General features: G+C 41.0%; 1 protein-coding gene and 1 non-coding gene across 2 annotated transcripts; one reads left to right on the top strand and one right to left on the bottom strand.

The window, feature by feature from the left end:
* Nucleotides 1-28,861: 28,861 nt before the first annotated feature.
* On the bottom strand, nt 28,862-68,811 carry LOC126234404 (uncharacterized). Its single transcript, XM_049943092.1, has 8 exons — nt 68,708-68,811; nt 50,095-50,235; nt 44,899-45,222; nt 34,331-34,567; nt 30,966-31,061; nt 30,750-30,869; nt 30,500-30,583; nt 28,862-29,347 (listed from the first exon to the last, which is right to left on the bottom strand). The coding sequence occupies exons 2-8, from the start codon at nt 50,200-50,202 to the stop codon at nt 29,135-29,137; spliced, it is 1,182 nt and encodes a 393-aa protein (XP_049799049.1). The 5' UTR covers nt 50,203-50,235; nt 68,708-68,811; the 3' UTR covers nt 28,862-29,134.
* Nucleotides 36,418-36,489, top strand: Trnae-uuc (transfer RNA glutamic acid (anticodon UUC)). Its single transcript has one exon. It is a non-coding gene; the product is annotated as a tRNA-Glu (tRNA).
* Nucleotides 68,812-72,089: the final 3,278 nt, after the last annotated feature.

Raw genomic sequence — 72,089 nt, 5'->3', positions numbered from 1 at the left:
TTCTGACATACTGAACATTTCATTGGGTAGCCACACGGTGGCGACAGAAAAATTACACATGACACATGTTTGTGCGTGATGGGTTCCAAGACTGTTGATTCCCGAACAAAAGGACATTCGCGTGCAGGTCTGCATGCAGTTAAAGTTGATGTTAGAGGAAGCTTTGGAGTTTCTTTCAAATGTAATCAATGCTGATGAAACTTGGCTTCCATTGATTGACGGATGAATCTCTATGGTCCCATGCCCACTGAAATCATAACTGATGGTGTCGTTGGGTCGACATGTGAACACGTATGGGTGGTTTCCTGCAGCGCTTTATATTCAACAATGTACTATGAACAATGTGCTCCAAGACATTTGTGCATGCACTAGCATTGTGCTCCATCAGCAGGGATGACACAGATCACCATCTGTCCTACTTTACAGAGCAGACAAGCCTCCAAATCCCATGTTCTGTGAAGAGTTGTGAACGTCCAACAATTTAGTGCCTAGTGATATTTTCACTATCCTGCTACCCCTTTCCATAGATGCTCATGACAATAGCACATTAACATTCAACCAGCTTTGCTGTTTTCAAGATACTCATTCACAGACTGTGCATAATAATAATCTGCCCTTTGTCAAAGTTGTTTATCTCAATGGAATTCCCCATTTGCAGCCCATATCTCTGCTAGAGTGATCCCCCTCTGTGTCTCCTCTGCTTATATACTTCTGTTAGTGCATCAAGTGCCCGCAGTACTGCCAGGCAGTGGAGTAACGTTCTGGCTTATCAGTATATTATTTAATATGAACCCCATTCTTTTAGTAAATGACAGTTTATAAGTGTCCTAAAGAAACTTGTCAAGCTTTGCCGTATATATGAGGTGTGTTTCAGATTTCCCATTATGTAACTTCTGGTGTGGAATTTCTTCTTCTTCATCATTCTCTTCCAGCATTAAATACAACAATAAATTGCGATCATCAATTTGAGAAACATTTGTCCAGTTGCATGTACTGTTCACAGTTGAGCTGGAGAATACTAGCGTTTGGTGCTGTTAGACAGCATGCTCAAATAAAGTATTGGTGCTTTAACTTACATTTTGTCCATACTGTGGTGAGATGTGGCATTCCTTCCAACTTTAAAAACAATTTCGATATGTTAGTTTCATTTAATACACAATAATTTATCAACTGAAATGAACCAAAGGTAAAATAGCCGTTCTTCAAATTTTATGCTACAGAATGCTAGGAAATTAAGTATCACAATAACTATGACCAATATTGAAAAAAAAAACACACTACATTATCGAGCTGTAATATGAAAGTATAAGATATGGAAGCAAACAATTCTGTGCACCAGTTACTCAGAAGCAAGTAGGTAGTATTATATGCAGTTGTGAAGAAGATGCGCAAGTGCAAAATGAGTTGTGTTTAATTTTTTAAATGGTGCCAATTTTTCTCATTTACTGCTGTCAACCGCTTTATGAGACCCACTCATTACTTTGCCATATAGTATTTTATCTTACTACAGTTCATTGTATATTTCTAACTCTAATAGTACATCAAACAACTGTTTACATTTACATAAGCCTAGCAGCTAAAATGCACAATTAATAAAATAAATGAAATGTATCCATTTGTCATTTGCTTCACTGACAGTGGTTTACTCTGTTTCAGTATGGCAGACTTTGCATGCACGCACTACATTTTAGTGCATGGATTGCAGATGAGTTTCCATTCTGTATATACTCTATTCTGTGGCCTTGCTGTGCTGCTACTGCAAAAGCTCAAAGTAAGCGTAAACTACAGCTGTTACTTTTCCCAAGGATATGTAGCACTACTATATGGTAAAATGACGATGGCATGGTCTTGGATAAAATATTCCAAAGACAAAACAGACCCTCCATTTGGTTCTCCAGGGACCACTCAGGGATGTCGTCATCAAGAAAAACAAAACTCTCATTTTACAGCTCGGTGCATGAAATACTAGATCCCTGAAAAGGGAAATGGATAGGTTGACGTCAGATGTAGTGGGGATTAGTGAAGTTCATTGGCAGAATGAACATTACTTCTGGTCAGTAAAGTGCTATAAATACAAAATCAAATAGAGGTATTGCAGGAGTAAGTCTAATAATGAGTAATAAAATAGGAATGCAGGTAAGCCGCTATGAGCAACATAGTGAATGTATGATTTTAGCCAAGGTAGACACAGAGCTTACACCCACCACAAGTTCTGTGCCAGCTAGCTGTGCAGGTGAAGATATTGATGGAATGTGTAGTGAGATAAAAGCAGTTATTTGGGTAGTTACGGGAGAAGAAAATTTAATTGTGACGGGCAATGGGAATTTGGTAGTGGGAAGAGGAAGAGAAGGAAAAATAGTAGGAGAATATGGACAGAGTGGGGGGGGGGGGGGAGACAAGAAATGAAAGAGGAAGAGGCCTGATAGAATTTTGCACAGAGAATAATTTAATGAAGTTAGAATTTGGCCTAAGAATCACGAAAGAAGGGATCTGAGACATTGGAAGGTTTTAGATTGATTATATAATAGTAAAAACAGAGATTTTGGAACCAGATTTTAAACTGTAAGCCATTTTCAGTGGCAGATGTGGACTCACGCCATACATTATTGGTTATGAAATGTACATTAAGACTGGAGAATTTGCATAAAGTTAGGAAGTTAAGGAGTGGAACCTGGATAAGTTCAAAGAACTAGAAGCTGTTGAGAGTTCAAACGGATTGACTGAAACTGGGAAAGGAATACAGTAGAAGATGAATAAGTAACTTTGAGAGCTGCAACAGTGGAAGGAAAAGGGGATCAAGTAGATAAGAAGAAAAGGCATAGCAGAAAGTCTTGGATAGCACAGGAGATATTGAATTGCATTGATGAACCCAGGAAATATAAAAATGTAGCAAATAAAGCAGGTCAAAGGGAATGCAAATGTCTGGAAAATTAAATTAAATGTCTGAAAAATTAAATTGACAGTAAGTGCAGAATGTCTAAGCAGGCATGACTAGAGGACAGGTGTAGTCTATATGAACATGTACAACTAGGGGTAGGATAGATACAACCTACAGGAAATTTAAGATGCCGTTGGAGAAAAGAGGAGCTTTATGAATATCAGGAGCTCAGATGAAATACCACTACTAACCAAAGAAGGGACCATAGGAGGGAAATGAACGTGAATGCAATATTATAGAAAGGGAAGAGGAAGTAGATAAAGATGAGCTGGGAGATACGATACTGCAAGAAGAATTTGACTTAGTTCTGACAGACCTAAGCCAAAACGAGGCCCTTGGAGTAGATGACATTCCCGCAGAACTGCTGATATCTTCTTGAAATTTAACAAACAGCCAGTCAGTTGCAAAATAAAATGTTTATTTAAACAGGGGATATAAGTAAACCTACCATTTTGTAACTGATAGACTGTTTATTTCTTCAAGATGATTTTATTCTGTGCTTCCTGCTCCAACCATGTACTCGGGAGAGCCAACTGTAACAAGCCTATTCTGCCCAGTTTGCAAGATATATGAGGCAGGAAAATGCCCATAGATTAGAAGAAGAATGTAATAATTCAAATTCCAGAGAAAGCAGGTGCTGATGGAAATGAATAGTACTGAACCATCAGTTTAATAACAATATTACGAAAAGGATAGATTGCTACTCACCATATAATGGAGATTTTAAGTCGCAGATAGGCATTACAAAAACACACACACACACACACACACACACACACACACACACACACACACGACCACATTCTCTGGCTGTTGAAGCCAGACTGTGAGCTGCAGCACATGATGAGAGAGGATAGGGCAGCTAGATGCAGTCAATAGGTTAGATGGTGAGCAGGAAGGGTGAGGGGGAGGGCAGTGGAAAAGGAGAGAAGTAAAGAGACTGTGGAATAGAGGATTGTGTAGTGCTGGAATGGGAACATGGAAGGGGCTAGAGGACAAGGACAAAGATTAATGAAGGTTGGTGCCAGGAGGGTTATAGGAACAAATGATATTTTAGAGAGAGAGTTCCCACCTGTGCTATTCAGAATGGCTGGTGTTGGTGGGAAGGATCCAAATGGCACAGGCTGTGAAGCAGTCATCGAAATGAACATTGTTGAGTTGGGCGGAGTGCTCAGCAGTGGGGTGGTCCAGCTCTTTCTTGGCCACAGTTTGTTGGTGGCCATTCATGCGGACAGACAGCTTGTTAGTTGTCATGGCCACATAGAATGCAGGACAGTGGTTGCAGCTTAGCTTGTAGATCACTTGACTGGTTTCACAGGTAACCCTGCCTTTGATGGCATAGGTGATGCATGCAACCTGAGTGGAGTACGTGGTGGTGGGAGGATGTATGGGACAGGTCTTGCATCTAGGTCTGTTACAGGGATATAAACCAGGAGGCAAGGGCTTGGGAGCGGGGGTTGGATGGGTATAGACGAGGATATTGTGTGGGTTTGCTGGGCAATAGCGGCTCGGACATTTCTCAGAAGAATTCTGAAGATTAGATGGGTAATGTAATAATTAGGAGACACTGAATAGAGTTGTGGAGAAAAGATATTTGTGGTGTATTTTGACTAAAATAAGGGATCAGCTGATAGTGCACTTTCTGAGACATCAAGGAATCATCATATTTTATTGGAGGGAGGTGTGTGTTTTGTGTGTGTGTGTGTGGGGGGGGGGGGGGGGATAAAAGTTGCAGGAGGAGACCAAGAGACAAGTACAGTAAACAAATTTAAATGGATGCAAGGTAGAGTAGAGTGGAGAGTTGCATAATGTTTTCAGTATGGTGTGTTGCTTTTACAGAATGTGTAAAACTAACAGTGAGACCAGAATGATTATTTGAAGTGAGCGAAATGCTACATGTTGACAGGGAATATGTGGATTTACTCAATATGAAACTGCACAGCTGCTGCTACTGTGTTTAACAGTGAGCTGACAGCATACAAAGCCCCCCCCACCCCTTTCGATCCTCAACTGTTGAATCACTTCGTTATTCTGATCCAAGTATATGTGATTGTGTTTGCTATGATACTTCATTCACTATGTTGTTCATAGTAGTTGACCTGTACTCCTACTTCCTTGTTCACTACTAGACTCCTTCATTACCCCTATTTGATTTTATGTTAATAACTAAGTGGTCAGCTTACTGGAAACCAGCTCTGTCTGCCACAGCTCATCACTGATCTCTTTTCATGTTCTATAACCTACCTTATCTGATTAAGGGATGTAACATGTCCTGTTACATAGCATGGGGAACTATTTTACATCTGGAATATTCTACTCTTTAGAATACCATCACAGTGAAGACATACAGTTGAACTGCATATCTCAGAGAGATATAATGCCTATAGTTTCCACACACTTTCCACAACCCAAAGTACTAACATAATAAAACCATGCATTTATGCAGATTGAAATGCCAAATGAAACTTTGTGCCAAGGCCGGGATCATAACCCTGGTCTCCTGCTCACAAGGCAGATGTGCTGACCACTACACCACCCTGGCACTGTGGCTTTGCACAACTACACGGACTACCCTGGTACACCACCTTCTCAGTCAAAATTCCCATTCACGCACTAGCTCACGTGGTATACCCCCCTAATCCTGAACAGCATTGCAGGGGCCCTCTAACAGTATTGGAATAACACCTCAACATCAAATGAAATGGGGGTTAACCTAGATGTAGGTGCTTTAATCAAATGAAACTATATGCTGCCCGAATTTAGGGGGGATACCAAGTGAACTGAAGTGTGAATGGGAATTTAGATTGAGTAAGAAGGAATGCTAGGGTAGTCTGTGCAGTTGTGTACAGCCAGTGTCCCAGGGTGGTACAGTGGTTAGTGCATTTGCCTAATGAGCAGGAGACTTGGGCTCGAATCTGGGCCTGAGTACCAATTTTAATTCATTTCTTCAGTCTGCATTTGTACATCATAGATATTTGGTACTTGGAAAGTCTCTGGAACCATATAGTTTCATTTTGAGTAAAGCACCTATGTCTGGGTTTCAGGCAGGATCTCCATTTTGTTTGATGCTGAGGTGCTATTCCAATACAGTTGGAGAGCCTCTGCAATGTTGTTTGAGTTTAGGGAGACTACCAAGTATGTTGAGGCATGAATGGGAATTTATACTGAGGAGGGAGGGGTGCTAGGGTAATCTGTGCGGTTGTGTAAAGCCACTGTACCAGGGTGGCACAGTGGTTATTTCATTTGCCTAATGAGCAGGAGACTTGGGTCAAAGTCCTGGCCTTAGTACAAATTTTTATTCATCTCTTCACTCTGCTTATATGCATCATTGATGTTTGAGACTTGAAAAGGTCTCTGGACCCATGTAGTTTCATTTGATAGTAAAATCATGTTGGTCAGTTTACAAGGCTAAATCAGCCAAGCATTCAGACTTTTGCACCCTTAAGTACTCCTCTTCAGGACATGTATGTTAAGTTAGGTCCCTCCATAGATACTTTTCGAGTTTGTCACACTTATAGTACTTGTTTCGGCATCATCATAAAGGAGAACCTTCTGTGTTGTTGAAACAGTCAGGCAGATGCAGCCACTGCAGACTACTTCTGTAATCTAAAACGATGATTTAAAATATTTCATAAAACTAAGTTTTAGGAATAACATGCACTCAACTGTATTACCTACAAGACATTTAATGAGCTGTAGCAAGTGTTTGAATGTATGTGTTCCCATGAATTTGACTCCTTTCTGTACTAATGTTAGATACTTGGAGTTTTGTGAATAATTTAGGAGTAAAGGTACTAACTCACAAAATAGTAGAGGTGTTGAGTCATTAGCAGGCACACAAAGAAGACTGAAACCTTACCTAACTTTCAGATGAAGTGGAGAGAACACACACACACACACACACACACACACACACACACACACACACACACACACACACACACCTGCACGAGTACGTTGTGCCAGGTGGATGATACTCAGCTGGCACAACACAACTGTACAGGTGTGTGTGTGTGTGTGTGTGTGTGTGTGTGTGTGTGTGTCCTGTAGCTTAAAAAAGATTCATCCAAAAGCTAAAGAAGTGGGATATCGAAATACTAAGGAACTAAGAGACTCACTTGAAGTTCTCTGAAGTTATAGATACAGCAATTATGAATAGCTCACTCGGCAATTCAGTTGAAGAGTGAGGGACTTATCTAAAAAGTGGAATCACAGAAGTTGGAAAGAAAAACTTAGGTACAAGGAAGTTAACTGCAAAGAAATCATGGGCAACAGAAGAAATATGTTCTACAAAAGAAGGAAATACAAAAATATTCAGGAAAATTCAGGAATACAGAAATACAAGTCACTGAGGAGTGAAATAGAAAGGAAGTGTAGGAAAGCTAAGGTGAAATGGCCATATGAGAAATGCAAAGAAATAGGAAGGACTCACATAGTGTTTAGAAATGTCAAAGCAACCTTCAGTAAAATTAAATGCAAGGCCAGTAACATTAAGAGTTCTCTGGGAATTCGACTATTAAATGCAGAGGAGGGGGAGGACTAGTCTTACGACATAGTGGAGGAAGTAACAGAAGTCAGCAGGAAAGAGATAGGAGATCCAGTATTAGAATCAGAATTTAAAAGAGCTTTATATGATTTAAGATCAAATTTGGTGGAAGGGATAGATAACATTACATTGGAATATCTAAAATCGTTTGGGGAAGTGGCAACAAAATGACTATTCATGTTGGTGTGTAGGATGGGTGATACTGGTGATACCCAATCAAACTTTTGGAAAAACATCACCCACACAATTCGGATGATAGCAAGAGCCAACAAGTGTGAGCATTATTGTACAGTAAGCTTAACAGCTCATACATCAAGTTGCAGTCAAGAATAATATACAGAAAAATAGAAAAGAAAATTGAGGAACTCTTAGATGACAGATCAGCTTGGCTTTAGGTAAGGTAAAGGGACCACAGAGCCAGTTCTAGCATTGGAGCTGATAATGAAAACATGGCTGAAGAAAAATCTAGACACATTTATAGGATTTGTTGGCCTGAAAAAAGTATTCAACAATATAGAGTTGTGCAAGATATTCGAAATTCTGAGGAAAATAAGGGTAAACTATAGACAGGAAATATCCAATATGTACAAGAACCATCAGGGAACAATAAGTTACGAAGACCAAGCATGAAGTGCTTCGATTAAAAAGGGTGTGAGGGATGCAGTCTTCCAGTGCTACTGTTCAACCTGAACATTGAAGAAGCAATGATGGAAATAAAAGAAAGGTTAACGATTGGGATTAAAATTCAAGGTGAAATGATGTCAATAATCAGATTCAATGATGCTATTGCCATCTTCAGTGTAAGTGAAGAAGAATTACAGGATCTGTTCACTGTAATGAGCAGTCTAATGAGTACAGAATGTGAGCTGAGAATATATTGAAGAAAGATGAAATAATAAGAAGTAGCAGAAATAAGAACAGCAAGAGACTAACCATAAGAATTGGGGATGGCAAAGCAGATGAAGATAAAGTGTTCAGATATCTAGGCAGCAAAATAATCCTTGATGGAAGGAGCAATGGTGACATAAAAACCACACAGGTACTGGAAAAATTGGCATTCCTGGTCAAGAGGAGACCGCTAATATCAAACATAGGCCTTAATATGTGGAAGTATTTTCTGAGAATGTATGTTCATTGCACAGCATTGTATGGTAGTGAAACATGGACTGTGGGAAAACCAGAGCAGAAGAGAATCGTAGCGTTTGAGATGTGGTGTTACAGAAAAATGTTGAGAACTAGGTGGCCTGGTAAGGTAAGGGATGAGGTGGTTCTCTGCAGAATTGGCAAGGGAAGGAGTATATGGAAAACACTGACAAGGAGGAGGTAGAGGATGGTAGGATATCTGTTAAGACATCATGGAATAACTTCCCCAGTACTAGAGGGAGCAGTAGAGGTTAAAAACTAAAACTGTAAGCGGAAACAGAGACTGGAATACATCCAGCAAATAATTGATGACGTAGGTTGCAAGTGTTACACTGAGATTAAAAAGTCTACAGAGGAGGGGAATTTGCTGTGGACTACATCAATAAGTCAGAAGACTGAGGACTGAAAGAAAAGAAAAGGTGGTGGGTGTGAGCAGGTTTCTGTGCTGAAGATGGGGGATATTAGCAGCAGCAGAGGCGGTCCTTGTAAAGGTAGAATAATTCTTTATTAGTTATTTACTAAATTCGCAAGGGGACTGTGGAGTTGCAGTCCATTTACCAGCAAATACGAATAAGTTATTTTAACTGTCAACAGTCAGTATGAAGTCCTCATCGCCTCAGAGGTAATTGAGATGGAGCTGCATGTTTAGCTATGAAGAATGGGAGAGGGAATGGATCCTCATCTTGCTGCAGTACCCGCGCAGGTATTTGCCTCGAGTGTTTAGTGAAATAACATGGACTCAAACCCTGCTCTTCCACAATACAGATCCAACAACTTAATCAGTACCGCTTTTTTGCTCGTCGAAAGTAAAAAGGCAACTTACGACAGGAGGTAGGTTAAGAATAAGAAAGCATTCTTCTGACTGTACCCTATTCTCTCTCATGACTTAGAGTTCCCTTGTAATGTTCTGATGTCGTAGCTATAGGCATTGATATACCTCAAACGGCATGCATGCACTGCCCAGGAGACAGTGTGCTGTACTGGTGTCTGGTATATGAGGCGAGCTAAGATGGCAGGATGCAGCAATGCAGTGGTGTGTGTGTGTGGGGGGGGGGGGGGGGGCTGACTGTAGAATATTCTGAGATTCCGCTCTTAAAAGTGGTTCTTCAGACACAGTAAGTACGCTTTCACTGGATATTTCATGTCTTTTTTATTTATTTCTCAATCACTCAACACATACATAATACGAGTTTTGACATCTGCACTTAAGTGGGTATACAGTAATAAGATTGTACATTAAAAATTACACACTGCAATGAGATTTCACATTGAAAATCACATTGTTAGATTTAAGATACCATACTATTCTAGGTAAAGTAAAGTAATAGTATGGTAGGTATCTCATTATCAAGGGTTATTTATTATACAACTTTATGCCAGTATATGTAAAACTATTTTGGCACTTATTTAGTCTAGTGTAATCTAAATGTTTATTGTTACTGTTCATTGTTCTACAGTTGTGGATAGCATTTCTGCAAGTTAACATCTCTGGTTGCCTTCTCATTGAGAGGAGACAGGCTTTAATGCAGGGGAAGGTGTACTTAGTATTTGTAGTTCTTTGAACTGTGACCAGCTAGAACTTATGTTTGTAATGCCTTTAACTGTTCTCATTGCCTTTTTTGCCACATAAACACTATTTCTGTCTCAGAATAGTTACCTTATAGGATATTTTCATGTGTTAAATGAGAATGGAAGGTAGCATACTATGTTCCTCATTGACACAGTTTTTTTTATTTGTGTAGCAAGTAAATCATTCTCAATAGTTTAATGAACAACTTGTCTGTGTGTACATCCCATTTCATTTGTAGATCCAGATGAATTCCTAGTAGTCTGGCAAATGCACTCTCGTTTATTTTTTCACTCTGTTTTTGGAGAAAGAAGTATATAGCTTCAGTTTTGCTTTTATTTAATATTATTTTATTTTTGTGTAGTCAGTGTGCAGACTTAAGAGTTTTCCTTTGTACTTTGTTGGGAACAGTTATTAAAAGGGCTGTATTATCAACATACACCTGTAAGACAAAGAACTAGGTAGGTAAAGAATAGGCCCAGGCAGAACCATGTGGCACTACTGTAGTAACTCGTACAGCATTTGATCTACAATTATTTACTGTGACAATTTGTTTGTTATATGATAGTTCATTGACTTGACAGCATATTGTTCAAATTTTGATATGAGGATCTCATGTGACATGGTGTCAAAAGCTTTGCTAAGATCAGGCAGCATAGCAAAGATAAAAGAATGGTTTTCAGAACATTTGTGACCAGAGATTTCACAGCTTTGATAGTGGATATACTGGGCCTGACGCCATATGGCAAAGAAGGAGATTAGTTTATCATTCTCAAAGTAGCTGTGTAATTGCTCTTTCATACAACGTTCCATGACCTTAAATATTTCAGGAATGAAGGATATTGGCCTGTAAATGTCAGGACTGTTTTCATCTCCCTTCTTATAAATTAGATCAACAGTTGTGGATTTCGAGACATTTTCCAACTCGAAAAATGCATTTGTAAGGTAAGTCAGAGGAGCCACTATAATATCAATGGTAAGGTGTAGGATGAACTTTTGAGAAGTTATAGGCACCTTCACTACATTATATGTGTATTTTTACAAAGAAGTTATTTAACACCTCAGATGAGACTGGAGTCCCTTATTCTCAGGCATGTGCCATTTAGTTTTTCTGCATTGTCATGGCTGTCCCATGACTCAGACAAACCTGAGGCCACTCATGTTGCTATTCTTTGTGTACTTTCAGTTTCCTCTGTTAAGCCAACTTGGTGTGGGTCCCACCATCCTGATCACTATTCTATGATGAGTATTGGGTAAACAATCTCATGTTTAGATTGACTATAATTTTGTGAATTGTCTTTGAAAGCAAAATACTTCAAGTTGCATATAGTGCTATTATAGCACTTTTCAAAACAGTTCAGAGAAATGAGGGAAAAAAATCTGTGCTAAGAATGGTCAGAGTGGTAAGAAAATGTGGAAAAGTTTTTTTGTGCTACAGAAACGGAAGACATGTTATAATTTTACACAAATGGGCCACAAAAAGGACTATTGAGAAGTGGTTATCATGATCTCGCATAGTTTTCTGTTGTATTTTTTGGAGGAGATTCCTGGAGTAGTACATCAAGTGTGGTGAGTGGTGATAGAAATATAGAAATTTGTTGCCTAAAATATTCTTATTAAGATGAGAACTAAAAATAATACATAGAAGATGAGAATCATTTAAGAGACCTCTCAATATTTGTCATAATGGTATATATTATACAATGGCTCTTGTGCAGTGCAGCAGTCAAAGTACCTAATCAAGATCAAGTTTTCTTAAAAGTGTTGAAATTCCATGAAATGATGACTGCAGTGCTGTTTAGAGCAGCTCGTGATTAAATTTAGAAGGCATGTTTCGTACTTATCACAGGAGTTGTTAGGCTTATTTCTCTTTGATGATGATGTTAAAATGTATCACGGCTCTGTTGTCTCCTGCAGTTAGGTATAACTTCCCTTCAGAATTTCTGCCCCTCTCCCCCACCCCCACCCCCCAACCACACAGGTGTGTGTGTGTGTGTGTGTGTGTGTGTGTGTGTGTGTCATATATTTACACACACACAAACACACACAAAATGTTTCATGGTTACAGTCCAAACAATCTGTATATTAAAAAACAGTTACAGGTAGGGCTGAAAGAGTTAAGTTAATGCAGGTGTTTCATAGGCTATTAGTTTAAATGAAGAACTAAAGGTGTATATTCTGCCAAGGCAAAGATTTCAGTAATAACTGCAAAAAGGAAACTCGGAACCAAAAATATCTCTAGTAGATTTAAATGACAGAATATATGTCTAAAAGAGAAGCAATGTATCAACAATAGAATGAAATGAAAGGCATTATACATTTAATTAATTTTATGTTTCATTATCTTTTCCAAGATCACCACATTAATTGTACTTCTTATTCAAACTTCACTCTCAGCTTGTTGTGGTGTGTGTGTTATCTGAATATGATAAATTTCATTCCTGAGTATTTCTGACTAAATGAAAAAAAAACAAAATGTACCTATAAATCCTTTTTTGTCATTATAATGGACACTCAATAAATAAGATACTGTCTCAGTATAATTATGTAAAATGAATCATTTTGCGGCTGTTTAATATGAATTTTACTTGTACAGGTGTTGACCATTTTAAAGACTTAGTAAATAGGATTTAGAATGTCTGCATTTGTGAAAACTAGTTTAGCTTAACTACATTGATAGGTATGTTATTCACATCACCTCTAGTATTACAGGTTTCAAAATAAAACTTCATTCATGAAGTAGCAGTTCTCAGAAAGAAATATTCATAAGTTTCCCTTCAGAATTAACTTTCTATTTGGGTACATATGTTTGTAAATGTATGGGCAAGTGAAATTTTTGTGGTGGTGTAACTATTCCAGTTTTGAGCTAAAACCAACCTTAAAGAAATGTGAACAAAATATATTCCTATCATTATGGATATTATTATTTCTTTGGGATTGCAGCAGATTCTTTACAAAAAAATCCACCGTAGAATTACATACAGAGAAACTAGTTTAAACTTGAAACTGGATATACTTATCAGTAAGTAATGTTTTTCCTTGTTAACAAAAATATGTTAAGAAAGAAAAAAAAAGAAATATAGAAAAAGATATGGTGTGGATTAGCACCACACGTTATTGCTATACCAGACTTTCATACAGAGGAAACATTCTGTGTAAAAGGTTAGTTCTCCCCTTATATAAACTCATGTGGTTGGTGAGTGCTGAACTATCCAAACATGTACATCTTTATTTACATTTTAAGCAATTTGAACATAATTTCCTGTCATTTATTCTATAGTGTTTATTTTAATTTAACTTCAGATGTATTTTATTTAAATGTATGTGTATGCTGACAAGTAGGTGGTCAGGCCTACCATCTGAAACAGCAGCAGCAACATCAATAATCATCAACACTTCAAGAATGGATTTGATAAAATTTGTGACCTTAGGGTATCTTTTATGGCTTAACAAAGAGTTTGGTATGGTATAGAACCAAATAAATTAAAGTGTCTTGGAACTGGGGCACAGACATATAAGTGGTTGCATTCATTATTCATGTTGGAGAATGCGGAAGTTCCTTTACACTGCCACGGAACATGAAATGAACTCATGACAGACCAGGGCTCTATAAAATTGACCATACATTCGTCAGGACTCCATATGTGAAGCCATTGTTACTGCATGAGTTGACAGCTCTGTGTGCTAATTTCAGGCCATATGTACCCCAAATCCACACTGTCGTGTCCTGTGCAACACTGTCCTGCCTTGTGGAAGAGTCTCTTCTCTCTGCACACCAAATTTTATGGACTATGGCACTACGGACTATAAGATGTGCCTTAATTTTTGAGCATTTTTTTTAAAGAATAATATTTTTACTATTTTATTATTAGATTACAAAGCCAGACTACAAAAATCCTAGTTTTTAAAACCAAACTCACCTTTAAAATCCCTAAAAATCTTTATCTGAACTTTCTTCTTCTTCTTCCTCCTCCCCTTTATTGTCATAATTGTCCTCTATATGAAGATGGTCTTTGCTGCCATCAAGAGCATTACTTACATCATACTTCCTCGAAGATTGAAAAGTAATGTCTTCTCTCACTATAGACCACAACTGTTTTATCCACTGATGAACTTTTTTGATTGTAGGCTGTTTAGAGCTCCCTTCAGTGTGAATTCATGTTGGGTTTCATCCATTATCCATTCCTCTCTCTTCAACACATTATCAACACATCAAGAGGTTGCAATAGTGAAGTGAGTCCTCCTGGAATAATGGCAAGCTCTGTATTTCCGTCAATTTATTTTTCACAGACCTTTTCAAATGACTACTAAGGTGATCTAGGACAAGAAGAGAACTCTTCTTCTAATCCACAATTTCACACAATTTCATCTATCCATCCCTTGTTGTGTACATGAACAACAATGCCTGGCATTGTTTCAGAAGGTTTTGGCATTGTTTTATGCTTGAAAATGATCATTGGCTTAAATTTAGTACTCTCAGCACAACATCAAAGGACAACAGTGTAGTGCACGTTTTCATGTCCACTTGTCTTTATGATTACCGTTTTAGCACCCCTCATGGCAACAGTTCTGTTCTGGGCATGTCAAATGTCAGAGTTTCATCCATATTCGCTATTTGGCGTAGTTCCACACTGGTTTTATTTTGATGTTGAATAATAAAGCGATGGAAAGATATTTTCTCTTTACACTCTTGTGGCATTTTCTGAGATATTTTGGTTTTGGTTCACATGCTAAGTCTTTGATGCTTCATAAACCTGTAGCAGCAACGAACTCCATAAAGTCTATTTAGTTCCACTGTAGCGCTATCTTACAAGCATGTATTTGAATCATTTTTGTATTAATTCCAGTGCTTTTTTCAAGGTGTCCTTGAATCCTTTTCAATACATCATTTTTGGCCATTTTGCATTCAGTCCTCTATTTGCACATTCAGTCTTCCTTCCTTCCTCCCCCCCCCTCCCCCCTCCCACCATTCATGAATGTTTTTCCCCCCTGTTGGTGGAGGGCCAAATTGCTGCTCTGTTTCCATGTTGTTCTGCATATGCTACTGCTTTCAATTTATAACCAGCATCACTTGAATACCTTTTATTTTTTTCCATTATGAAACTAGCTACTGACAAAAATATTATACGTTACTGATAGCACAAATCACTTTCAATTCAAATTCACTGGCGCTATAGACTGCAATGATGCATCATAGGCTAGACCGTGTTCTCGGTTTGTAATGGTGGGGCAAGAGAGTGACTGTGTTAGCGAGCTTGAGAATCCCCTCAGCCCATGTTCGTTGCATCGGTGTGCTGCTGCTGCTGCCAGTTGAATCTAATGTCGCCAGATAGAGATAGGTTTCCTGTGGCATCGAATAATGGCCATGTTTAAGACCGGTGGGAATTATAAATAAAAAAAACAATGGACATTTTTATATTAATTTGGAGTATAAGTCGCATCTGAAGTTTGGAGGCAATTTTTTAAATTTTGTAAAATAAGGTAACTACTACAACATATATCCATCTGTATATTGTAATACACCCATTGTCTCTCTCTTAGAATTACACAGTTCCTTCCATCTGAAGTTTACTATTTCTTGATTTCTTAAGATGTGATTTAATTTGATTTAAGTTATTTATTAATCCAGGGACAATCTCACAATGATATAGGATTTGTCATCATAATACAATGAAAACAAATAGCTGAATATATGCTTGTACATAGAATAGGTAGATATGTTTTTATGAGGCTAGGACAGGTCTTCAGTTGTGGCCCTGCTGAAGCAATCATCCTGGCATTTGCCTGAAATGATTTAGGAAAACCATGGAAAACCAAAATCAAGATGGCTGGACAGAGCAAACGCCAACTTCCCGAATATAGAGTTAGTACCTTGACAACTACACAGTTTCATTCAGCTGGTTGCTGTTGTACAATGTTATTTGATTTACACACAGTTTGCACTGTATAACAGGTAACAAGAAATATAATTTTGCACTGCGTCAGTGCAAACATAGACACCCACCAGTGACTCCTGGATTACAAACACATTTCTGTGTGCCTTGCAGTCACTACAGTCTGGTTGGAAAATTGACTCCAGGCCAGTATATATTTAACTTCACCCAGTGCACATCTTCATGTCCTTTCCTCAGTCCTTGTGTAAAACCGAGTCATGAGAATGACAAGACACTACTGTCATGTATATATGTATAGATATTGGGACATGATTTTCTTGTAAATGTATTACATTGTGACCATGTATTGCAGTTGAGGGGAGGGTGCCCCAGGAGTTGGTACAGGAACCGCTACTGTTTCTTAAGTATATAAATGCTATGCCTTCTGTATTACAGGTGATTCTAAAATATTTCTGTTTGCTGATGATATCAGCTTGGTATGAAGGATGCTGCGTGCAGTATTGACACAGTATCAAATAATGCAGTTCAAGCCATAAGTTCATGGCTTCTAGAAAATAAATTGATGCTAAGTCATAGTGAGACTCATTTTTACACTTTCTAACACACAGTTCAACAAAAACTGACATTTTGATTACATAGACTAAGCATATGATTAGTAAGACTGAACAGTTCCAATTCCTAGGCATTCAGATAGATAGTAAGCTGTCGTGGAAAGCCCATGTTCAAAAAACAAATGCTGCTTTATTTACCGTTAGAACAGTATCTGAAATAAGTGATAATTCAACATGAAAATTAGTTTGCTTTGTTTGTTTTCATTTGCTTATGATGTATTATTTTGTGGGGTAATTCTTCTGATTCATGTCCGCAGCTTGTGGTCGTGTTCTCGCATCCTGAGCATGGGGTCCCGGGTTCGATTCCCAGCGGGGTCAGGGATTTTCACCTGCCTCGAGATGAGTGGGTGTTTCTGCTGTCCTCATCATTTCCTCCTCATTCATGAAAGAGGCGAGATTGTACTGAGCAAAGGTTGGGAATTTGTACGGGTGCTGAAAACCGCAATGTTGGGCGCGCCACAAACCAAACATCGTCATCATCATCATCTTCTGATTCGAAAAGGGTATTTTTGGCTCAGAAATGGACGGTTCGAACAATATGTGGTGTAAGTTCACGAACCTCTTCTCGACTCCTGTCCAATAGTCTGAGAATTCTAACATTGGACACTGGGAGTCGGCAGATTTTTTCACTTGCAGAGATATCCAGCATCTGTCTAGTGCCCCATTTCACCCAGGTTCTGCAAACTTTGGAAACCCAAGTGAACAACTGCATGCCTGGGCAGATACAAATATGATCTTCATGGAGATTGACTTCTACCAGTTTTTCAATTCTTCTGTAAATAATTTGTGTCAGTATTTTGGCACCATGGCTTGTTAAACTGATTGTTTGGTGACAGCCGTGTCTGTCAACAGCTGCCTCCTTTGGAATCGGAATTATTACATTCTTCTTGAAGTCTGAGAATATTTCACCTGTGTCATATATCTTGCTGGAATAATTTTGTGTTGGCTGACTCTTCCAGGGATCTTAATAATTCTGAGAGAATATTGTCTACTCCTGGACCTTTGTTTAGACTTTGCTCTTTCAGTGCTCTGTCAAAGCATCTATCTTTCCCATAGTTACACATCCTTTTACAGCCTTGCATTTGGCCTCCAGCCATTACTGCTTAGCCATTTTGCACTTTCTATTAATCTCATTTTTTAAACATATGTATTCCCTTTCTCTTACTTCATTTTCTGATTTTGTATGAATTCTCCATTCATCAGTTAAATTCAGTATCTCTTGTGTTACCTAAAGATTTCTACACAATCCAGTCACATTAAAGTGACAACAACGTATGTTCAACATCGGCATGCAATAACCACTCGTAGATGACAGGTGGCAACACTAGCATTGGAAAATACATGAAGCGTGACGTGGGGTCTTGGGAGGAGACAGTGCAGTCATTGTCATTGTGGAAAAGGAGCAATTTATCAGGTGTCCAAAAAGGCATGATGATTAGCTGCCAGGCCAAGGGTGGAAGCATTTCCAAAATAGGTAAGTTTGTCAACTTCGCATGCTGCTGTATTTAAGGTATAACATGCAGGGCAAAGTGGCAGTATCGAAAACTGGCACCGAGGCAATTATGGTGGTGCACCACAGTCCATAGATAGGAGGTCTGAACGTGTATCGGTGAATACATGTGCAACTGTTCAGCAGCTGACCACCCACATGAACAAAGGGGCTACCGACAAGTCTCCTCAGTGACTGTTCAGCAAATGTTGCTACATATGGACCTTCACAACAGACACCGGGCTGTTGGCATGTATGGCACTGTAGCAATCGTCGGAAGGGCCCAGGCGGAGGAGGGAGCATTATGGTCTGGGGAATGTTTTCAGAAATTCCCTGGGTGATCTCATAATTCTGGAAGGCACAATGGATCAACACGAGTATGCACCCATCCTTGGGGACCTCGTCCACCCCTACATGCAGTTTGTTTTTTCCTCGGCGTGCTGGCACTTATTAGCAGGACAATGCAACATGTTGTACAGCTCACAGTTTGTGTCTGGTCCAGAGAGCAGGAGGATGAATTTACCATACTCCCCTTGCCACCAAACTTCCTGGATTTAAACCCAATTGAGAATCAGCACACCTCAGTCAGGCTGTTTGTGCCTTGGATCCTCAACTGAGAATCCTAGAGCAGTTGGCCAAAGCACTGAAATTGGCATGGTTCCACATCCCTGTTGGTACCTTCCAGAACCTCATTCATTCTGTCCCACACATCCACTTTCTCTCTTTCATAATACCCAGAATCCATCTCTGTGATTTACTACCCTATTACAATATCTTCGGTTTTAATCTGCAGTTCATAACCTACAAATTATGGACAGAGTCAGAGTCCACATCTGCCCCAGAAATAACATGATTCTTAAATAGTGTTAACAATGATTACATTATCCTGGGTCCAAAATTCTACTAGGAGGAGACATTATATTCTTACTTTCCATTATGTTTAAGTATTATTTGCTTAACATAGTGACATGTTCCATGGTCGTGTGACAATGTTATGATGGTACCAGGAAACAAAAATCAAATTTAATCTTAACATACTGACTCTAAAGATTGCACAATTCACTACTTCTATTCATTTACTACGCTAAGATATAAAAAAATTTCTAGGAGAAATAAAATTACTATGCTTTTAAATAAATTTTGTAGTTTGCCTATATGTTCTTTTCATGGGCTTATTATCAAGTAGTTTACTGAGTATTTAAGTGATGAAAAGAATCATACATAGAGAACACTGCTGTCATTCAGAAGACATGTTTAGTGCTGTCCCTACTCACCACATCCACCCCTCCCCTCAAAAGTTAGATGTGTGAAATAATATCACATGTGTTGAGAAGCTCCAGAACTACTCAGAAATTTTTTTCATCAAGCTTATCTGATTACGTGACACACAGTGAATGACAAGAAATCTTGCTTCCTTTCCAATGAAATATAGGCTGAATCAAATGAATTCGTAGGCTTCTAATCAAATGGAAGAGGATATGTGAGCAAGGATACATACGGAACGTACTCTGCCCCTGACAGGATGAGTGTGGCCCAGCATGTGTCAAGGCTCCAGGTGATTAGCCAAAGCAGCCGTAGCTGAGGCAAGTGACTGCTGTGCCACATGCTCCTGTTAGAACTGGCCACCACTAGATGTCACAGACTATAAGCAAATAAAACGCTGTAGGCCACTCATTCCTTGTGATATCATTATATGTTCATACTGCATAACTACATTAGATACAGAGAAACGCTGTACACCATTTCAAAGAATGTTTTACACTGAACAATGTGATACCGTGTCCATAACTGTATCAAATAAATTAACTGAGATTCATATTATTAAAGAAAAGGTAACAGATAAGTCCTGTAAAATTAATAACTGTTTACCCAAATGAGGTACACAGAGGATAAAGGTGTCGTGTGAAAGAGCTGGGGTAGACCCATCTGTTCAGTTTCCTGTATCAGCAATATCAGATTTTGCTGGTAAAAGGCAGTTACTTGCAGATCATCCTCATGAATCAGTCCATCTATTAGCAAAAACCATATCAAAATTTCTGCAGTAGTTTCAGAGATTAGCCTTCGCATACAGACAGAAAAATGTGGTGGGTGACTTTAATTTATGATATATATACTGCGATGTTATATTTTAGTATTTATTTGGGTATTTTGAGTTGATTAATGTTTTTGTAACTAGAATTGCTTGTAATCTGCCAAAGTTATGGAAAAACAGTTTCTAGAAGAATTACATGCACCTGTTTGTGAGTTGTAAATATAGTGAAATTGAGCAGTCTTGCATATCATATTTTAATTAATTGTGTGAGAACTATTTGACTTGAAGCTCACACTGACATCTCCAAGTAAATGCCATGAAAGTGTGAATCACCCATGTGTAATGACATTTCAGCTAGCATTGGGTATTCAGAAACTGCAATATTGTACTGGTGCAAATTCTGAGGCTAATAGCTGTTAATTATAGAAAGTCCAGTCATATATTGTATGAGAGCAGGCTAAAGGCTGAACCAGCATTCAGTTTTCAATCACTATGGGTACTTTACCTGTAACAGGCTGTATGGCATATCACCCACATGCTTTGGTTTGAATTTAGTTTTTTGTGTGTGTGTGCACTCAGTACTTGTCAAGTTTTTGGAGTTGAGTCTATATCTTTTTGTGGGTTCTTGGACCATGCTGATGTTTTGACTGCAATCACCGAGAACTTGAAAAAATTTTAGGTTGTGTATGCTGATCTGTTGTTTAAACTTTCCCTGTGGTAGTCAGGTTGGGCCTGTTTTTATATGCGGCTGATGGATCAGTTGTGACTTGCACGTGGTCCAGTCACATTAATGTGGCCACTGCCTATTTTTGACGTCAATGTTCCATAACCACTCACAGATGACAGCACTGGCAATGGAGAGTATATAAAGAATGTTGGGAGGGGGGTGGGGGTGGAAAACAGTGCGTCTTGTAATTCAGAAAGAGAGTGATTTACCTGATGTCCAAAAGGCCATGGTGATTGTCTTTCAGGACAAGGGTGGGAGCTTTTCCTAAATGACTAAGTTTGTAAACTGTTAAAAAAAATAAATAAATAAAACAAAAATGTGCTGTTGCGATGTAAGTATACCACATATGGCAAAATGGTGCTATCCAAAATCGGCACCAAGGGAACTGTGGGGCACCACAGCCCATAGATGACTGCTATGGAGATGTGTACTGGTGAATAGATGTGCAGCTGACTGCCCAAATAAACCAGAGAGCTACCAGCAGTGTCTCCTTAATGACTGTTCAATGAATTTTGGTGTGTAAGGTTCACCACAGCAGATGTCTGGTTCATACACCCATGCTGCCTGCTGTTCATCGGTGACGAAAGCTGGAACTTGCACCTCAATACCAGAACTGTAAGCCCACTGAGTGGTGACAAATGGTGATTTCAAATGAATGATGTTTTATGTTCCATTGGACAGGTGGCCATTGGCATGTATGGTGTGAAATGTCTGAAAGCAAACACCTAGTCTGGAGGAGGGAGCATTATGTCCAGGGAATATTATTATGGCATTCTCTAGGTGATTCTGAAAGGCACAGTGGGTCATCCCTAGTATAAATCTATCCTTGGGAACCATGTGCACCCCTACATGGAGTTTGTTTTTCCTTGGCCTGATGACACCTATCCACAGGACAATGTAACGTGTAACGGTTTTCAGTGATGTATGTGGCTCGAAGAGCACTAGGGTGAGTATACTGTATTTCCCTGGCCACCACACTCCCTCGGCTCCCAGTTGAGAATCTGTGACAGCACCTCGATCAGACTGTACACAGCATGGATCCTCAGTCGAGAAACATAGTGGAGTTAGCACTCCTCCACATCTCCATTGGTGTCTTCTAGAAGCTCATTGACTCTATTCCTGAACATTTTGCAGTGGTCTATTCCGCAAAAAGGGGTTGTTCAGGCTTTGGAAGCAGAGAAAGGTAGTTATTCAGGCTTTGGAAACGTGGTCACATTAATCTGCCTGGATGTGTATTTACTCGTGAATTGTCAAACAGCGGGCTTTGTTTAAGCATAAGTGCTTAGAACTTAAAAATTTTATGTTATTGCTGCTCCCATGTCAGTCTACTGACTTGAACTATCTTTTCCAGGATTTTGTGGCTAGTGGTATCATATTGTTGATATACTGTTCAGGTTAACAGCAATCACCAGTGACTACTACTTCTAATATTTACGTAACTAAACACAATCTGTTCATCTTCGTTACAGTGATTTATAGTAGTCTGCCCCGTCACTATTCTAGCATTTAGATATTGTGCACTTTCAGGCAATTGGGTGCAACTGTCTTATTAATTGGACGGACAGTGGTTGATGTGACACCTTTTACTAGAGAAACTGTCAGAAATTGTTGCTGTTGCATTATAATTCAAATAGCGATATTCGAGCTATATGTGGTGTAATCTTATTATAATAACCCAAATGTAACAGTTACACTGTGAGCTGGTAGGATATATAAAACACCATGTTTAAGGGTAAAATCTGTCATTTCTTCGGAACTTAGACGGATTAGTGTCTTTATAGACTAGTGGCCAAACAGTACTACTGAAGTTTCAGATATGATCCCTTTCAGTTTCAGGCTTTTATACCAGGATAATTCTGGAACTGAATCCCCCGTACCTCATGAGACCAAATAAGAAATAAACAACACTGTACTTCCCAGTGCATATTGATCTCTAAAGTGATGAAAATGAAGGTCCTTGCAATATTTCACACATGTTTGAGAAATTAAACTCCAATGTTACAATAAACTTGATAATGGCTCTAAATTCCAGAAAAAATTCCAACTCTAAAGCAGACATTCATCCTTACCATTAAGAGCAGTATTTTTATTACAAGGTGCTTACTATTAGTTTTTCCTTTAAGAACTCAATAATTACATGCACAGTTTAGATTAGATTAGTACTTGTTCCATAGATCATGAATATGACACTTCGTAATGATGTGGAACGTGTCAGGTTAATAAAAGGTGTCTATACAAGATATTACATTACACAAAATATTACACGACACTCAATATTTTTTTTTTTTTTTTTTGTGGGGGTTTGGAAATTACCCACTTACTATATCCAAAAATTTGTCTAATGAGTAGAAGGAGTTGCCAATAAGAAATTCTTTTAATTTCCTTCTAAATGCTATATGGCTATCTGTCAGACTTTTGATGCTATTAGTTAAGTGACCAAAGACTTCTGCGGCAGCATAATTTACCCCCTTCTGAGCCAAAGTTAGATTTAACCTTGAGTAGTGAAGATCATCCTTTCTCCTAGTGTTGTAGCCATGTACACTGCTATTACTTTTGAATTCGTTCGGATTGTTAATAACAAATTTCATAAGTGAATATATATATATTGTGAGGCTACAGTGAAGATTTCTAGCTCTTTAAATAAGTGTCTGCAGGATGATCTTGGATGAGCTCCAGCAATTATTCTGATATTCTGATTACACGCTTTTGTGCAATGAATACTCTTTTACTCAATGATGAGTTACCCCAGAATATGATGCCATACGAAAGCAGAGAATGAAAATAGGCGTGTTAAGCTAATTTACTCAGATGTATATCGCCAAAATTTGCAGTGACCCTAATAGCATAAGTAGCTGAACTCAAACGTTTCAGCAGATCCTCAGTGTGTTTTTTTCAGTTCAACCCCTCATCAATGCAAATACCTAGAAATTTTGAATATTCTACCTTAGCTACCGATTTCTGATTAAAGTCTATATTTATTAATGGTGTCATTCCATTTACTGTGTGGAACTGTATATACTGTGTTTTGTCAAAGTTTAATGAGAGCCCATTTGGAGAGAACCACTTAATGATTTTCTGAAAAACATCGTTTACAATTTCATCACTTAATTCTTGTCTGTTGGGTGTGATAGCTATACTTGCATCATTGGCAAAAAGTACCAGCTTCGCATCTTCGTGGATATAGAATGGCAAGTCATTAATATATATTAAGAACAGCAGAGGACCCAAGACCGAACCTTGCGGCACCCCATTCATGATTGTTCCCCAGTTTGAGAAATCACCAGTTTTTTTTGCATATTATGTGAACTGTTTATTTCAACTTTCTGCACTCTTCCATTTAGGTATGATTTAAACCATTTGAGCACTGTCCCATTCATACCACAGTACTTGAGCTTATCTAGAAGTATTCCATGATTTACACAATCAAAAGCCTTTGATAGATAACAAAAAATCCCAACGGGTGACTTCCGGTTACTTAGAGCATTTAATATTTCATTAGTGAAAGTATGTATAGCATTTTAAGTTGAAAAACCCTTCTGGAAACCAAAATGACATTTTGTTAAAACTTTATTTTTACAAAGGTGTGAAGCTACTCTACAATACATTACTTTTTCAAGAATTTTGGATAAGGCAGTCAAAAGAGAGATTGGGCGGTAGTTGTTGACATCAGACGTATCCCCTTTTTTATGCAGTGGTTTAACAATGGCATACTTTAGTCTATCTGGGAAAATACCCTGCTTCAGAGAGCTATTACATACGTGGCTAAGAATCCCACTTATTTCTTGGGAACAAGCTTTTATTATCCTGCTGGAAATGCCATCAATTCCACGTGAGCTTTTATTCTTGAGAGAGTTTATTATCTTCTTAATTTCAGAAGGAGTGGAATTAAAATTGTATCAAATGGTGTGGGTAAGGCCTCTTCCATTAACTGCCTTGCTTCTTCTAATGAACATTTAGATCTTATTTTCTCTACAACATTTAAAAAATGATTATTCAAAATGTTTTCGACTTCCAGCTTGTTGTTTATCAAGTTTCCATTCGCTTTGATGGTGATGCCGTCATCCTGTACTCTTGGTTGCCCTGTCTCCCTTGTAATAATATTCCAAATTGTTTTGATTTTGTTATCAGAGGTAGTAATCTCAAGACATGGTGCACATGCTTCTGGACTTTTTAATAACCTTTCTTAATGTAGCACAGTAGTTTTTATAATATTTGGCTGCTTCTGGGTCATTACTCTTTCTTGTTGTTAGATACAGTTCCCTTTTGTGGTTACGATATTTTTTTTTTGCATGGTTTCTTATAATTAGATTTAACTACTTTCTTGGGGAAACAGTTTTCAAATTCTCTTACAAGTGTATCATGAAATAAGTTATATTTTAAATTAGCATCGGGTTCCTTGTACACTTCATCCCAGTCTAACTGCTGAAGATTTTCACAGAAATTTCTAATTGTTGAGTCATTAATTGAACACACAATTTTGGAGGGTAGTTTTGAATTACTGGATGGAGCTATGTCATATACTGTAACTAGCTGAGCATCATGATCAGAAAGCCCATTCTCAACAGGACAAGAATTTATGTTTTTAAACCTATCTTGGTCTATAGAAGTGTTATCTATCAATGTCCTTTACTACCCAAGTAGGAAAATTGACAGATGTCAAATTGAAAGAACCGAGCAAGACTTCCAGGTCATTCTTCCTATTGCACTCTTTCAGTGAATCAACATTGAAGTCCCCACAAATTTGCTTTCCCCTATCTGACAGATAGCACAACAAGGCATCCAAGTTTTCCAGGAATAAATGAAAGTTTCCTGAAGGGGACCTATATACTGTTACAATTATAAAAGAGCTCTCCTTCAGTTTAAGTTGACAGGCACATGCTTCTATATGTTGCTCTAGACAAAACTTTTTTGTATCTAAGCTTTTTACACAGTGATAACTTTTGACATATATGGCAACTCCTCCTCCCACCTTATTCTCTCTACTCATATGTGCAGCTAGTTTATAACCACTGATATTTAAATTTCCATATCAGACACAATGTGATGCTCAGACAGGCATAGTATATCTATTACATTATCAGATTCAATGTCATCTAAACAAACCAGGAGCTCATCTACTTTCTGGTGAAAAATGGTAACATTATTTTTTACTTTACTTTTGTGAGAATCTACTTTTTTATTTAATCCACCAATATTTTGGTTAAATATGGTAACATTATTATTTACTTTCCTGTTGTGAGAATTTTGTGAGTTTTGGACCTCCTTAGCACCTGCCTGCCTGAACTTCTCATTGGACACTGATATTAGTCTAGAAAAGAGGTACATCCATGAGTACTAGTGTCCCCCCTTATGGATTTCACTAACAACCCTGCCAGTTTACACTTCCCTTTCCTATTGAGATGTAGGCCATGCCTTGTGAAATCTCCCCTATCAATAGCCAAGACAGGAACCAATCCAATGTCTGACAGAGTGGCCGCCCTACACAACTGATCCAACTCCATATTTACCCTCCTGACAGAGCGGTTCAAATGGGGCTGATCATGCCGCATGAAAGCAGGCACCAGCCCAACATTGGTGTGGGTCGTTGCCGAGGCTGTTTTCACCAGGTCACACTCAATACTGTAGCCCTGGTCCCTATCAATACTGTTTCCCACTCCGCCCGCTATCATCACATGATCCTGATTTGTGAATCCCTTGCACAAGGAACCTATATCCTCTACCACCTGGCTAAGACTTGCATTTGGCTTGAAAAAGTTTGTGACCTGGTACCTGTCACCTAATTTTTCCTGCAAAATCTCTTCCATGGCTGCTACCTAGCAACAGAACTTTCCTCTTACTTTCTACTTTTTTTGAAACAGTTGGTTTCCTAGTGAGATTCTGTTCCATCTTAACTACATCTACTTCTACTCCTCTTCCTTACTTAACTGTGGTAGCAAGGCAAATCCATTGGTTGTGCCAATTGGGAAACTGTCAGACACTGTCAACATTCTGTGGCCCCTGTTACCAGCTACCACTTCCCATCACTGTTTGCCCTCCTCCCCCCTTAATGTCTTCAGTTCATCCCTCGCTCTGTCCAAATCAGCCTGAAGGGCTCTAATTTTCTCCTCCTGTCCAGCTATAATCCTATCTCTTTAGCAAACCCTGCAAAATAATGGAAGAGTCTCATTTGCTTCCCGCTACAATTTCCCCAATGGAACCACCTGTCACAACAGCTGCACAAAACCCCTGAACTAACTTTCCTACTGCAGCTCACACAGTTAGTATCCATGGTAGTTTGGAAATTAGTTAAGAGATTTACTAAATGATAACGATAATATATTTAATACAGATGCAAAAGGACACTAAATACGTTTTGGAAACTAATATGTAAGTAAACTATTACCAAATGCATTTAAATTTGTGGTATAACGCTAAATATGCACGATCAAAAATTAGGCCTAAACAGACAAATGTAACCAAAACGAACTTTTTGCGATAAGTGGAAGAATACGTAAATAAAAGAAAAACCTTTAATGGCAAACTTGAAGAGCACACTAATGAATGTATTTAATTAGTTAATCTATACCAAATGCACTTAAGATTGTGGTATAAGTGATAAGTAAAGACAAGACAAATCATTATTTAATTCAAGGGAAGGGCAACAGGCATCTTCAGTCATTGTTTCTGTATCGGAAGAGAATCTAAACTAATATTTGTTGTGTTACAACAATGCTTTTTTTTAAAAAATGAGCAGCTCTGCCCATATTAAATTAAATATAAAATTAGAGTAATTGTTAAGTGCGAGTCACAGCAGATGACTGGAAAACATGATCATTTAGTAAAACATATTGGAATGCTTAGACAGAGCATTTCACACACATGGTTAAGAGAATGCAGTAGTGTTTCTTAAAGGTGCCTTATTAGATTTTCGAGAATTTAACTGTTTGTGTTGAAACTTTCAAGTGGAAAAAATTTCCATCCCTATACGAAGATCATGCACAAATACCCTTTTACCAGTACAGCCTTCCAGGCAGCTACAGGTAAATTTGAGTTGGATAGAGAAGTATTCAGAGTGACTGAAGGGGAAAACTTATAAGAGGCAAGGAGCAGGGAGAATGATAGATGGTGTATAATGATTTTAGAATTATGGGAAACCACAGAGAAAATAATGTGGAAGGTGGAGGACAAACAAGTTCAGAGTAGCATGAAGACACTAAAAACAAAGTAAGAAACAGCGTTGAAGTACAAAGGAAGTGAGTGATAAGAATTGGATAGGATGGAAACAGGGTTTGGGGAGTGAAGTAACACAAGAACAAGTGGAGGATCGAAAATACTGGAAGTTTAAATGAGGAGGCCGGAAAGATGGCTAGATTTTCTGAAGTGACAATTCTCACCAGAAAAGCCCCATCTGAATTGGACTCCGATACCATTGAAGTTCATTACATTGTATCATGTAACAGTATTGTCCCCTGCCCCCATCCTTGCAAGCAGATAATTAATCTGTCATCGTGCCCGCATTTAAGGTTATGTAGTGATTGCAACAACAATAATATCTTACAAATGGTCTGTTAAGATGTACAGTATGGGATTTGTAAGAAATTATTCTGATGACAAAAAACACTGAATCTAGTTATTTTTGAATACCCACAATATAATTTTTCCAGTTAAATATTTTATCATGTGAATTTATTGAACATGTTATATTTTTCCAAGTGTAATAGTCCCAAACACATGTCACCTGGTTCTTGGTGCTGGGTTAGTGCTGTCTTGGATTTCCTATCAAATGCACTGGTAAGAATTTGATAAATGTGCCCGTATTACACTTCACAAATTTTTATGATGCCCAAGAATTTTGTTGTCATAAAAATTATGAAAATGTTTTCTATAATTAAATAAATAATTATTTTAATCGAAACAGAAGGAAAACAACAAGAATTATTTGTAAGGTAATATATATTTTATTAAAAACAGTAATAAGCAATTAAACAATTTTCATTCATGAGCCAATGTTATTAATGTCACATTGTAATTAAGGTATGAGAAAATGTTTTGTGATTCAGTGATGAAATGTGGCTCATGAACAAAGTTTAATTACACTTTAACAATTGTTTGTTCAGCATATCCCCCTGATGCCCTAGGCATAAATTCTTATTAGAGAGCTGTGCCAATGTGGATCATATCCTGTTCAAGGAATTACATGAAAAACTTTTATGCTACAGAGTCAAAGTCAGTTCCATCTCCACCATACATGAACTCATACATTGCAAGAGCCATGTCTTCGTAGTCATCCCTGTCAACTTCTTGTGCAGATGAGAAGGATCGCAGCTCACCACCAGACATACTGTCAACATCAGACATGTCATCATTCTGACTGTACCTCTCTCGCACATCCTTCATGACACACGCTTCCAGCTTCTTGTGCTGAAATAAGAATTATCGGCCGTATTACAAATTTTCATCAACATCAGCTGGTCAATGTATTCAGAAGACATTGTAACTACATGGAAAGCCATTTGATAAAAAGACTCCAGTTTGTGAATGTGTAGTAAATTACATGGTAAAATTCAATGAGAGTGAAAAAATAGTAGAATGGTTACAAATCCTTGTTATTAATGCAGAAAATGATATTTCTAAATAAAGCAACTCTCCCTACTTCATAGTAAACATTACTGCAAAACAAAAGACAGTGTCAGGAGGGTAATAATTATAAAGAAACATCAGAGCTGGATAAGAAGAAGCAAAGCCAAGCTGATGACATTCAAGTGGCAATAAACGTTAAATAGAACGAAAAAAGATCAAGAATATGGAAGGTAACATAGAGGGAGGAAGACATGGATAGAAATATACCAAATTAGAAATCCTAATATAAATATGTTAGGGAATTATTTATGAAACAAAAGGACTAAGTGTCAAGGAAAAGCATTGTACCAATATATTGAAATTTTCATGAATGCTTCATTGATGAGCGCAAAAGATACCTAAGGAGAAGCATTGACAGTCATGAGAATTTTTTGTTATTCACATTAATATGATTCTTTGGTAAATTGTTCATTATGTGAAGTATTAAGATGGCTTCATATTTCAGATGCTTTACCATTGTACAAAAAGAAGTAGCCTATATTCACATCCGTCATGTGTGTAACAGTTCACCGACACAGTTTTATTGACACTAGATGAAATAATGAATATGATTCAAAACTTTCTGTCAGTTAATTTATTGTAATGTGTCAGCTATTTCATTCGGATCATTCATAGTTAACAAATTATTGGATTGGTAGGTATGCAGAAAGACACCGAATTGCTGACACAGAGATATGCACAGCTGTGTTACTCTGTATGCAAGGAAATCTACAGTGATGTGGGTATCTGGTTACAAGTCAATTCTAGTTTCTACAGACAACAGTTCTGCATGAAAAAATATATAATATATGTGGGTAACATGGAAGACGATGAACTGGTAGTATAACATGTGCTGTTGGATATGGGCCCAGAAAAAGAAAGGAGTGGATGATTCATTAAGATACAGTAACTACATTTAATAGTTTTGAAAATATACAGGCAATAGGTACTCACCTTGTAACATCTGAAGAAAAACATTGGTTTTGCCAGTTCTCTCGATAAAGGTAATTTATCTCTCTTTGTTTCTGGTACACATTGCTGAAACAAAACACAGATGTTCAAAAGTAGCCACATGATGAACCACAGTGTATGTAATTCAGTTCTAAACTCAGATATGGGTCTGAAGTAATTGAGTCAATTTAGCGAACTTCCTCTAATCGTATACAGCATTTTTACACCTGAATAGTGAACAGTGAGTACTTACAGAGAACTGCTTGCAGTATTCTACTCCGTCTACCATGTCTTTCTTTAGTTCATCATTGATTGGCAGTTGATTTATCCTTTCAGTTATTTTTGCGTAGTTGGGTTCAAGGTTTTCATCAAGCTAATCCAGAATGAATACTTTCATTAGTTTTTGTTGAAAACTTCTTACAGAGATGCCATTTCATTAATTTTATTAATGTTAAGTAAAATTACTTACATATCCCAGTTCCTGCATTACACATGTTACGTTCTTGACTTTTCCACTAATCCTGGATGTCAAGGTTTCTAGCTGTCCTCTAAGATCAAGATCTCGCTGAAAGAAAACAAGTATTCATTGATTTTAAAATCCGTGATTGGGTACACATATGCAGACAGTTGAGTTATGTTCTATGGTTTCTGTGAGGAAAGAAAATTTTACAGGTATTTGTCAGGATAGTAAATAATGTAGTCAAAACTACTCTCATTTCATCCACGAGAAAGATACCAGTTTTGAAAAGCCCGTTCCCAGACTTGTACTTGGTAAGCTGATTGTAAATAGATGTAGATGAGTTATTAGAAAAGTTAGGAAATCTTAAGTTCTGGGAAAGCCAGAAAAATATGACATGGAAATAGAGTAAAAAATTTTGCTCTTTTTTTGTTTTTAATTTAATTCGTTTGTTTTCCATCCTTGACACCTGTGAAACTCGCTCTTAAATGTGCATGCCAGCTTCATCCTGTACCAGACTGCAAAGCATTCTTTGAAACACACTAGCAAACATTGGGCTCCAGCTTCATTACTTAGACCATTTGAATATAACATCTCAGTTATAGCATTTCACTTAATTTAACTCTAGTAACTGGCTATAGTTTGTTACCTTCAACCTCGGCATATCTTTCACTTCTCTCTCATTTTCTTTATCTGATTTTGTTCTTAAATCCTTCACTGAAACAGCTACTCATCATTACATTGTGCTTTTATCATACATTCCCTCACTTTATGTCTTGTAATTGTGTTTTCCCTTCCCCTCTCTGTTCTACTCCATCTTGTGCATGTATTACACATAATTGGTTTTCTAGACGTTATTTCTTCACTAACAGTTCATTCAGTTCTCAGAAATTCAAATCTCATATTTACCTCTTTGTATTGGTTTCCTTGCTTCTCTCTGTAGCATTCATAAGTGACTTATTGACAGTGAGTTGTGCAGTTGTATGGAGCCATAAATGTTTCAATTCTCGCCCTGTTTTTGTTGTTTTTCTAGTTTATGAATTTGTTGCTTACTTATTCTTTAACTTTTTGTTTGCTATTGATTTTATATACTTAGAACAGTGCAGTTGCGTTGGATTTTATGCATGTAGTTGCAACAGTCTAGTTCATCTTGTTTCATTTCTTCAAGTATGAAGAACTACAGACAGACGTCTGCAGAATGTAGTTTAAGATTCGTGGACCACTTTAGTGATATACCATGAATTGTTTTGAAACTTCCTGGCAGATTAAAACTGTGTGCCCGACCAAGACTCGAACTCGGGACCTTTGCCTTTCGCGGGCAAGTGCTCTACCAACTGAGCTACCGAAGCACGACTCACGCCCGGTACTCACAGCTTTACTTCTGCCAGTACCTCGTCTTCTACCTTCCAAACTTTACAGAAGCTCTCCTGCGAACCTTGCAGAACTAGCACTCCTGAAAGAAAGGATATTGCGGAGACATGGCTTAGCCACAGCCTGGGGGATGTTTCCAAAATGAGATTTTCACTCTGCAGCAGAGTGTGCGCTGATATGAAACTTTCTGGCAGATTAAAACTGTGTGCCCGACCGAGACTTGAACTTGGGACCTTTGCCTTTCGCGGGCAAGTGCTCTACTGGTAGATATACACTCCTGGAAATGGAAAAAAGAACACATTGACACCGGTGTGTCAGACCCACCATACTTGCTCTGGACACTGCGAGAGGGCTGTACAAGCAATGATCACACGCACGGCACAGCGGACACACCAGGAACCGCGGTGTTGGCCGTCGAATGGCGCTAGCTGCGCAGCATTTGTGCACCGCCGCCGTCAGTGTCAGCCAGTTTGCCGTGGCATACGGAGCTCCATCGCAGTCTTTAACACTGGTAGCATGCCGTGACAGCGTGGACGTGAACCGTATGTGCAGTTGACGGACTTTGAGCGAGGGCGTATAGTGGGCATGCGGGAGGCCGGGTGGACGTACCGCCGAATTGCTCAACACGTGGGGCGTGAGGTCTCCACAGTACATCGATGTTGTCGCCAGTGGTCGGCGGAAGGTGCACGTGCCCGTCGACCTGGGACCGGACCGCAGCGACGCACGGATGCACGCCAAGACCGTAGGATCCTACGCAGTGCCGTAGGGGACCGCACCGCCAGTTCCCAGCAAATTAGGGACACTGTTGCTCCTGGGGTATCGGCGAGGACCATTCGCAACCGTCTCCATGAAGCTGGGCTACGGTCCCGCACACCGTTAGGCCGTCTTCCGCTCACGCCCCAACATCATGCAGCCCGCCTCCAGTGGTGTCGCGACAGGCGTGAATGGAGGGACGAATGGAGACGTGTCGTCTTCAGCGATGAGAGTCGCTTCTGCCTTGGTGCCAATGATGGTCGTATGCGTGTTTGGCGCCGTGCAGGTGAGCGCCACAATCAGGACTGCATACGACCGAGGCACACAGGGCCAACACCCGGCATCATGGTGTGGGGAGCGATCTCCTACACTGGCCGTACACCATTGGTGATCGTCGAGGGGACACTGAATAGTGCACGGTACATCCAAACCGTCATCGAACCCATCGTTCTACCATTCCTAGACCGGCAAGGGAACTTGCTGTTCCAACAGGACAATGCACGTCCGCATGTATCCCGTGCCACCCAACGTGCTCTAGAAGGTGTAAGTCAACTACCCTGGCCAGCAAGATCTCCGGATCTGTCCCCCATTGAGCATGTTTGGGACTGGATGAAGCGTCGTCTCACGCGGTCTGCACGTCCAGCACGAATGCTGGTCCAACTGAGGCGCCAGGTGGAAATGGCATGGCAAGCCGTTCCACAGGACTACATCCAGCATCTCTACGATCGTCTCCATGGGAGAACAGCAGCCTGCATTGCTGCGAAAGGTGGATATACACTGTACTAGTGCCGACATTGTGCATGCTCTGTTGCCTGTGTCTATGTGCCTGTGGTTCTGTCAGTGTGATCATGTGATGTATCTGACACCAGGAATGTGTCAATAAAGTTTCCCCTTCCTGGGACAATGAATTCACGGTGTTCTTATTTCAATTTCCAGGAGTGTATGTTCAGAAATGGATGTAAGTTATTGGTGAAATATGAATGACTGTTTCATTGTAACACAATATGGCATTCTTAGAAACTGTGAGATTTATTTCTCACTGTTCGTAATAACAGCTCATACCTTCACAATCCATTGTAAAGTGACACCTGATGGTAAGGTTTATGTGGGTTCTTTGTGAGAAATTAGAATCACAAGTTGTGTAAATGTTTTGCATGAAATGTAAACACTCCTCTCTCTCTCTCTCACTGTGTGTGTGTGTGTGTGTGTGTGTGTGTGTGTGACTTCCACTTAAAATCAAGCGTTACACTTACTGATTTGCGCTGGTTGATGGCACGACCTTGTGGGTACATCTCTGCGCTTGGCCCTGTGGTGTAGTAACCTCCTTGGTAGGCAGCAAATTGTGGTGTGGGAGGCTGATAGTATGCCAGATAGCCAGGTGGTGAGCTGAATGCAGCCTGCGGTGACCAAGCAGTTGCTGCTCCAACTGACTGGCTGTTGGGATAGTAACTTGGGTACCCAAACGCTTGTGGAATCTGTGGAGAGGTTTGCTAGAAAAGAGATTAACTTAAGTTACCTAATTTGCTTCAATTTGATGGACACTTCCTAACTGTAGATTATTAAAATTTTAGTATTAACTGATTTATTCTAAATAATGAAAGGTTTCTATTTTAAATAGCCATCTTTTAATGTCTGTTACATAATCTTGTGGTGTGCAATTTTCGTTTGGTGGAAAGTTTGTAATTTGCAAATATTAATATTTTGAAGTCAACAATAGATACCTTTATCCAAATCTTTGAATGCATTTTTGCACTGTGAAAATTTAATGTGAAGTTTTAAGTAGAGAGGAGGAAGATTTTGTTAATAATATTTCATGGTTTCCATATTCGTATCTATTGCTCGTTACCTCTTCAATTTGATGGAGAGAGATGCATAATGTTAATGGGTTTATTTAGATGGTATGAGGAATTATCAAGCTACATTCAGTGAGATACTTTACAAGAGAGCTGTTAAACAACGCAGGAACAGACACTGTTAAAATTTTGAGAACATTTGCTTCTCTGGGAGTTTTGAGCATTTCTTTTCATTTTATATTTTAGAGGCTTTGGATGTTTATTTGTACGGTGGGATGTAGATGCTGCACTCCCATGTAGAATCTGTGAATGACAGGAGTTAAAGAGAGTAGGCATACAATTCTCTGCATCAATTGCTTTGTAGTGACTCACAGAGTAAAAATATAAATTTAGATCTGTTTCTGTCACATTGATTTTTTACTCGATGTTTTCTCATCGGTAAATGATGGAGCTTTGTGTAATGTAATCCATTATGCTGATGCAGTCTCGTAATAGACTGTGTTTTGTCTTATTATAGGTGAGGATTTGCGTTGTACATTTGGTATTTTATTAGACTTTGTATCATATAAGTGCAAAATTTTGTCACGCGCTATTATTCTGTGACAAATCATATGTTACTGTATATGATGTGATATATGGATTCTAACAAACTGAATCAAAAGTAAGACATAGTTGACAGCAGCAGAAAAAAAAACCAACGTGTAGCTTTAGATTTGGAAAATATAGATAAAAATTGCTCAACTTTTCCCTTCATTTCAAAGTATTGTTGACTATTCTTTGAACTCGGATGCCAGCAGCTATAACAGTAACAATGTTACTAGCTGTTTTTCTAAATTTTTTGTGATTGGCAGATAATCCGATTCCATGATTTCTTGGTGTTGAATGTTGCCTGTTGCTTCCTTCTGACTTTTTAAGTGAGAGATTCATTTCGTATTGACCATAAGGTCACGAATATAAGTATTTTTGTTTTATTGTATACTCATAAAACAGAAGAAAATGCCTCGTGATGACTGGGTGTTGTGTGCTGCCCTTAGGTTGGTTAGGTTTAAGTAGTTCTAAGTTCTAGGGGAATGATGACCATAGACGTTAAGTCCCATAGTGCTCAGAGCCATTTGAACCATTTTTGAACCAGAAGAAAATGAGGAAATTTTTTTTATTGCGTTTATGTCGGCACTCCGTTTCAGTAATAGAGCTTAGGCGTTGTTTGTCTCATTAGTAAAAGATCTTTTTCTACCGCTTCCGAAGCACCAATACGAAGAAAAACAAAAAACAAATTACAGAATACGTCAAACAAATACCGTAACTCACAAGTAAACATGCCAAGAGATGAAGTCATGGAAGATTTATATTCGTGATATTTTCGTATGTGTATTGTAACACATTTTAACGAAATTTATCTTGGAGTTGTTATTTATACTGATGAAATAGAAATTAGGTCAAATTACAGTACGCAAGGCATTTAAGCATTCATTCTAAAGGCATTCAGTACATACTACGTAAGTACTTGATGTTTCATATATTTAACTCCCATTCGTATTGATCGTGGCTCCCATGTGGTCTAGTGGCTAGGATAGCTGGCTTTCACCCAGCAGGCCCGGGTTCGATTCCCGGCATGGGAACAAATTTTTATCTTTGTCATTACTCATTAAAAGTGCTGGGTATTCCTCGTGGTATGAGTCCAGTTGCATCTGAAAGTGTTATGGAACAAAACGTGTTATGGAACACATTGGTTAAAGAAGTAGATTAATATTAGAAATGGTTGCCATGAAGAGCTATGGACTTATTGCGTACCACAAGACAAAAATGAAGAAGAAATAGATAAAAACAAGGAGGAACAAATAGACAAAAACAAGGTCAGGAAGACGCCAGAACTAGTGTGAGTAGGTGTTCGGACGAGAAAAGGGTAAGCAGAGAGAGACAAAAACCAAGGAGGAGGAGGAGGAGGAGGAGGAGGCAGGTGGAAGATTAAATTCAAGATAGAAGATTGTGGCTTGGGTCACATGGTTCACTGAAAACCTCCGCACACAGATCGTTACCTGCAGCGGGATTCGAACCACCACCCACAACAAAAGGGAGGCATCATAAAAACGTTGGCGGATAGAGCAAGGAAAATTTGCGAACCAGAGCTACTTGACGTAGAATTAAAACATCTCACCAAGGCATTGTTCAAGAATGACTATTCGTTCACTGAGGTGAAAAGAGCGTTGATACCACAGGGTAGAAATTATAGCGATGCTCAAGTGCCAGTGAGAACGAAAGTTTTCCTACCATTCGTTAAGGACGTGACTGACTGCATAGGAAAAATCCTAAAAAAGTGGAACATCGCAGTAATGTACATACCTACATGGAAGATACAAGATCACCTAAAATTGGCTAAGGATGGCCCTAACTGCTGGGAAAAGCTCGTATTTATAGGGTTCCGTGTAATTGAGGAAGATGTACGTGGGCACTACAAAAAGAACTGTCAAAAAACGACTACAACAGCACAACGGCAATTGTAGAAGAGGGGAGATTGACAGATCAGGTGGAACATGCCTTACAGCCAGGAGACCACCACATTCATTTTGATTGGACTCACGTATTGGCAGCCACAAGCGGACACAACGCAAGGCAGAAAGGCCATAGAGATTGTTAACACCCCAGGAATCTCAGTAGGAAGGAGGAGGGCGTGAAACTGAGTGACATTTGTATTCTGGCGCTGAAAAAGTAGTAGTCTGCCATGGGATGATAGCAACAGCGGACGGCGCTAATTGACAATGACCAATTGTGCTCGCTTATTCAAAACGCGTGACGTCACGCCACTGCGCGGAAGCGGAATGTTGCTGTTGTCAGTAGCGAGCCGGAGTGTGAATCGGACATTCAACCTACGATCCCTCTTGAAAACGCCCTCCGCAGATGGGGACGAAAAGTCGGGCTTTAAACTGAAATCCATTCGACCACGGCATAATAGCGCGGAACATTTTATTAATTGTTATACCAAATGTGGTCTATACGATAGCTCTTCACTCAGCAGGCCGGGGTTCTATTCCTAGCAAGGGAATAAATTTTATCTTTTCCGTTACTCATTAAAAATGCTACTCATGCTTCATGACATGAGTTCTGTTGCGCCGAGTAGTTTTATGTGCTGCTGTTACGAAACAAAACATGCTACCACACAGTGGTTGAAGAAGTACAATAATGTTAGAAATAGTTGCCACGAAGAGTATTGAACTTAGTGCGTACCACAAGATGAAAACGAGGAAAATATAGATAAAAACAAGGTCAGGACGTCGCCAGACCTAGTCTGAGTAGGTTTTCGGCTGAGCGAAAGGGTGAGCAGAGAAAGACAAATGCCATGAAACTACTGGCTCGATTGCAGATTTAACACTTGACTATTTTTCACAGGAAGTTGTGTTGAGTCATACATTAACTCATGAAACAAAAAAGGCAAGTCTAGCAAATTTATGGTTTCAGAGCTAAGTAACAAAAAATACGCAAAACTGTTAGTGGAGGGCCGGCGGGAGTGGCCGAGCGGTTCTAGGCGCTTCAGTCTGGAACCGCTCGACCGCTACGGTCGCAGGTTCGAATCCTGCCTCGGGCATGGATGTGTGTGTTGTCCTTACGTTAATTAGGATTTAAGTAGTTCTAGGGGAATGATGACCTCAGATGTTAAGTCCCATAGTGCTCAGAGCCATTTGAGCCATTTGTTAGTGGAGGGGAAATTTAAGTGCTGCTGTAATGGCAAATACGAAATTGAAGTGGTCTGTATTGCTATAAATATTATTATGAAATGGGTGCCATACCATAGATTAGATGGTCGCCACTTTCTTAATGGAAAATGTTATGACAGATTATCTGATGACGTGCCTAATAGTAATTGTGAACACTTTACCAAATTATCAGGTACTCAGTTTGTCTTTACCAGATATTGGAAGCAACAATTTTGTTGCACTTGTTGTTTTGTGTTGGAGTGGCTGCAAGCCAAAGTAAATGTTATCCAGAAAGAGGACATCGTTCTCCGGCAAAAGGGTATGAGTTCTAGAATAGCTGAAAATCGGATAATACGACTGTGGTACAGGGAATAACAACTTTGTTAACAAAAATATCTGTATGTCCATTTTATACAAGGCTGTTCAAAATAAAATGTCGAATCAAAACACCTGGAGCAGTCTAAATTTCCAGTTTTGTGTGTGCGACTAGTTTGTGTTGCATTACGCCATCTTCAACAGTCTGCAAGCGATGATCGAAGGGATCACTGTGCTAAGAAGGACACGCAAGAATACACAGTGATTAGCCATAACTTTATGACCACTGCCCACCGCGGGATTGGAGGCCGCCTGGTGGCGTTGCGGGCACGTGAGATAGTACGGAAAGCATGTAAGTGGGGCAGAGAGGAATGGGAACATTGAACTATTTAATCACATTTATTTCGTCTTCGATTATACTTTTAAAGTATTTGGCTGAAGAGAGTAATGATTGTACCGCTGGAAGCCTGCAGCCCATATGGGGGAAATTAATGGGGAATCATTCTAAAGAAGATACGAGCTGCAAATGGGGAAATGAAACGGAAAGATAATGTTGTACGGTAATTGCCTGAACATATCCTTGCCAGGAAGATACAATTGCTTTCCATTGACCTTAAATAATGAAAAGTGTGAGGTCATCCGCATGAGTACTAAAAGGAATCCATTAATCTTCGGTTACATGGTAAATCAGTCAAATCTAAAGGCCGAAAATTCAACTAAATACCGAGGAATTTCAGTTACGAACAACTTAAACTGGAAAAAAACATAGAAAATGTTAACCATAGACTTCGTTTCACTGGCAGAACATTAGAAAATGTAACAGTTCTACTAAAGAGACTGCCTACACTACGCTCGTCGTCCTGTTTTTGAGTACTGATTCGCGGTCTGGGATCCGTACCAGATAGGATTAACTGAGTACATGGAGAAAGTTCAAAGAATAGCAGCAAGATTTGTATTATCGCGAAATAAGGAGAGTGTCACTGACATGATACAGGATTTAGGGTGGACATCATTAAAACAAAGGCGTTTTTCGTTATGGCGGAATCTTCTCACGGAATTTCAGTCACCAACTTTCTCCTTCGAATGCGAAAATACATTGCTGACACCAACCTACATAGGGGGAAACGATCATCATAACAAAATAAGGGAAATCAGAGCTCGCACGGAAAGATATAGCTGTTCGTTTCTTCCGCGCGCTGTTCGAGGTATTGGAATAATGGAGAATTATGGCTAAGGTGGTTCGATGAACCCTCTGCCAGGCACTTAAGTATGATTTGCAGAGTATTCTTGTAGATGTAGAGTGCTTCACGGGTTTCCATAGAATTTTAATAATTGTTTTCGCTGGTATTACAGAACGAAACTGTGACCATTCTACCTGTCGCCAGAAACATCGAAGTTTCACCTTACCTCTCGTCGACTGTGATTGCCTCTGTTATTAACGTACTTTGCCTCTCAGTTTTTATCTCGTATCGATATAGATAACCTGTTGTATGGTGCAGGACTCATCCGATAATATTTGATGAAATCTTTCGGGTCCGTGGTTCTCATTTCAGTCAGGAAAATAACATCTGAGCAGTCGCTTCTTATTTCCAACCACTCTCGGACCCATTTCTTCTTGTTCGTTGTTTTCTGCTGCTAGCAAGCTATAGTTAATATAATTGGAGCACACGCTTTGTTTTGGGTGTTAGATATCTTAAACTTTGTAAAACAGCGTTGTCAAATGGTTCAAACGGCTCTGAACACTATGGGACTTAACATCTGTGGTCATCAGTCCCCTAGAACTTACAACTACTTAAGCCTAACTAACCTAAGGACATCACCCACATCCATGCCCGAGGCAGGATTCGAACCTGCGACCGTAGCGGTCACCCGGTTCCAGACTGTAGCGCCTAGAACCGCACGGCCACTCAGGCCGGCTCAGCGTTGTCAACTGAAATTTTGCCAGTATCTTTGATGGTGTGAGGTCGCTTCAATATCGGGTGATTCAAAAAGAAAGAACAGGTTTCAGTTATTTGTTACAGACGAACTATAAAAGATAGTAACACATTGCGCATGTCATTTGATAGAAGGTTCAAGGTTTAGACACAGCTGCAATGTTGTTTGTTTGTAACAGCATGGCGCGAAGTCATTCAACTGTCATGCTTTTTCCGTCGTCGATTCACCAAGATGTCGCCTCTGCACAAGCAGGTTTATGATTCGCATACAAAACGCTTGGACGTTGGTTGCATAAGCGAAGAGAAGAGCACTGGGAGGCCATGCACGTCCGATGAAAATGTCGAGTGTATAGTACGAGTTACACAAAATATTTCCGAAGCAATGTGCACTAACGCTTTACTGGACACAAATAAGGATGTAAGTAACTCAAATTAACTATGTATCACAGATTATGTAAGTGATAATGCCTTCAATGTTCGAATTATGGAACTGTACTTGCTTTTTTACTGCAGGAATTCAGTACAGAGTACTAATATCGTACCACTAAAGTAGGGTGTCCATTCGTCCCGTTTTTCCCGGGACAGTCCCGTTTTTTATCAAAATGTCCCGCTTTCCCGAAAGTTTTTTTGGGGACGCTCAAATGTCCCGTTTTTTTATGATTCCTCTTGGCTAGAGTATTTTACGCTACTGGTTGTTTGACTTGCTATTACCTGCGCAATTATTTACGCTAGGAAGCGTGTGATGACTTTCAGCATACCCCAAACATGTACCGAACTGTCAAAAATCGCAAGTAATTTTAAACGCACTGTAGGTTACGAATATCAACGAAGATTCTTCTAAATCTATCCACTGAATCCGTCCTTTCGGTCCATAGATACTCTACACCACTGAAACTTGCTCTGGTTTTCGTCACCACACTGTTAATGTTTTGCACTGTGCAATCACTGTTTCATTATGCCAAAACGCAAGTGTAATTTTAACAGCAATGTAAAAAGCGAGTTTCCTTTTATCACTGGTAGTGGAGAAACTGTAGAATGTATGTTGTGCAGATCAAAATTTGCTATAGGTCATGGTGGAAGGTCTGATATTGTGAATCACATTTAGACGAAGAAACTTGGCATGAATGATCAAACGAAAAGAGCAAATAAATGCGTGAGTGACTACTATGTAAACTTAAAATCAGTAACAGAAATGGATAGGCAGTTGGCAGCACAAGAAGCTACGTTTGCATACCACAGTGCAATGCATAACCATAGCTTTAAGTCAATGGACTGTACTACAGCAGCTGTTAAAAAACTTTTCAATCCTAATTTGACATGCGGACACACAAATTGTAATGCAATTATTTCAAATGTTATTGCACCGTATGCAGCTCAGCAGCTTTTAAATGAACTGAAAAGTGCTAGATTCATTTCTGTAATGATTGATACATGGAATCATCTGAATTTGAAGTTGGTTCCTCTCCTTATCAGGTATTTTCACCCTGAAAATGGCGTTACGGTGAAAGTGCTCGAATTGGTTAATTTAGCTGGAGAAACTTCAGATTTACTTCAGAATTATGTGCTGGAGGTTTTAAAGAAATATGATCTTGAGGGAAACGTGATTGCAGTTTCTGCAGACAACATTAACACCAATTTTGATGGTAAGCAGAGGAAAGGAAAAAAAAAACAAGTTGTTCTATAAACTGCAACAGAACACAGTTTATGTGTTGGCAGTCCAGCACATGTGGTGCACAATTCCTCACAAACTGGCTCAGATTGCCTACCCAGCGACTGCCAATTAATTGTAAACAAAATCTACCAGCATTTCCACATATATACAGCAAGGGTCGAATGTCGGAAGTCATTCTGTAAGTTTACTGAAACTGAATAGAAAACTGTACTTGGGCACAGCAAGACAAGGTCTCTATCTCTGCTACCAGCATTGGAAAGAATTGTAGAGACATTTCCTTCTTTGAAATCATATTTCATTTCCCTTGATAAGTGTCCTGTTATCCTTAAACAATTCTTTGATAACCCTGTGTCTATTGTTCTTCTACACTTTCTTGTTAGCCAGCTATAACCTTTCTCCATACCAATTAAATGTATTGAGATACAAGAAATCACAATAGTGGAAGTTTATCAAGAAATAAACAAATTATTGGGCAAATTACAATGTAGAAAATCTGAAAGATTTCTCACACCCTTTGTACATGAGACTCTAAGAAAGCTGGAAGAAGAGGGTGAAATTACTGTAGAACAATTTCATATTTATGCTGGCATTTTCTACGACTCTTGCACTGAGGATATTAATGAATGGTGTTTACCATTTCTCACACCTTTTAAAGCATTTGACTGGGTTAATACTGAAAAGGAGCAGCTACAGTGGAAGGATATTCAGGACTGTTGTGTTTTTGTTAAAAGTATTGTACCAAATTTTCCTGTTGATGAAGACGAACTGTTCGATGAATTTTCATGTGCACAGAACTTCATAAAAAGTGAAGAAGGAGACAAAGAAAGTGTTAGTGCAACGTGGTGTAAAATGTTTGCTTATTTCAAAAGTAAAAACATGAACATGAAAAACATGATTCATTTGGTGGAGTTTTGTTGTAAAGGTAAACATGTATGTGTATTAAATTTAGTCAATACAATATTTATGTCCCGTTTTTTCTTCATTGTCCCAGGTTTTTCTCTAATTTATTTTAAATGTCCCCTTTTTCAATGAAAATGAAATGGGCACCCTACACTAAAGGGATCTAAACACTTTCAGTATTTACCGACGATACTAGTTTGTCAAACCTTCAAAATACAGGGTGATTCAAAAAGAAAAACAGATTTCAGTTGTTTATTACAGGGAAATTATAAAAGATAGAGACATATGCATATGATGGAGGAAGATTCAAAGTATTATGTTCACACAGGCACTATAGCGCACGCTCAACATGAGCACCATGATTTGCTCGAGAAACGTCGAGACAATAGCCCATTTCATTCCACACAGGAATCAGCAGGTCCCTGTTTATTAAATCGACAGCTTCAACGACTCTTTTCTTCGGATGAATCGACGTTTCGTTCATTGGGTAAACTATACCGCAATAATGTAAGAATTTGGGAGTCACAAAATCATGGCGTCATCGCCATACATGAAAGAGACGCATCAAAAATGACGTGTTTTGCGCCGTTTCTGTTCACAAAATTTATGGACCTTTCATTTTTGTGGAGGAAACTGTGACAGGAATGTCATATAAGGACATGTTCCAATGATTTCGCTTTTATGCACGATGGCGTCCTGTCTACTTTCTCTTTGTGCGGCATTACCTTAGCAGCACCATACTGCAACATTGGGTTGTAAGAGGTGTACAAGATCTTGTTCATTGCTTTTGGCTTCCCAGGTCACCAGACCTCACATCATGCGATATTTTTTTTCCTGTTGGGGTTCAAAAAGAGTCTTTGTCCCACCTGTGGCAGCTACTCTTCAAGAGCTGAATAATCGAATTGTTGAAGCTGTCGATTAAATAAATAGAGATCCATTGATTTATGTGCGGAATGAAATGGATTATTGTCTCGATGTTTCTCGAGCAATGCATGATGCTCATGTTGAGTGTATTCTATAGTGTCTGTGCGATCATAAAAATTTGAAGCTTCTTCTATCATACACAATGTCTTTCTTTTATAATTTCTGTGTAATAAAGAACTGAAATCTTTCTTTTTGAATCGCCCTGTATCTTGAAGGTTTGAAAAACTAGTGGTGTCAGTAAATGTTGAACTTGTGCAGGACCCTTTAGTGATACGATATAAGCTCACTGTACTGATTCCTGTAGTCAGAAAGCAAGTTCAGTTCTTTCTAACATTGAAGGCATTGTCATTTACGTAATTTGTGGTGTATAGTTAATTTAATTTGAGTTACTTAGATCCTTATTTGTGGTCAGTAAAACGTTAGTGCACATTGCTCCAGAAATATGTTGTGTAGTTGTTTTTTTTGTGACAAAATTCCTGTAGCTTCGCTGTGTATTGTGGAACATAAAGATGCTACCGCTGTTGTAATTTATAGAGTGGTCTGTAGCGACTCGACAATAGGAGTGAACCTCCACTCACGGCGTGGGAAACTCACCGGGCCCAGGCGCTTGCTAAGAGCTAGTATGGCATGCTGGAACTTGGCGGCGTCCATGGCGGCAGCGGCCGCCTCCAGCGCCTCAGCTTGCAGCTGGGGCCGGACGGCGGGGGCGGGGACTGCAACGGGAAGGCGCGCTGGGCGCTGCGGGGGCCGCTGCGTGGGGGCGGACGACGGCGGCGGCGGTGGAGGCGGACGCGCCTCCTGCTGCGCCGCGGCAGGCGCGGGCGAGCCGTGCGCCATGGACGCACACTTGGCGCAAGCTGCGCGCATCTCCTGGCGCACCTCGCGCACCACGTCGGCCCCGAAGCAGCTCTCGTACACCTGCAAGCACAGTAGTAGTGACTACACTGGAAACTGTATAGGGAGGTGGCAACCTTGAAGGCGCGTGTGGAGCTCTGCGTCGAATTGAGGAACTTGTAGGGAAGAAAGCGCAAGTGAAAAATAGAGTAGTCGGGTTCAAAGAATGCAAATGTGTAACCTCGAGCAGCGTGTTTGTGTATAAAGCATGCTATCCGTAAATAATGTTGTGTTCTGTTCCATTGTTATTTTACTGTTGTGAGCCCATAAGTATTCCTTCATTATTGTTTCATCTAACTCAACGGTAGGTGGCTTTGTCATACATCCAAATGAGCAGTAGTAATATAAAATAAATAAAGAAATTTGTGAGAAAAAATTCGCGATACGTGCAAGAAAATGCCCCAGATTCCGAGCTAGCAGCACAACCCCATAATGAGGTAGTTGCCTACGAGATAATTTGTAATTGAAAAAGCGTTTGGCTGGAACCTGATGCAATTGCGCCGTTTAATGCTTCGAGTGGGTCATTACTGTGGGGTAACACTTGTACGCGGCAACAGAGTGACATAATGAAAGTTTATTTTATTGTTTTTTATTCAACAGTGATTTAGCTCAAATAAGTTTATTTTATTTTTGTTTAGTTAAACTGAGATTAAACTGTGATTTTGCTCGTACATGTTTACCTTGGTAACATAAAAACAGCTATTCTGTACATGTGTACCAAGTACGCCAAGCGCCCGTTCCTGTTACGAAAATTAGCGCGTCCGCTCTAGAGTTAAGGAACGAAGATGTATGTCCTTAATCTAACTTAAACTAACTTAAGATATAGACGACACACGCACACACACACACACACACACACACACACACACACACACATGCCCGAGGGAGGACTCGAACCTCCGACAGAGGGAGTCGCGCGGACCGTGACAAGACGTCCCAGACCGCGCGGCTAACGAAGATATCGTGGGGGAAATAAAGACAAGTATTTGATGACACTAGCCTTATAGGGAAACATATACAGTTCTGGTCAAAAGTTTTCGATCACCCACGATAAAAACAATACAGGGTCTCTCTCCTAGCCGGCCGGTGTGACCGAGCGGTTCTAGGCGCTTCAGTCTGGAACCGCGCGACCGCTACGGTCGCAGGTTCGAATCCTGCCTCGGGCATGGATGTGTGTGATGTCCTTAGGTTAGTTAGGTTTAAGTAGTTCTAAGTTCTAGGGGACTGATGACCTCAGATGTTAAGTCCCATAGTGCTCAGAGCCATTTGAACCACCCCGGCCGGCTGACAACTAAAGGAGTCCTGCTGTGAATAGAAATGGCACCGCAGACCATCGCTCCTGGTTGTCAGGCCGTATGGCGGGCGACAGTTAACTTGGTATCTCCCCGCTGTCCGGGGCGTCTCCAGACACGTCTTCGCTGGTCATCGGGGCTTAGTTCGAAGTCGGACTCGTCAGTGAGATGGTTCTACTCCAGTCAATGAGAGATCAAGCCGAAGACGTGTCTGGAGACGTCCAGGACAGTGGTGGGATACCAACCTGACTGTCGCCCGTCACACGACTCGACAACCAGGAGTGATGGTCTGGGGCGTCATTTATTTTCATAGCAGAACCCCTTAGTCATTCGCGATACCCCTACAGCACAGCGGTACGTCGACGACATTCTTCGCCTTTTTTTGTTGCCCTTCATGGCAAGCCATCCTGGGCTTAAATTTCAACGAGATAATGCCCGTCCTCACAGGACGAGAGTTTCTACTGCTTGTCTTCGTGCTTGCCACACCCTACCTCGGCTAGCAATGTCGTCTCTACTATTGAGAACATTTGGAGCATTATGGACAGGGTCCTTCAGGCATCTTGGTATTTTTACGATTTAACGCACTAAGTGGACAGGACATCCAATAACTATATCAATCAGTGCCAAGCTGCTTGCATAAGGACCAAATGTGGACCAATGTGTTATTGGTTTGCTCTATTTGTTAAGCTCTTCTTGAATAAATCATCAAATTTTATGGAAATAGTTATCATTTGCGTGTCTGAACATGCACATCACATCTAGCGATTTGCATCCAAATCGGATAATTCCTTCGTGGAGCGTCGGTTGTTTTTACGTATATTACATTTCCTCTTCTCCTTCGCCGCACAAAAAGTTATCCGTCTAGATTACGCGATGCTAACAATCCAAGCATGTTTTTAACGTTGAGTGTTTTTGTGGGAGTGAAGATCGATTACGGAAGAGGAAATACGGCAACTAGAATCGCATTTCGAAAATAATTTTTATGACCTGTCCGGATAGCCGCGCGCGTCAGCACTCCGCTTTCGGGGTCTGGGGAGGCATGGCGATTTAGCAACGAGGACCGGTGTGCTGGCAGTATGGATGTGATTTTTGGGCTGTTTCCCACACCCAACTAGATGAATACTGGCCTGATATGCGTGCCCTGCTTTATTTACACGATTCTCAAACATTTCGAAAACTTTCTCACGCTTTCAAACAATAGACGCAAACAGATGAGGTACACAGTTTCGGTCCTGGGGGAGTGCTGGTGAAAGGAAGGACATCCGGTCACCCACTACCACTAACATTGCCAAATCCAGAATAACATGTCGAACTAGTTGTAGGTATGGGATAAAGGCCAGGAAAAAGGAGAAGAAAGATGTTGGTCTGTTTACATTAGCAGTCAGTAGGCGTATCATAAAATTAGTTAACGAAAACCGATTCTGGGAGCCACAACTAAACCAAGTAGCTGTACCCAAGGATTTACACTTCACTCGGTTGAACTTTATCAGGTCTGACTAGTCTGAAAGGCCGGGACAGTTAGTTCGTAGGCTTGTGTTAAGATAGTAATGGGTTGGTTGTTGAGTAGGAGGGGACTCGTGGTGTTCTCGAGTTTGAAACATTATTTACATTGCCTGAAAAAAAATGAACATAATTTCAAATCCTTTTCAGTGCCATCACTTATTAATGTTACTAACTCACAAGTATAAACATGTAACACACTGCAGTACGTAGCGGGACGTGACTCCCGCACTCTTTCATTGTAAGTATTGTGTCTGGTTCCCTACACTGTACACGGTAACGGCGTGTCAGAAGAGTTATACATCGTTATTACTTCCTCATACACATAAGGTATGGCAGCATTCTTGTGTTACTTTAACGACATTTTAGTGAAGGTGGAAGTTTCTCTCCTGTCTTATAGTAAGACAGCCATAATTTTATTTGCCATAAGTAGCTGGACTGCAGCACACAACTCCTGCCATGATTTAATAATAAAAATAGTTACTCTTCGGTAGGAGCACGTGACATGTATCCTAGGCGCTTGTACCATAGAAGACATACGAAATGCTTACGAAATACGATGCGAGCAAGATACTACAGGGGTGAAAAAGTTGACCTTGCGAACGGGAGGATCGGTTTTCAGATTGCCCTTTGACCATTCAGATTTGGGTCTAAATAGCTTGAGACGAATGCCTGGATTCGTCAACGCTTTCAAATCCGTCTCTAACGATGTTGTCATTGATGGGACGTTAAACCCTAATTTTCGTTCCATGAAAGTGTGCCCGTAAAAAAGTCAGTATCGTCACTGAAAATCTATCGCAAAACCCAACGGTAATACTGGATACAGGAAACAAAGTAAGTCCCATGGGTTTGGGATTCAGATATTATTCTCCCCGCACAAATGATTGATAGAATCTCCATAAGAACATTGTTGTTCATGAAACTCGCGTATGATATACATGGTACCACATAACATGAACAACAGTGATATTTCAGTGAGGAAAGAAGTTACTGGAAACAATTTTTCGCTGGTGGTAGTGCGTGTAGAGCGAAGTAAAGTGTAGCGTAGTTAATAACTATAAATTTTTATCTATCGGAATATAGAAGTAATTTTAACGGCATTCGACAGCTCTTGAAAAGAATCAAGGAAAAATAACACATGCCTGTGTCCGCTTTGAAGCTTTCCGCAAAAAACAACGTGTTAGTCCGCGTAATGTGAGCTTTAATCCTATTTGCGCAACGCAAATCAACCATTATTTCCACGTATACATCAGCTAAAAGGGTTAAAAATGCGCTGGGCCACGTAGTTTGGCCTCGCATAACGTTCTTTCACATATTGCAATACGTACAGAATTCAGCTCCTAGAAAAACCCAGACAGGCATTCAAATTCGGAGACTACATACGTGATGAAAGATGATGACTTTCTAAGTTACATAATTGCAAAAATTTGTTCTTATCGCGAAGCCGGAAAGTTGCTAAAAGTAGTTAGTGAGATTTTGTCTGTTGTTTGGCTTTTGCATTTACAGAGGTATCTTGTTATTGTTAGAGCACAAACAAGTTTCGGCATCTCTGCCTCATAACCAGTGGATCATTATCCATTGATTTCTGGCTTTTCAAGCAACGGAACATGAGGTAAAGGCGTACATTGACACTGATTATGTTCCAAACACGCAGTACAAGGACAATATGCCTTACCATTGGCGATGGTAGAAGGCGCCACTGTATTCAAATGGAAGTAACTGCATTCTGGTAGATTATTACAGCAGATATTTGTTTGCAAAAACCAAGAAACAGAGCTGCATTATTCCTAGGATGATGCTTGGAAAATTTAGTTTTTCTATCATTCTTATTTGAATTTTTCGTTTGTAAATTTTTGTCAAACAATCCTTCGAGGACATTAATAACATACACTCTCTGGAATTTTTCATGGGTTTGGACACACTTTACTGATATAATGTACACTGTGTGAAAAGCTTTATTAGTTGCGGGAAATGTGTATGTGTCTTGTGTGTCTTAAAATTTTCTGTGTTAGTCATCGGTAACTGCGAACAGCTGATGGGACTCCGGAAAATGAAATGGGCGGCAGAGCTGTATCAAGCGCCTCGCTTTGCATGCGCCACTTACCTTCATCATGGCGTACTTCCTGATGAACCTGTCCTCGCCGCCGCCGAAGGCGTCGACCGCGGCTACTGCCGCCAACCACGTGACCGCCGCCGCTACCACAAGCTGCATCTCGGCTGTGTAGCGCTCTTGTCAGCGGGATCCCTGCACACATTATTACAGTTCTTAATTTGTGTCGGTTTTCTCTTAGCATTTGTAAAGGTAACATGGCTCATAGTGGTTCCTAAACTGCGTCAATCACAGCATGACAAACCACCGCTTCAGCTGTCATTAACGCAAGCTACTGCAGTGTCGCTTAGTTCACAGTTAGAGGCTCAGAATAAAATTTCACCGCTAGTATGTGGCCAATAATGGCGGGTATCATTCTGTGCACCAGTATCCCGGGTTAAACCCCAAAGTTCTTCGTAGCGTCTCAGAGTGAGAGCATGGTGACTCCTTAGTCGGATGGGGACGTTAAACTCGGAAGTCCATTTGACGCTGTTGCAGAGAAGTAGATTAGCACACGGTTTAGCCCTCTCAATTCTCTCTCATCGTCATAAAAAAAGAAAAAACAAATCGAACAATTCTGCACGCACTTATCGGTCATTGCAGTTAAAACTGTACGAACGGGAGTTACTATTGTGTACGAAGTCAGAAAAAACTTTTCCGACTTTACACCTGATCCTTCCTCTCAAGGTGTACCACCTAACGGTGCATTGCAACTTTCCTTAACCGCGTTATAGGTACGTTGTTACTAGTGGTTACGTTTAGGCCTCTTTTTATTTGGGCTTAAAGTCCCGTGGAAAGCGCGATTATCACAGACGGGAGTTCTGATTTCTGATAATAGTACAGTTTATGAAGGGTAATTTGTGGTAATAGGAGGTAGGGCAGGAATGAAGGGTAGTTGAAGGCATATATACATACATATGTTTGTCATCAAATGACTCTGAGCACTATGGGACTTAACATCTGAGGTCATCAGTGCCCTAGAACTTAGAACTACTTAAACCTATTGTGTACGAAGTCAGAAAAAACTTTTCCGACTTTACACCTGATCCTTCCTCTCAAGGTGTACCACCTAACGGTGCATTGCAACTTTCCTTAACCGCGTTATAGGTACGTTGTTACTAGTGGTTACCTAAGGACATCACACACATCCATGCCCGAGGCAGGATTCGAACCTGCGACCGTAGCGGTTCGCGCGGTTCAAGACTGAAGCGCCTAGAACCGCTCGGTCACAAAGGACGGCTGTTTGTCATCCTAGTCACAGTGTTGCATTCACGCTGTTATTTATGAAGAACGCCAGGGTGAAGGCTTCATTAATATGTCCAGTCCCGTTTAAAATACTTGTCTAGCTTCCCTAATACTTTATCTCAAATAATCTGCTGTCCATGATATACCAAACCACTAAAAATAATCTGGAAAGCTTAATAAGAATAACTGAGCCAAAATTTAAACATCTGTCTCCGAATGGATAGTACACTCTCATTATTATTATTATTATTATTGCTGCGTCACATCGACTCACCATCTGAGATACAGGGATGAAATCGGACGTTCTGTCCTGCAAAGCTGACCAGCTTCCAAACGTGACTACCATTCTTGTTTCTACTACGCAATGAAACAGTTCTACTGCGAAATATAAGCCTTGTGCTAGTGGCAAATGACATACGTTCAGCATGAAAGGAACTGTTTTTCAGAAAACAAACTTCATAGAAGAATTTGACGTTTTTCTCTGCTAGGTATAAGGCACAGCAGACACGTATTACCAGCACCTGTGATTGCTATACACTGTGTCTTTTACAGGAATATGAGCGCACGACTTAAATCGTTTCTCGTGATTGTGTTAAGAATTGTTTCTCGTGGTTGTTTTACCATATTATACTGTACTTGGCTATTGTGTAAGTCTACTGATTTGTCGACTTTTGCCATTTTTTTTCTAGTTGTGTCATCAGGTCGGATTAACTATTTGTGTGAGAACGTATCAAATCTGAAATTTCAGAAAATTTTGTGTGAGAACCTATCAAATCTGATATTTCAGAAAATGTTTTTTACGTTCTATGTTTCTGGTGTGTTATAATGTCATGTAGCATTACATGTCAGGGATTATAAGGCATATGTCAATAAAATCCAGTAGTTGCTAAGACTTTACACACATCAATGAAACGTGCCAATTTGGTCACACTGTGAATAGTTCTGTGTATGTTAGCGAACACAGTGGAAGCACACTTGGAGGAGAGGGCCAACCAATTTTGCCTGAAGAACAAGGTGTTCTCATGTTACATATACAACCAACTGCTCGATCGCACTAATTTAGGAATCTCAGTATAGAGAACACCAGTCTTTCATAGGCCTACTGGCGAATCCCCGATGATAGCACTGCCCTGAAACCTTTATCTAGAACTTATGAAAAGATTTACGTTCACGAAGTTGCAGGTGGAGGATGTTCTACACTAAACCTCAAACCTGTCTGCAGCGTTTCGTTTAGTGATCATGATTGTTGTCGATCGCCCACGATATGGAGAGACTATGGTAGAGCTCTCTATTGTATTTTTTGTTGTTATCGTTTCCTTACATTCGTGATAATCCATTCACATCAAGAAAGGTGCCTCAAATGCTACATTCATGATTGTAACAATAATGCAGGTGAGGAGGATATATGGGTACTGGCTCATTTTGCTCACCGGGCTAGCATTGATTGCGCAGATCTTTCCCTTAGCTCGAACTAGACACTCGCTTTCAGAGCCACCGCATCGTCAGAGAAAGGCAATTGTCTCTATTCCATGTTTCCCGGAAGAGTGCTGTCTTCCTGCATTTTGCTGTCCAAACACCCAGAATAAGTGTGACATTAACTATTTAATTGCTTCAGAACAATCGTTGTTGAACTACATGTTTGAATCAAAAATAGCGAAAAAATTCTTATAGGAACTACAAGAGACTGCAACAGTATTGTAATAAATCAACATTTGAAACTGAGGAAGAAATCTCTAGTGTCGTAATCTCGTTTTGCTTCTGTGATGAGTACAATGAAGGGAATAAATGTTGCGTAATTCATAAAGTCTGTACAGGGGATTACGTTTTATCTCGCGGATTAATATAAGTGGAATCTCCACTTTCGTAAACGAATCTAAATATATAATATTGCGTCTCAGAGGATATCTTCTGTTGTACAACAAATTAAGTTTTTTTTCCCTCTTCATTTACGGGTGGACCGCGGGAATAGTAATTGCTTGTATGCCACTGTGCAAGATGTTATTATTCATATTTTATTTTCACAGATTCGGTTTGCAGAGGTTGGAGAATGTTTGCAGGTGCCGCCCTGAAAATCTGTGAGGTATTAGAATTTTTGAATGTCTACCAGTTAAAATCAGTATTTATGTTAGTCTCCCACGAAGAAGACAAACCTGAAACCGTTCGGGCTAACCAAACGAATAATTTAAGCATTTTATTTAGTTTGTTATTGTGGTATGAACATCTGAAGCAGACGTTAAAACCTGTAGAAGCATGGAGATGATCGAGGTTACTTACTTACGCTAATATCTGAACTGTGAGTGAAGAAAGCGGTTCTTTTCACTCGATACACACCATTCTCGTTGAGCAAGTTTGCTACGTCAGTCACACAGTTACTTTAAAGGCACTAAAGTACTGTTGTAGCACCGTTACTATTTATGGCGCGTTTTTATGGGACAGCAGTGAGCTGTATGGGAGGAGTGCCCCCTAACATAGTAATACATAATTTCTGAGAACCCATGCGGTCCGTAGAATTGGTGTGTCGTGGGCGAATCTTTGTCTGGGTAATTGGTGTTCTAGCAGTAAAATAAAAATAACTCCAAATGGCTCACTTCCAACCAAACTTTTGATAAGTTTTATTTAATGCCAAATTGTATATTGGAAAGAGCATTTGCTTTATACACTCTTAAGACAAAAAAAAAGACACACTAAAAAGGAATTATGCTAATGGGACGAAAATTGATAGATCTGACTTACATATACAGACAAACAAATAAAAAAATATAAAAATTGGATGATTTATTCAAGAGAAAGAGCTTCACAAATTGAGCAAGTGAATAACGCGTTAGTTCACTGCTGGCCCTTATGCAAGGAGTTTTTCGACTTGGTGTTTATTGCTAGAGCTGTTGGATGTCCTCTGGAGGGATATCGTGCCAATTTCCATCCAATTGGCGCGGTAGATCGTCAAAATTCAGAGCTGGTTGGAGGGCCCTGCTCATAATGCTTCAGATGTTCTCAATTATTGGAGAGAAATCCGGTTACCTTGCCGGCCAAAGTAGGGTTTGGCTAGCACGAAGACGAGCAGTAGAAACTCTAGCCGTGTGCGGGCGGGTATTACCTTGCTGAAATGTAAACCTAGAATGGCTTTCCACGAAGGGCAACAAAACGGGACGTAGAATATCGTCGACGTACCGCTGTGCTGCAAGAGTTCCTGCTATGTAAAGAAATGCCACCCCAGAGGATCACTCCTGGTTGTTGGGTCGTATGGTGTGCGATCGGTTGGTATCTCACCGCTGTCTGGGGCTTCTCTAGACACGTCTTCGCTGGTCATCTGGTCACAGCTCGAAGCGGGACTAATCATTGAAGACAATCAATGAGATTCCAGGCCGAAAACGTGTCTAGAGACGCCCCGGACGGCGGTGGAGTACCAGGATACCAACTTGACTGTCGCCCGCCATGTGGCCTGATAACCAGGAGTGATGGTCTGAGTGTCCATTTCTTATCATAGCAGGATCCCTTTCGTTCTCATCCGCGGCACCCTTGCAGCACAGGGGTACGCCAGTGAAATTCTACTCCCCGTTTTGTTGCCCTTCATGGCAAGCCATCCTGGGCTTACATTTCAGCAAGATAATAACCGCCCGCATACGGCGAGAGTTACTACTGCTAGTCTTCGTACTTGCAAAACCCTATCTCGGCCAGCAAGATCGTCGGACCTCTTCCCAGTAATTGAGAATGTTCGGAGCAGTATGGGTTGGCCCCTCTAACCTGCTCGGGATTTTTACAATCCAACGCACCAGTTGACAGAATAGGACACGATATCCGTCAGGAAGACGTCCACTGTCTGTATCAGTCAACGCCAATCCGAATAACTGCATGCATAACGGCAAGAGGTGGACCAGCATGTTATTGTCATGCTCAATTTGTGAAGCTCTATTTTTTGAATAAATCATCCGTTTTTTTGAAATTGCAATCATTTGTTTGTCTGTACATGTGACATGTACCGATTTCTGTTCTATTCGGATAATTCCTTCGTGGTGCGTCTTTTTTGTTTTTTGTCTTAGAGCGTATTTCCATTTGCTGTCTCTGATGACGCCAGCCCTGGAAAAACACTGCACACATTCCAAATGTCCCAATGCCTGTCGGTCTGGGCTGTAAAGAAAAGTTATGTACCAGGCGCTACAGTCTGGAGCCGAGCGACCGCTACGATCGCACGTTCGAATCCTGCCTCGGGCATGGATGTGTATGATGTCCTTAGGTTAGTTAGGTTTAAATAGTTCTGAGTTCTAGGCGACTGATGACCTCAGAAGTTAAGTCGCATAGTGCTCAGAGCCATTTGAACCATTTGTACCAGAATATATGACGCAGCGAGTGCTTATATTATTCTAAGCGCCCACTACTATGAAAAAGTAATTGATTTTATAATTAAGACTTAAAAGTAACTCGCGTCTGATGCCCCTCAAATAAATTAAGCCTAAGAAAAACACCCAGTATAGTCTTTAACCTACAAAAATGTACTAATTGGTGTAGGAGGAAGCCTTTAGTCTTCTTGTCGGTAAGGGACTAAATAATTTCATCGTCTCACACATGATACATTCTGTTAGTCGTGGTCGTACCGCAGTTACCCAGTTACGACATTCGTTGAGGCGATACAAAGATTTGGAATGTATATTTTTGTTATCCGCGTGAAGCGTGCAGTATGTGTTAGTAAGCATTATTCTGAACGCCTAATGGACGTGGCCAGCTCTTATGAGTCATTCTACTTTTCCTTCATACATGGAGTAATCTGAAAAAATCAAGCTCGAAACTTATCTGCATCTTGTACAGTACGCCGAACGTATATCATAGATTTAAATTTTATTGATTTTCTGAAGCGATTGAAAGGGTTTGGTTCGTAGTTCTCCAAGCCTGATTAAAATTAAAAGGTAAAGTTTAAAGGAACTCCGCTTCTTAAAAATGGGTGAACACAATGTAATGGTACTCTTCTTCGATATCTCATCTGCTTGTGTGCAATCCACAAACAAATTGTTTCTTCCACATCTACTCACGATTAACTGCGCAAGGAAATGGTAGCCGCCAAATTAACTGGAGTCATGAGCTGAAAACTCCCGACTCCCCGTTTTGTGAGCAAGAAGCTTCAAATTTCGTGCGCGAGGGCTTTACACGGGGTGCATTACTGGGAAGAAAGCATCCGTAAAGGATCCGAAAGAGAATCAGTGCATAATACTCGCTCTCTAACCATATTTGACCCACTTGCCTGGAAGCTATTGGTTCCCGCTTGATCTAGCGTTTTCCGTGCGAGCATTGGGCTTTCGATCTCCGTCCTAGTTGTTTTGTTACGGACTAACGAACCCGGACGAGCGCTATGCTAATGGTGAGGTGGCAGTGTCTCAAGAATCTGCCCGCGAGCCTGCGGCCTCCGTTTCTGGCCCGCTACCAGCCGCGCCGTTGGAATGACTTGACGCACAGTCGTCCCAGGCACAGGCATGCAGGTGCGAGTGCGGCAGTGCGTCTGGAATCACCAAATAGGCCGCGAAAACCTGCGTCATCGCTGTACCGCTCATTCTCCCACGCCAGCTATTCAGTGATCGCTGGTATTCTTTTCAGACGCTCATTGATACAGAGGTGGGGCAGCGGGGACGATCAGTGACGGTAAGCAGTAGCTATTTCCACATTGTCTCATTGTTCATAAACCCAAATGGAACGAAGCTTACCAACTCTTGTTACTGATTTGCAAGGTACGTTCAAATGTTTGTTATATCATGTTGCCTACTGGCTTTCCAGTGTGGCGTGACGACACCAGAGGTATTGACTTTGTTTCCAAACCATAGCATACTGGCTAATATGAAAGAATCAACACTTGTATGACTGATTCTTGAGTACTGCTCGTCAGTCAGGAACCCTTACCAATTTAGATTTGTAGGAGAGAGTGAGAAGACTCAACGAAGAGTTGCAGGTTTCTTCACGGGCGTTACGAGAATATTCAGAAAATTCCTTCGGTAGAAGATGAGAGAGGGGCGCTGTGTATCACGAAGAGGTTTACTGTTACAGTTCCGAGAGCGTACGTTCGAAGAAGAGTCTCGCAATATATTACTTTCTCCCATATACTTGTATATTTTACGAAATGACAACGACGAGAAAATCAGAATAATTAGAGATCATACGAAGGTTTTTCGACAGCCGTTTTTCTCACGAACATGTCGCGAATGCCACAGGGAAGTGAGGGGGGAATGTGCCAGACGCGCAGTGTGCCACGTTGAAGTATAGTGTATCTTGCAGAAGCAGATGTATGTACTGCCTCTATAGATTTTCGATAGGCGTTCCACACTATTACCATATTGTCGACTAATAATAAAGATATGATTGTACAGAGTATGCTCATAGATATGTGGTTTGCTTGAAGAATTTTTGATTATCAGAATCCATGATTTTTGTTGAAATTAAAGCATTCAGTTGCCAGGTATTATGTTGTTTTTGTCACAAAACCGGTTTCGACGCAGTCACTAGTCATCCTCAAATGTATCAAGTGTTTTGTTTGTTATTTCATCGTTTGACCTTCCTGTTTTCGGCGTAACTACTTAGCACACTACAGAATGACTCTCAAATGAATCAAAATAGATTCGTGTGAATAAAACAACAATAATATTGGAAACTGAAGCGTTTGATATCAGTAAACATGCAAACTAGACTTGGTGAAGAATTCCGGTACTTCGCGGAGTGGCAACTCAGTTACTCGTTCATGAGCAGTATTGCATTAGGCGAAAAATGTTCAACAAAAGGGAAAGTAACATCAAGTATGCCTCAGGACGCGAAATAGGTCCACAAATGTTCTCAGTAAGCTTAAGCCATTTGTTGGATAGGGTCAGTAAGGAAGGAAGCAACAGAAGAGATTGTTACCGAAGTTTTCCAAAGAATAATTAAGCAATTCTGGAATAATTAAGCAGTTCTCTGAAAACACTCTCCCTAAATTTTGAGAAAACGCACTATATTCAGTTCTGCACAACAAAAAGAGCCGTACCAATAACTGGTATGCATGTGTACAGGGGTCATTAAGGATGGTATAGTGATCCAAATTCTGGAGTGTACATATTGGTGAAAACTTGAACTGGAAGAAGCGTGTTATTGAGCTTCTCAAACAATTTACAGGTACTTTTGCTCTTCATATAAGTACCAGTCTTCGAAACAAACGATCAACCTCCGGACAATTTGTATATTTCCAGTCAATATTGTCTTATTGAATAATTTTCGGCGGTAACTAGTCACTTGGAAAGAAAGTATTGATTACACAAAACAGAGGAGTAAGAATAATATGCGGTATTCGCCAGCGGTCGTAGTGTAGGCACCTGTTCATGGCATTTTGACTGCATCATCGCAATACATATGTTCGTAATGAAATTCGTCGTAAATAATCCATCACAATTTGAGAAGAATAGTAATGTCCATATGTAAAACAATAGAGGAAAAATGACATTTATTATACATTATTAAAGCTATCGATGGTTCGAAAATGACTTCACAGCAGCAGAAGGTTTTGATCATGTGCCCAGTAACGTAAAATGTCTGATAGATGGCAAAGCAAGTTAAAAATCTAACCTAAAATCATTTCTCCTGGACAACGCCTTCAATTCCGTGGTCGAGTTTCCCTTTTAGAACTGACAGCCTGGAGAAAAAACACTTGTTTTTAAATGTAGCTGCGTGAGAAGGACTAAAAATACTGTAATGTGTTCTTAATACTAGAAGTAAAGTACATACAAATCCTGTAAAGTGACTATTTAAAACATAATTTCGATCGAAGAATCGTCCAAATGACCTATGGAACATGTAGGTAACTCAGAAGTACAGCACTGTCAGATGGTTCACTGGCGGAACTGTTGTCTGCGGGGAAGTATCGTTGCTGGATGATAGAAAGGAGATGCACTACGACGTAGACAGAATTTCCATTTGGTGTCACGAGTGACTTCTCTGTTAAGATGCAGACAAATGTAAGTTAAGGACCACAGCAGAATGAGAGAATAAGTAATCCCTAATCACAAGTTAAACGTCTGGAGCCTGCCATACACTTTAAATACGAGTAATACCAAAAAGCGATATTAAGTGGTTTTAACAAGTAAATTCAGCACAAGATGTCAGCGAGACCAATTCTCGAGTAATGCTCGAAGGTTTGGGAGTCCTCATGAAATAGGCGTGGCAGCATACTGCGAGTGCATTCAGAGCCGTACTGCTACGATCATAATATGTTGGTATAATCTATACAGAAATATAACGGAGAGACCACGGAACTTAAACGAGAATCCTTTAGAAGGAAGACGACGCTGTATTTCGAAACATGGCTAAGTTCAGGCAACATGTTCGCGAGGATAATTGTGGGGTAACTCTGCTTCCACCTTATATTGTTCGTAGAGGCGATGATAATAACTTGTGGCATATAAAACTATACGGACAATAACTTTTTCCTCGTTCCATAATCGAACAGAATAGGATAGTAAGTTGCCAATGGTGCTACGAACCACTGTACAATGGCTTACGGATAATTTATACTGTTCAGTTACATTAATATGATCACCTGTCACAAGCCTGATTAATCTCCTTTTGCAGACCGCTGCAAAACATGCAGGAAGAGAGTTAGCGAAATTATGTAAGATATTGATAGGTATATGAAGCCGTGCCGATTCGAGTGCAGTGGCCGGCTGTGCTAGGTTTCATGGTTGAGGATCCATGACGCGAACAGCCCATTCGAGGTGGTCCCACAGATTCTCGATTGGGTTAAAATCTGGGTAGTTTGGTGGCCAGAAGAGTACGGTAAATTCATCGCCGTGCTCTCCGAACTACCACCTACACTACAAACTGTATGACACGTTACATTATCCTGTTGGTAGGTGCCATCGTGCCGAGGAAAAACAAACTGCGTGAAGCAGTGAATATGATCCCAAAGGAGAGATGCACACTTGTGTTGATCCACTGAACCTTCCTGAATGACGAGATCACAGAGAGAATGCCACGAAAATATTCCCCAGACCATGACGCTACCTCCTCCGGCCTCGACCCGTACGACGATTGTTGCAGGGTGTTTACTATCAGGCATACGCACCAATGGCCAATTCCCCAACGGAGCATAAAACGCGATTCATCTGAAAAGATCACGTGTCGCCACTCAGTGGACGTCCAGTTGCGGTACTGGCGTACGATGAACAGCAGTCAGCATGGGTGCATAATTCAGGCGCTCGCTGCGAAGGTCCATATGCGGCAAAGTTCGCTGAACAGTCGTTGAGGAGACACTCTTGGTAGCCGCTTGGTTCACTTGGGCGATCAGTTACTCAACAGTTTCACGTCTCTTCGCACATACACTGCTCCGGAACCGTCGTTCACCCCTGTCATCTACGGGTCCAGTGTGCATCATAGTTGCCTCGGCACCGGTTTTGGATAGCGCAATTTTCCCATGCACGTTATACTTTAACCATGCGGCGCACGAGCAGTTTGTAAATTTAGCCGTTTCGGAAATGCTTCCACCCTTAACCCTAAAGCAAATAATCACGCTCTTTTAGGCGTCAAATAAATTGCTCCGTTTCCGCATTACAACCAGTGCACTTTTTTCCGCGTCCCCAGACACTGTGTGTCCTCTACTGCTACTGCTGCTATCTGTAGCGGTTATTGCACAGGTTGACGTCGAACACAGGTGTTCACATTAATGTGATTGTCTATGAAGATGTAGTGAAACGCAAAACTTGTTTCTAAGCCACTCAATATTAGTAACCTACAATTTTTACATTAATGATCTCCAAACATGTCACATACGTGACCAACATTCATTTTTCCATAGTCTCAACTTTTGCGACTATAGGATATGTTCGAAATTTCGATTCTGATTCAAAAGGCTGAAACAGCGGGACACCTGACCGGCATCAGCAAGTGTCAGAAAACGGAGTAATTAATACGTTTTAATAAAAATGTTATCACTTAACTTTGAAACTACATTTGTGCAGAGGGTACTAGAGAAGTTTCGCAGTACAACTCAATTTACGTTACTCTGTAAGAAATTTTCTACTAAACTGAACATATTCCTTCTTTCATCGAAACCATTTTTATCCATTTGTTTTCTGTAGATACACACATTCATCGTACTATGCCTGCAGAAACTCGTCATCTGTACAAAATCATCGTCCTTTCAGGTTAGCTTTTGTTTTTGAGAATCATGTGCCACAAAGTCAAGTTTAAGAGGAAGGTGTTCAACATCAAACATATCGTTTTCCAAGAAGATAATGTCCCAAATCACAGAGCTACCTGTGCCCGCATTGATTGACGGGCCACATATTCTTGACTAGGTCACGTGACCAGCCCAGAAATTGATAATTGACTATTATCGAGCATCTGTGGCCAACTTCGCAACAGGAAATCCGAAAGTGCTGTTGTAATCATGGCAATTAAGTTGTTTAAATAATTTTCGCAACGGTCTATTTCTACACTCCTGGAAATGGAAAAAAGAACACATTGACACCGGTGTGTCAGACCCACCATACTTGTTCCGGACACTGCGAGAGGGCTGTACAAGCAATGATCACACGCACGGCACAGCGGACACACCAGGAACCGCGGTGTTGGCCGTCGAATGGCGCTAGCTGCGCAGCATTTGTGCACCGCCGCCGTCAGTGTCAGCCAGTTTGCCGTGGCATACGGAGCTCCATCGCAGTCTTTAACACTGGTAGCATGCCGCGACAGCGTGGACGTGAACCGTATGTGCAGTTGACGGACTTTGAGCGAGGGCGTATAGTGGGCATGCGGCGGGAGGCCGGGTGGACGTACCGCCGAATTGCTCAACACGTGGGGCGTGAGGTCTCCACAGTACATCGATGGTGTCGCCAGTGGTCGGCGGAAGGTGCACGTGCCCGTCGACCTGGGACCGGACCGCAGCGACGCACGGATGCACGCCAAGACCGTAGGATCCTACGCAGTGCCGTAGGGGACCGCACCGCCACTTCCCAGCAAATTAGGGACACTGTTGCTCCTGGGGTATCGGCGAGGACCATTCGCAACCGTCTCCATGAAGCTGGGCTACGGTCCCGCACACCGTTAGGCTGTCTTCCGCTCACACCCCAACATCGTGCAGCCCGCCTCCAGTGGTGTCGCGACAGGCGTGAATGGAGGGACGAATGGAGACGTGTCGTCTTCAGCGATGAGAGTCGCTTCTGCCTTGGTGCCAATGATGGTCGTATGCGTGTTTGGCGCCGTGCAGGTGAGCGCCACAATCAGGACTGCATACGACCGAGGCACACAGGGCCAACACCCGGCAGGGTGTGGGGAGCGATCTCCTACACTGGCCGTACACCACTGGTGATCGTCGAGGGGACACTGAATAGTGCACGGTACATCCAAACCGTCATCGAACCCATCGTTCTACCATTCCTAGACCGGCAAGGGAACTTGCTGTTCCAACAGGACAATGCACGTCCGCATGTATCCCGTGCCACCCAACGTGCTCTAGAAGGTGTAAGTCAACTACCCTGGCCAGCAAGATCTCCGGATCTGTCCCCCATTGAGCATGTTTGGGACTGGATGAAGCGTCGTCTCACGCGGGGTCTGCACGTCGAGCACGAACGCTGGTCCAACTGAGGCGCCAGGTGGAAATGGCATGGCAAGCCGTTCCACAGGACTACATCCAGCATCTCTACGATCGTCTCCATGGGAGAATAGCAGCCTGCATTGCTGCGAAAGGTGGATATACACTGTACTAGTGCCGACATTGTGCATGCTCTGTTGCCTGTGTCTATGTGCCTGTGGTTCTGTCAGTGTGATCATGTGATGTATCTGACCCCAGGAATGTGTCAATAAAGTTTCCCCTTCCTGGGACAATGAATTCACGGTGTTCTTATTTCAATTTCCAGGAGTGTATATGTTTTCAGGTAATTGTTTTTGTGGTGAAGTGCGCATATGTCTCACGGTTCGCTCTTAGGATTTACTTTTTTAAAGGAAGATTCGTTTGTTTGGTGACAGACATTTGCTGTCCGCAATGACAACTGACCGCTACAGGTAGCTGAGGTTTGTAACACACATTAGTGCGGTGGCAGTCGTCCTTTTGGTTGCCCAGTTGTATCCTCATTGCGGGAAAAAACTACTTTAACCAGTATCTGACCAGTAAGTGCAGGATAAATTGTGTCGGAAAGTTTTTGCCACCATGCATCACGCTAAGGCTCTGGACTGAATTCTAAATCTTTCCGTAATATCTTGTGGAGAGACCCTTCCTTTGACTGGGGCATTTAACTCAACTGTCTCGGTTATTATTCATGATACAAAAAAGACAAATGCAACGCTACACGCAATCGTCACAATCTCTTGCGCTAAACAGTTGCCACTCAGAAATGAGAGTTCAGGGAAGACACAGTCTGAGCCAAACGTGATGGCTTTTTCGTTGCCTACCACTTTCCTCGCACGTAGCGTCGCCTGCCGAGTCAGTGACCACGGCGCTCTGCAAAACACGCCAGGTGTTGGCTCCGGCACCTGAATCTTAAGCAAGGTCTTGGCCGCTGAACAACCTTCATTTAATGTGGGAAGCGCTGTATAGGCAGCCAGTATCTGTGACCAAGGTCTACTCTTGTTCTAGAGACGGAAGATCAGTGTCGTTGAACGGTGTTTTCATTTACGATATAACATATCCGTCATTACTGTGCTAAAAGCAGGCTGCGTATTGCGTCTACTTTCGTTCTTTCGTACACTGAAGTCACCGGAAAACTGTTCCATAACGTGCAACCAACAAAATCGCAAATTAAAGTGCATTTATTGAAGACTGATTTCGCAGTTGATCAAGAAGAGAATGATGGCTGTGTTCTTCACGAACAAGACACAGAACTAGGATTCAGGGCTTACTGAGTTCAAACCTTGTCCCGCAATTCTGATCATGCTTTGCGTAATCGCCTCACATGAAATTCAGAATGATGTCATGGATAACCTATGGCCCATTGCTTCTCACACCCTGCCGCAACCAAGTATATTGTTCGTGCCTAATTACTTAGCTTCCTTCCATTCGGATGGTCAGACTCCAAATCCTTGTGCTGTTATACTGATTTGGTTATCTCCGTTTCTCTAAATCACTCGAGCGAACCCTAGAGCGTTCCGTAAGCAGACTACGGCGACCAGCTGCCCGTAACTACTTAAACAGTTGAGTTCAGACGATTTTTTTTTAAATTGACGCTGTGGCGAAAGATGGCTATGCGAAGACACCATCGTACGCTCGTGAGGGAAAGAGGTTGAAGAGTAGCTTGAGAGATGTAGGTGTATAACGACTGAATCAGATTGCGATGGCTTTACAGAAACTCCGAATGTTTCCGTGGATAACCTGTGGGCCACTGCTTCTCACGCCCTTTTCCGGCCAAGTATGTTGTCCGTGCCTAATTACTTCGCTTCCTTCCATTTGAATGGTACTGACCTCTGGTACCTGTCTAATTATCCATAGTGCACAATGTAGGTCTGTGCTTTTGAAAATTGCAATAATGGGGGCAGGAAATAAAATTTATTCTACGCGTTATGGGGGTCTTCGAATGAACGACTACATGTTTCCTGTTAAACCAGAGACTGACACATGGCGATGAGACCGCGGATTATTGGTGAACACAGTTGGTGCCAAGCAAATTCAGATGTCGCCATATCGGCGGAACGTGGAGACGAAGGACGGATCGATATCCATCGTTCACGTAAGACGTTTTTTACATTCCAAGTAAACCCTACGGAATGTGGTCGCTGCACAACTTTTAAAGAAGCATCATAAATTTATCTTAGAACTCCGAATCACGTAGCAGTTTGATCAGGCGGGCTGGTACACAAACCGGTCACGGGGAGAGTCTTCTATTTGATGTTAAATCAGCACATGTAACGTGGGATGACGAACTGAAGGACACACCAGCGAGAAATACAACTTTTTAGCAGTACTCCATTGGAGCACTCTTGGTGGTGAAAATGTTGCTGGTTAGCAGTCAGTGGTAGCCATAATAGTGTAATGTTTGCTGAAGGAGAGGACCTTGTGATAACTGTATTCCATTGCTGCGCTGACACCGCAGATGTCACTGACCGACCTTTGGAGGTCATACCGGTACGGAATCCGCTCTGCCCATCAGTCGCGCGCTGGAAAAGTCCTGTTTATGGTCGTTGATATGCATTGCTCACGGCTGAGGAGCGGTTCCATGTATATGTCAATGTACTGGCACTTCGTCCTGGAGCTATAGCAGTCGTCTGAATTGATGAAGACGTCAGTCGCATACCAACTACAATGCAGCGTCTGAGAATTCGCTTTTCACTGCTTGTACGTTTCCCACCGAGATGTGATTTTTAGCTGAGGTTGGCGAAGTCGTAGATCGTTGCGGGTCAACCGCGAATATAGCATCGTTGCCCATGTAATGAGCAGGAGAGGGAATGTGTGTGGGGGGTGTCACAGCACATTTGCTGTGTGCAAATGAACTTATATTTTTATGCTGTTTAGCGGCGCTCTCTGATGTTAGTAATAGAAGTAGGATCAGCTGTAAAAGTTGCACCTTACTCGTAAGAAAACCAATCATAAGTAGCGAAATAAAAAAGATTTGTCGATAAAAAGAATTTTACGTGGTTTTACAGATATGTCTGATTGTGGAATTGACGCAGTAGTTATTACTCCCTTGAAGCCATGCTCATAATGTAGAGATGTCGTACTTTCGCTAATCACTTCTTGCGAGTGGTTGACTGATTCCCTAACAAGCCCATAGCCGATTCTGTACCCTTTGCAGCTACAGATCTGCCTTATCCTTTCCTGCTTACTGGTGCTCTCCTTTAATATGCAAACACATGAATTTGATATCGTTCATTTTTGCCGTTGCTTTCATAATGTGGTGTCTAAATATACGATAACATCTTAATAATATTGGCGTACCTTAATAACATTGGTAACTATTTCTGGAAGTTCGCGTGGAGGTTTAGTAGCCACATGTTAGTAGCCACGTGCTACAGTGCCAGTGAGTCGGAAATCATTCATGATGCTTACTTATATGACAGCAGATATGTTAAATGGGACGAAGACCCAGGTTTAACAGTAGATAAATTGGCAGTCTTGTGTTCGTTAGCAAGATACGGGAAGTGTAATTCATATAGGAAATAAATTGCACTAAACCATAATACTTGCATTTGAATACTGCTCACTTTGTGTGCGATGAATATTAGTGTGGTCATACAGCTGATATTATACGTACGCAAAAGAAATCATGAATGACTCAATGTTTGCCTGTAATATGTCGCTGGAACGGTATAAAATTTGGACATGCAAGCGCGCCAAGAAAGATGCGGCTTATTTAATCAAAAAGTGCTTTCAAAATTTCGAGGACGTGTTTTGATTAAGAAATCAACTGATTGCGGTGACTGTTTCGTCAAATTTTTCAACTGACATTCGGGAAAGGCTGCTTTCTGACATCCAGGTTTAGGTTTCCCGCTTTTTCTGTAAAACTACTAAGACGAATACCGGGTCGGCTCCTTTGAATGGGAGACAACTAATTGCCATAAGCAGCCAATCGTCTCATGGTCTCTTACGGCGTCAGTTGGACGTCAGTATGGAGGAAACAGCATGCTACTGTCTCACCGAGAAAAAATACTTGACAGGTCAAGTACGAACACGAAGATTGTTACATATAAGTTCGGATAAATGTAATAAAACATTTATTGCTGATGTGGAATGGATAGCTGGCCGCTGTGGCCGAGCGGTTCTAGGCTCTTCAGTCCGGAACCGCGCTGCTGCTACGGTCGCAGGTTCGAATCCTGCCTCGGGCATGGACGTGTGTGATGTCCTTAGGTTAGTTAGGTTTACGTAGTTCTAAGTTCTAGGGGACTGATGACCTCAGATGTTAAGTCCCATAGTGCTTAAAGCCATTTGAACGTTCGAAGCCCTTACAGTCCAGAATCGGCGTGTCAATGTCAGAATCGCCGTGAGCATTGAGGCGATCGTCACGCCGACGCACCAGGTTGAAGATATCTTCTAGGTGAAATACCGTGCCGTGCTGCGTTGAAGAAGTCATCGTTTGACAGGATTGGTCGATCTTTCAAGGTCTTTCCTAAGGGAACCAAGGGGTGATAACCGCATGGGGAGAGATGAAAACTATAGGCCGGTGCTGGAGTGTCTCCCACTTGAGCTGACCTAACTTCCCCGTTACGACAACGGAGATATGGGGAGGTGCGTTATCATGAAGAAGCATGTCACAGTTTCCCGGTTTTCGACAGACATGCTGCCCCGTACACATTCTTCATTCTCCGACGGATGTCTACCGGCGTTCGTTCTCCGACATCCTAGAAGAGAATAGCAACACGTTTTGGTCTTGTTCGGACGCATTTGGTAATAATGTCGCCATAGTTCACTTTTCCGCATTTACCGCACGCACGCCGGAAAGACCCGAATGCTACAGTAATCCCTTGTGCCCACGTGGGTGCTTACATACCGGCATCAGAATCGCGCTACGTTGCATGTAAGCTGCAGCAAAGCCTTCAGACGGAAACTTTCTGATCATCCCCTATAAATATCAGTAGCGGGTACCCTTTTGTATGCACAGTTCCGTATTTTTCCGACTAGAAATGTAGATACAGAAGTTTGAAGCTTTCCATAGTCACCAAGATAGACTTCTAAGTGTTTTTAATTTTTAACAGCTACCAGTTTCCATTACACACACCAACATCAATCCAGAATACTCAACTGTCGTCAATAACGGAATATAATCTGTGGGTGTCCGTTGTAACTAATAACGACATACAGCATCATGGTTGTGGTAGTCGTATGGCGTCCGTTAAAAATTGTGAAACATGTTTATTACGAATTTGTTACTGTCAAGCGTCAAATCCTGAATACTGAAGATGCACATTCATTTCACGAATACTGTCAAGCGTCAAATCATGAATACTGAAGATGCACATTCACTTCACGAATGTGTCATTGCCATACAAGTACTATCTGTTAAATAAGTAGGAGTAACATCTTTTAATACCTGGTGATTATCTGTGGAATCGAAACTTACAGTAAACAAAAGCCGAGCGGTTCTATGCGCTTCAGTCCGGAACCGCGCTGCTGCTGCGGTCGCAGGTTCGAATCCTGCCTCGGGCATGGATGTGTGTGATTTCCGTAGGTTAGTTAGGTTTAAGTAGTTGTAAGTCTAGGGACTGATGATCTCAGATGTTAGTCCCATAGTGCGTAGAGCCATTTGAACCATTTGAAGTAAACAAAATCATTGGTCCAACCAGCAACTTACCTCGGTGAATATGACTTTCCTAAAATATTTTAGAAACCGTGGCGAGCCGGATGCATAGATAGGTGTAGAAGTATCGTGGGCGATTATTTTTGATATTATGCAGCTCTGACCTGCAGGCGACTAGCAAGTTGGGCTGACAGTGGTTACAAGCGCAGGCAGTGAGCGGGCGCGCCTACCTGTGTCTGTGTGTATGTGTGCTGCGCCGGCCGTCCGCGGAGCACTCAGGTTGAAAACTGGCGTCGCGGGCGCCGGCGGCCGCTTTATAGCGGGTCGTGGTGGCTCCGTCGTGAGAAGAGAAGCGAAGAAGCGAAGCGGCGGAGGGAACAGCGGTCAGCCGGGGTGACTGACTCACCCGCAGCCCCCACCTGCGGCCGCCGTTCGGCGGGTCACCGTGGCGTGCTGCGTGCGGGGCCCGCGGCCGTCAGCTCACGCTCCTTCCACCGGAGTATACAGCACGGGGGCCCACGGCTCCGGACGCCCGTTCCTCTCGGTTCCAAAGACGTCAGTCATACGGCTCTTACCTTGTAGGACCTACATTCGCTTCTGTTACAGTGCTTCATCTTCGGGTAACACTTCCTACCGAGTTCTGAAACACTGAAGACAGAGTTTATTGCTGGGCTAATAGAAAAAAAAGGATCTGGGACGCTACCGACGCTCACGTTTATTTCAAAGACGTCCCAGGAGGTGGAGATTGGAAATTTAAGCAAACCAGTATAGATAATCCATCTACTAGATGCAAAGGTCGTTGGGTAAGAGTATTAACATGCCAATACAGGAAACGTGCGAATGTATTTTGTTGCTACAGTGTGAGAATTGTGCTGACGTCTGAAATGTTTTCACATACATCTGAAACCGTTTTTCGGTCGACCAAAGCGAGTCCAAACCAAAACGATTACTAACAGAAACTGCCTTCAGTCTGAAGGTTGATTTGAGCCTCACTCTGCGTTGCTAGGCATAGTCATATTGGACATGGTATGTCTTCCTCCATTTTTCGGTCATTTACTACTCCTTTCAATATGCCAAGTTGCACATTGAAAAGGATTCCACGTTAAGCTGTAGGTACCGTTATACAAGTCAACATGCTGTTCTCATGCTCGGGGAAATGACTACAATGAGGTGTATCTAACCTCCGGAGGAAAACTGAAGAATGACTGAAGATCAACTGGAAGTAGCAGAAATGGCTCCGGTTTGGAAAAGCCGGTATTAACGGCCGAGACGTCGTTGAGCTATCCTATGTTCCACCATAGTGGCATCCAAATGACGTCATAGGAGACCAAAAAACGAATGGTTACTTATATGCGTCTTTGCGAGGTGTAATTATTGCGATCACTTTTACGGGAGGAGCTTGTAGGGTAGTTCTTGGAGAGAGGGGGGGAAAAGGTCAGGATTTAAAGTCTCATTGCTGACAGAAAAAAATTCGTCTCATTGTGAGACGGATCGACCTGATGAGGATTCAACTGCAAACTTTTATACACACTATGTTTTTATATTGGGTGCATTGTGCTGCCACCTACTGCCAGGTACTCCACATCAGCGACCGCAGTAGGTGAGAAAACTTGGATTTCATGGTTGAGCGGATGCTCATGAGCTACACATCACGCCTCGCTTTGTGTAAGGAGCGTTTACATTGGACGATTGAACAGTGGAAAAACATTGTGTGGAGTGACGAATCACGGTACATAATGTGGCGATCCGATGGCAGGGTGTGGGTATGACGAATGCCCGGTGAACGTTATCTGCCAGCGTGTGTAGTGTACACAGTAAAATTCGGAGGCGGTGGTGTTTTGGTGTGGTCGCGTTATATGGAGGGGGCTTGCACCCCGTGTTGTTTTGCGTGGCACTATCACAGCACAGGCCTAAATTGATGTTTTAAGTACCTTCTCACTATTGAAGAGCAATTCGGGGATGGCGATTGCATCTTTCAACACGATCGAGCACCTGTTCATAATGCACGGCCTGTGGCGGATTGGTTACACGACAATAACATCCCTGTAATGGACTGGCCTGCACCGAGTCCTGACCTGAATCCTATAGAACACCTTTGGGATGTTTTGGAACACCAACTCCGTGCCAGGCCTCACCGACCGACATCGATACCTCTCCTCAGTTCAGCACTCCGTGAAGAATTGGCTGCCATTCCCCAAGAAACTTTCCAGTACCTGATTGAACGTATGCCTGCGAGAGTAGGAGCTGTCACCGAGGCTAAGGGTAGGCCAACACCATATGGAATTCCAGCATTACCGATGGAGGACACCACGAACTTGTAAGTCATTTTCAGCCAGGTGTCCGGATATTTTTGATCACATAGTGTATGTGGTCCTACACTTAGCCGTCGTCACACGGGATAAGACTGCTAACGTTGACGTGCACACAAGTGGGATATCCAGCGTCACGAGAGACAGATTCGTTGGCACGTGGGACGAGCCGGTTGACATGATGTTGCTCTCTCTGTATTCTCCATTGGAAGTTACCGGTTTTATTTGGCTCGCAAATCATACATTTAGCTCACGAAAACAGACGCACGTAAACTTTCTATGTTAGCTCTGTTAAAGCGCACGTGGTTCTGTCTGTGGCATAGATAAATAAAAATTTCAATACCCTTGTACATGTAATAACACAAAAAGGAAAGTTTCGTGTCAGTAATGACATAAGCTTATAAATGTTCACCAAATCGAATGAACTCATTTCTGACAGAGAGCGCACAACATCAAATTATTTCCATTAATTTCATTAGAGAGTCACACAACCTTTTCGAAAATGCAAAGATGAAAAAATTTTGTTACTGCAGAACGTGAACTCTCTTGCCTCTGTTCTACAGCGTGGCACCTGTATAAACTACACTACACGAAAGCTGTACCACAAGAGACAGTGTATTTTATGTTACGATCTTCTGAAGGCTTTTATCTGCGGAATGTTATTAATTGACATTTAGTTATAACAAATCCTAACAAGAACGACATGTTTTTCATGAATCTTCAATGTGCTGTTGCCCTAAAGAGGCGTACTTTCGTAACATGCGAGCTACAATGGCGAAATAACTAAACATGAAAATACTTTAACGACTAATATGGCGTTTCCCATCATTTTATTACAAGAAATCGTACCAAAAACAACTCATTCACGAGAAAATCAATGTGCTGGTGCTTACAAGGGAACCTCCCCATCGACCCCCCTCAGACCTTGTTATGAGTTGGCACAGTGGATAGGCCTTGAAAAACTGAACACAGATCAAGCGAGAAAACAGGAAGAAGTTGTGTGGAACTATGAAAAAAATAAGCAAAATATACAAACTGATTAGTCCATGTGCAAGATAAGCAACGTAAAGGATAGTTTAAGCTCAGGAGCGCCGTGGTCCCGTGGTTAGCGTGATCAGCTGCGACACCAGAGGTCATTGGTTCAATTCTTCCCTCGAGTGAAAAGTTAAATTTTTTATTTTCAGAAAATTATTATCTGTCCGTTCGTTCATTGACGTCTCTGTTCACTGTAATAAGTTTAGTGTCTGTGTTTTGCGACCGCACCGCAAACTTGCAGTTGGGAAAATATTCATTGACCTTGATA

Source organism: Schistocerca nitens, chromosome 2 (assembly GCF_023898315.1).
Source record: "Schistocerca nitens isolate TAMUIC-IGC-003100 chromosome 2, iqSchNite1.1, whole genome shotgun sequence".
Lineage (NCBI taxonomy): Eukaryota > Metazoa > Arthropoda > Insecta > Orthoptera > Acrididae > Schistocerca > Schistocerca nitens.
Note: the sequence above shows the minus strand (reverse complement) of the source record. Positions and strands in the feature narration are given on the sequence as shown.

Excerpts from the sequence above, each read along its gene's own strand:
- LOC126234404 (XM_049943092.1), bottom strand. The coding sequence starts at position 50,202 with ATGCAGCTTGTGGTAGCGGCGGCGGTCACGTGGTTGGCGGCAGTAGCC. Across the intron at positions 34,568-44,898 it reads TTAGCAAGCGCCTGGGCCCG|CAAACCTCTCCACAGATTCC; the intron begins GTGAGTTTCCCA and ends TCTCTTTTCTAG. Across the intron at positions 30,870-30,965 it reads TAATGCAGGAACTGGGATAT|CTTGATGAAAACCTTGAACC; the intron begins GTAAGTAATTTT and ends ATTCTGGATTAG.